Source organism: Lampris incognitus, chromosome 1, assembly GCF_029633865.1.
Source record: "Lampris incognitus isolate fLamInc1 chromosome 1, fLamInc1.hap2, whole genome shotgun sequence".
NCBI classification, from domain to species: Eukaryota; Metazoa; Chordata; class Actinopteri; order Lampriformes; family Lampridae; genus Lampris; species Lampris incognitus.
In genome coordinates, this window is record NC_079211.1 from 53,819,395 (window position 1) to 53,887,000 (window position 67,606).

Sequence of the window (67,606 nt, forward strand, 5' to 3'; positions counted from 1 at the left end):
CTCAGGGCGCGTTTCAGATCTGCGTCAGTACATTTGAAACCCCATCCACCCAGGGGTTAAAGTGGGATTTGGTAAGTGGGGGATCTCTGTATTAGAGAGGTGGGCAAAAGTGCGGGAGTGATAGGTAGCTAGCTAACGTTAGGCTCGCTAACCACTGGTCCAGCAGTCCCGACGTTAGCATTGTTAGCTAATAATAGCTACCGGTAGCTAACGGTTGCTAGCTAGTTAGTTATTTGAATGAAAATATTGCATGGCCAGAGCTAAGGTTGGACAAACATAATTCAAACAACTAGCTAGCAACGTTACCGGGTGGAAGATAGCTAGTTAGCCAGCTAGCTAACGTTACGTTCGCTAACGTTAGTTGCTTGAATGAAAACCACAGCGGAGCTAGACAAAACTATTGGAAATACTATTGGAAATACACTGAAGATACTCACTCTTTATGCCCCCCAATCCAAGATAATAGTGCAGGTAGCAGGTTGACGCTCTCTCGAGTCTTGTCTGCCTGGTGCGGTGAACTGACCCTGACCCGTGAGCGTGAAGCCAGTCTCTTCTGACGTCATGTCTGGTGAAGCCACACAGCAGGCAGGTGCGGGTCACGTGAGGACGCGATATCGTTCAAACTGAGAAAAAGTAAAGTAGCGTAAAAATAGAAGAGCGACTTTATTTGCGATTTATTTTGAAATGCTTGTGAATTGGATGCATCATGTTTTTTGTTTTAAATTTTACTGCGACAAAAAGGTTGAAATTACTCCTGTCCACATAGTGCCGGATCTCAGCTCCGGTTGACTTTGGGAGGAAGAGGGGAAGTGCCGGTGTCGGGATCCGGGGAGCTCCGGCCCACTTTAATCACTGCATCCACCCATTACTGATTGTAAAGCGCTTTGAGTGGCTGTTGCAGCTAGAAAAGCACTTTATAAAATGCAACTTGATTGATTGATTGACTATCCGATCCGCTTATCCTGCTCTCAGAAGTGTTCTATTTTACAATGGATTCCTCTCACTTTATTTGAGATACAGAATTGAAGTGGGCGCAGCTCGGCTGTGCACCATTGTAAAGTTTTACAATAACGCCTCAGAGACCACGAGGCGGCTTCTGGACTCGCTCGTGAAACGTGTATAACGACAACTAAGTGTAACACATTCTTATATAATTCACATTTCGTCAAGTGAAAATGGAAAAAGGCGGATAATCAATTAAATATGCAAAGTAAACAAGTAATAAGTATAAAGTATCTAAAAATGATAAGCAATAACCTAAATAAAGTCAATGAAACTTGATCAGAGGCTACAGAAACTAGTTCCTTATAATAAGACAGTTTTTTTATTCGTCATAAGGGCCAATGTGTCTAAATACACTGCTCAAAGAAATAAAGGGAACACATAAGCAATGCAATGTAGCTCCAAGTCAATCACACTTTTGAGATATCAACCTGTCCAGTTAGGAAGCAACACTGATTTGTGAATCAATTTCACCTGTTGGTAAATTGTCTAATTTCCACCAGGTGGAAATTAGACAATTTGCAAGACAACCCCTATAAAAGGAATGGATTTGCAGGTGGTGGCCACAGACCATTTGCCTGTCCTCGTCTTTTCTGGCCGATCTTTGGTTAGGTTTTCATTTTGCTAGTGCCCTCACCACTAGAGGCGGCATGAGGCGGTATCTGCAACCTACAGAAGTTGCTCAGGTAGTGCAGCTCATCCAGGATGGCACATCAATGCGTGCTGTGGCAAGAAGATTTGATGTGTCTCCCAGCACAGTGTCCAGAGCATGGAGGAGGTACCAGGAGACAGGCCAGTACACCAGGAGACGTGGAGGGGGCCGCAGGAGGACAACAACCCCGCAGCAGGACTGCTATCTGGTCCTTTGTGCAAGGAGGAACAGGAGGAGCACTGCCGGAGCCCTACAAAACGACCTTCAACAGGCCACTAATGTGCAGGTTTCTGCTCAAACAGTGAGAAACAGAATGCATGAGGATGGTATGAGGGCCCGACGTCCACAATTGGGGTCTGTGCTCACAGCCCAACACCGTGCAGCCCGATTGACCTTTGCCAGAGAACATCTTGGTTGGCAGATTCGCCATTGGCGCCCTGTGCTCTTCACAGATGAGAGCAGGTTCACACTGAACACATGTGACAGATGTGAGAGAGTCTGGAGACGCTGTGGAGAACGTTCTGCTGCCTGCAACATCCTCCAGCATGACCGGTTTGGCAGTGGGTCAGTGATGGTCTGGGGAGGCATATCCTTGGAGGGCCGCACAGACCTCTACGTGCTAGCCAGAGGTACCATGACTGCCATTAGGTACCGGGATGAGATCCTCAGACCCATTGTCAGACCATATGCTGGTGCAGTGGGCCCTGGGTTCCTGCTCATGCATGACAATGCTCGTCCTCATGTGGCCAGAGTGTGTCAGCAGTTCCTGTATGTCGAGGGCATTGATGCTATGGACTGGCCTGCACGTTCCCCAGACCTGAATCCAATCGAGCACCTCTGGGACATCATGTCTCGTACCATCCGCCAACGCGATGTCGCACCACAGACTGTCCAGGAGTTGACCGATGCCCTGATCCAGGTCTGGGAGGAGATCCCTCAGGAGGCCATCCGTCGTCTCATCAGGAGCATGCCCAGACGTTGTAGGGAGTGCATACAGGCACGTGGAGGCCACACACACTACTGAGCCTCATTTTGAATCGTCTTGAAGAATTTCCACAGAAGTTGGATCAGCCTATGTTCTCATTTTCCACTTTGATTTTGAGTATGATTCTGAATCCAGACCTTAATGGGCTAATGATTTTGATTTCCATTGATCATTCTTAGGTTATTTTGCTCTAAACACATTCCTCTGTCTAATAAATAAAGATTTTCAGCTGAAGTATTTCATTCATCGAGGTCTATATTGTGTTTTTAGGTGTTCCCTTTATTTTTTTGAGCAGTGTACATACTGAACTGAACCAGCAAAGCGCCGAGGTTCGGGAGGGACCAGAGAACCCCGCTTTATGTATGTGACATTTACCCAGTGCAATTATAAGATCCCTCATGTAATGTAAAGATTTATTTTCACACCCAAATGTAGTAATAACGTCTTCAGGCATCATTACTATATAGACTGTCCAGTCTTGTTAAGTATACAACTCTCTACGTCACTCCACAACAAAGTGACATTTCACTAACTCAGTTATAGCTGTGGGAACAGCCCTTATCACAGAGGTGCATTCTTTGTATTTGACTGGAAGATTTGGCTTTGATGAAAATGTCCTAACTGTGCAGATGTGGCGCCCACAATATGTGCGGTCACATGTGATGTGTGTTATGTTGTTTATTTATCTTCTTTGGTTATATCATTATTATATTAATAATATGCTTATCATTCCACTGTCAGCCGTTATGGAAATAATACTCCCTTTGCTGTAATACAGGGACTGGTAAGGTTTCAGCCTCGCCAGGAGGTGGCAGTGTGGTGCTTTTGTCCCCCCCCCCCCAAGGACCGACGGACCTTCGCAGTTTCCTTACAATGCTGAGGAACGCTGAACGAGGAAACACTGCATTGCCTAATTATTTCTTTTTATCCTGTTTAACAGGAATACTTATCTGTATACATGTTCTCACGCCAGAGAAGTCTGACACAGAGTACCTTTATCATCTCTAACCAAACTAAGCAAGATTAAACCCCTTTCAGTCCACTCTATATTGCAGCGAATTCGGGGGACAACGTAACCACAGGACCTGCCGCGGCCGGGAAGCGAACCCGCATCGCCCGCACCGCGGGAGACATCGCTAACCGCTCGACTAAAGGGTCAGACCCGCCAGCCAGCGGCCAGCGTGTCTTCTTATCCATGCACGTTACACTACCCCCCTCCTTCAGGAAGCGCGTCTCCGCGCTTAAGCATATCAGCTCCTTTACGCCTCAGGGCGCCTGCGCTTCCGATGGCCTTACGGTCGCTCCATCCCACTTCTGACACCAATGTAGCGAATTTGGGGGACAACGCAACCACAGGAACCGCCGCGGCCGGGAAGCGAACCCGTATCGCCCGCACCGCAGGAGACATCGCTAACCGCTCAACTAAAGGGTCAGATCCGTGAGCCAGCGGCCAGCTGGTCTACTAATCCATGCACTTTACAATATATACACGTCTTGGTAACGGGGATATGTTACCCTTGTTCCAAATGATGTCCTCATGTGGTGGAAAGTAGTGAACATCACACCCTTTCCAGGACACGACTGTAAAGCCTGCCGATGGAACTTCCAGAGTTTTATTTACAGCGTAGTTACACCCCATTAGACACTTCAAGCCACCTACATTTTTAAATATGTGTGGTATAAAATTCCATGATGATTCTGGCAGCTCCAAACATCGTTTAAGCCATTTGATCTTGAAGGTGCAATTTAAATGGACAAAACCTAAGATTTCCATCCTCCTTCAGCTCTCTCCCATCTGAGTGTTTCTTCTCTAAGGTAACGACGTCTGCTTTTCCATACAAATTTGATAAATTAACTTCTTTACAGAGCACATCATTAACATAGAGTGACAAGGTAGGATAACCCCATCTGGATACCCCTTCAGCCTTTGTCAGTAACACTCTTCCAAAAGTGGAAAGATCTCCCTGAAGCCGCATATCAAGAACTGACTCGGTTTTAGGGAGAACATGTGGCTGCTGTCTGAGAGCCCTGTCCTTTGAAATGTGAATACCAAGGTATTGTACACATTGCTTAACAGGGACATTAAACACAAGTTTCTCTTCAGTCTCATTTAAACATAAAAGTTCCCTTTTGTTTATACTGAGCTTAAGACCTGAAGCTTCTGAAAATTCAGCAGTGCCACCATGTGAAGCCCTCGGTACCTGCCCTGTATCCTCAAGAAGCAGCACCTGTTATGCTCGCGCACCAGAACCTGACCCGTGTGGCGAAACCCAAGACAGACAGACACGAGATGACTTCTAAGTCTACAAAGGGGGGTTTTATTGTGGGAGGGAAGTGTATGGTGAAAAAAGGCGTTCTGTTAGTGGGATGTGTGAATAAACTATGTGTGGTGTCCCGTGGTTTGCGTGTATAACTATGTGTGAGTGTTTTTAGCCAATGTGTGGTGCGGTATGTAAATGACCAGGAGGTGTTGAAGAAATGTGCGTGCACCTGGCGAGAAAGTCCAGTCCGTGATCCAAGAGGGGTTGTCCGAGAAAGTCCAGGTCCGAGATCCGGGAAGTCGAGTCCGAAAGGAGGGGTCCAGGTAGAGGGACAAGGGGGGGGGGAGATCGCAGGAGAGGTCCGGGGAGAAACGTGAAGGTCGCTGGGGACGAGGGAGACGCGGGGAGCCGTGGAAATCGCGGAGGGAGAGTCTTGGGAGGAAACAGAGACACGAAGATTAGACACTGGGGAATAAACAAAGCAAGGAACGCTGGAGGGCTTACCAGAACTTCACCGCAGGGTTCAGTACGTCGAAGCACTGAAAGACGTTCTGGGAGGCTTTTTGTAGAAGGCTGCCTGATTGCCACAGGTGTGCCTGATGGATGATGGCAAACACCTGGTGCAGTGCAGCGCTCGTCTCAGAGCGCGAGCGCTCGGATGTTTCCGGCACGTCCGAGCTGGGGGAGTGGCTTGAACGTGCCGGGGAGGCAGCTCGGGGCGGTGTAACCACAACAGGACCCCCCCTCCTATGGGAGACACCGGGCGACCGTCCGATGGCGTTGGGGTGGGCCCGATAGAACTCCTCCAGGAGTGCGGGGTCGGCCAGGTAGGACCGGGGAACCCAGCTGCGGTCCTCGGGCCCATAGCCAACCCAGTCCACCAGGTATTGGTACCCACGCCCCCGGCGGCGTACGGCGAGCAGCTGGTCGACATACCACCGTCGAGGACCCTGGGGGGTGGAGGAGCTTGGACAGGGGGCTGGTGGCTACCGGTTTGAGGCGCGAGACATGGAAGACGGGATGGATCTTGAGTGAGGTAGGGAGATGGAGACGCACCGCCGAAGGGTTGACGATGCGGTCGATGGTGTAGGGATCGACGTAGCGGGGAGCCAGCTTCCGGTTGAGGGTAGGGAGGGGCAGGTCCCGGGCCAGGAGCCATACCCTCTGGCCAGGTCGATAAGCTGGGGCCGGCACTCTCCGCCGGTTGGCGCTGCGCCGGGCCCGCTCTGTAGCTCGCAACATAGCGGCCCGGGCGGTCTTCCAAACGCGCCGGCATCGGCGGAGATGGGCCCTCGTGGACGGGACCGCTACCTCCAACTCCTGATGGGGGGACAAACCGGTAGCCGAACTCTCCATGGAGTTGAGCGAGTACTCCACCCAGGGCAGGTACTTGCTCCAGGAGGCGGGGTTGCTGGTGGTAACGCAACGCAAAGCCGCCTCCAGGGCTTGATTGGCCCGCTCTGCCTGCCCATTGGTCTGGGGGTGATACCCGGAGGAGAGGCTGACCGTGGCCCCAATCCCCTTACAGAAGGCCTGCCATACCTTCGAAGTGAACTGGGGACCACGGTCAGACACAATGTCCAGGGGAATCCCATGAGGTCGGACGACGTGGGAGACGAGAAGGTCCGCCGTCTTGGCTGCAGAGGGGAGTTTGGTGAGGGCAACAAAATGGACGGCCTTGGAAAACCGGTCGACAATGGTCAGGATGGTGTCATTGCCTTGGGACACGGGGAGGCCAGTTACAAAGTCCAAGGCAATGTGGGACCAAGGTCGGCCGGGGACAGGAAGGGGGCGCAGGAGACCTGCTGGAGGGCGATGGAGAGCCTTGCTGCGGGCGCAGGTGGTGCAGGCTGCCACGAACTCTCTGGTGTCTGCCTCCATGGTGGGCCACCAGAAACCCCTGCGGATGAAGGCCGCCGTTCGGTAGACACCGGGGTGGCAGGCAAGATGGCTGGAGTGGCCCCACTCCAGCACCTGGGGCCGGACAGAGGGAGGCACAAATAGCCGGTTCCGGGGTCCATTGCCTGGGTCGGGATGGGCGCGCTGGGCCCTTCTCACCACTGATTCGATGGCCCAGGTGACGGCGCCCACCACCCGGGCCGGGGGAAGGATGGTGTCTGGGGCGTCAGGGGACCCCTCGGGAAACAGACGGGAGAGGGCGTCTGCCCTGACGTTCTTGGTGCCCGGGCGGTAGGTGAGGGTGAAGTCGAACCGGCTGAAGAAGAGAGCCCAGCGCGCCTGCCTGGGGTTGAGCCTCTTAGCCGTCCGTACGTAGGTCAGGTTTTTGTGATCGGACCATACGATGAACGGCTGCCCTGCTCCCTCCAGCCAGTGTCTCCACTCCTCTAGGGCGGCGTGGACGGCCAGCAACTCCCTGTTGCCGATGTCATAATTCTTCTCCGCAGGACTGAAACGCCGGGAGAAGAAGGCGCACGGGTGGATCTTCTGGTCCTCCTCCGACCGCTGGGAGAGGACGGCTCCGATGCCCGTGTCCGATGCGTCCACCTGCACGATGAACTGTCTGCACGGGTCCGGGTGGGCGAGCACCGGAGCCGTTGTGAACAGCCTCTTCAGGGCCAAGAAGGCGGCTTCCGCCTCCGAGGTCCAGGAGAAGGGGCGGAGGTTGGAGGTGAGTGCAGTGAGGGGGGCGGCCACACGGCTGAACCCCCTGATGAAGCGCCGGTAGAAGTTTGCAAACCCCAGGAAGCGCTGGAGTTGCGTCCTGTTGGTGGGCCGTGCCCACTCCTCCACCGCTCGGGTCTTCCTGAGGTCAGTGCGGACGAGCCCCTTCTCCACGATGTGGCCAAGGAACTCCACGGAGGCGGAGTAGAACACGCACTTCTCGGCTTTCACGAAGAGCCTGTTCTTCAGCAGCCGTTGGAGGACCAGGCGGACATGCTGGTGGTGTTCCTCCTCAGTCCTGGAGAACACGAGTATGTCATCCAGGTACACCACCGCGAACGTGTTCAGCATGTCCCGGAGCACGTCGTTGACCAATGCCTGGAAGACGGCCGGGGCGTTGGTGAGGCCGAAGGGCATAACGAGGTACTCGAAATGCCCTAGGTGGGTGTTGAAGGCCGTCTTCCATTCATCCCCTTCCCGGATTCGCACCAGGTGGTACGCGCCGCGCAGGTCCAGCTTCGTGAACACCGTGGCGTGAGTGAGTGGCTCGAACGTGGAACTCATAAGGGGGAGTGGGTATTTATTTTTCACCGTGATATTATTTAACATCCGATAATCTATGCAAGGCCTCAGGCTGCCCTTCTTTGCCACAAAAAAGAAGCCCGCCGCCACCGGGGAAGACGAGGGCCTTATGATTCCTGAGGCCAGGGACTCTGATATAATTGCGCATAGCCTCCTTCTCTGGGACGGAGAGGTTATACAACCGACCGGTGGGAAGGGCGGCCCCGGGAAAGAGATCTATGGCACAATCATAGGGACGGTGAGGGGGGAGGGAAAGTGCACTCTCTTTACTAAATACAGGGGCTAAATCGTGATAAATGGAAGGAACACCAATGAGATCCGTGGGAGGAGGCACGGGTCTGAGGCCGCTGGACGGGGAGTGGGCGGAGCGAAGGCAGTTGGCATGACACGCAACGCTCAAACCCAAAATCCGCCCAGTAGACCAAGAGATGTAGGGATCGTGCCGTTCCAACCACGGTCTTCCTAACACCAGGGGCGCGCAAAACCAAGAAACGGATAGCTTCCACGTGATTACCCGAAAGAGTGAGGGAAGCAGTGCTGTGTGTGATTTTACCAAGTGAACGTCCATCTAGGGCTTGGGCTGTGAGGGGTGTGTCTAGGGGGACGAGTGGAATGCCGGCCTGCCGGGCCAGCGAGGTGTCCATCAAACACTCGTCCGCCCCCGAATCCAGGAGTGCACCAACAGACAGTGAGCGGTTACCCCAGGTGAGAGTGACCGGAAAAAGGTGGTTGTGCTCCTTCTTGGGCTGGGGCTGAGGAAGGGTCGTCAGACTCACTAGGACACCCCTCACTAGTGAGCCGGGTCTTTTTGGGCGAGTCGGGCAGGCCTTGATATAGTGGCCCGACCTCCCGCAGTAGAGGCAGAGGTGGCCATGCATCCTCTGCTCCCTAACTTCCAGCGGGAGCCGTGACCGACCCAACTGCATGGGCTCCTCCTCCGGCCTGGATCCAGAAGCCACCCAGGGTTGCGAGGGGGAGTGTGAGGGTGGAGAGAGCCCACGGGACGCTGACCCAGGGAAGGCACCGGTAGGACGGACGGGGGTTGGTCTATGGGAGGGGCCAGCGCGCGGGGCGCGTTCCTGGCGCCGCTCCCGCAGCCGTTCGTCCATCTGGAGGGCGAGGGTGACGAGCTCGTTGAAGGAGGCAGGGCGGTCCCGAACGATAAGATCTTTGATGGGCTCGCTCAGCCCCCTCCTGTACGCGCTCTTGAGCGCAGTGTCATCCCACCCACTGTCTGCCGCGAGTATCCTTACCTCCAGGGAATACTCTGCCACCGACCTGGCTCCCTGTTGGATGGAATGGAGGCGGCCGGCAGCGTCCTGCCCGTCAGCTGGGTGGTCGAACACCAGATTGAACTCGCGGCGGAAGGCACCATAGTCCGAGGCGAGCTGCTCGGTATGGCCTACCGCCGCTATGGCCCAGCTGAGGGCTTTGCCGGTGAGGAGGGACATGACAAGGGCTACCTTGGTCTCTCCTGTCCTATACCTAGCTGGCTGGTGTTTGAACAGGAGCTCACACTGACCAAGGAAACCCCTGCACAGCTCGAACTCCCCACCGAAGGCCTTGGGGCAGGGGAGGTTAGGCTCGCACCGGGGGTCCAGTGGGGGTTGACTCGGAGGGGGAACGTCGGGACCAGGAACGGGGAAACCGGAGGCCGAGCTGGGGGCAGAGACCGAGGCCAGGGCAGGGTGGTCGCTCATCCTGGAGACCGCTGTGGAGAGTGCAGCGATCTGCGCGGTGAGGGCATCTAACGTGCTCGTCGCGGCCTGGGAGCCGGACTGAAGATCGCTGATCTCTCCGGTGACACGGGTGAAGGCAGTAGTAAGCTCTGAGCAGAGAGAGGCAAGTTGGCAACTGTGACTTCTTACTACTGCCTCTAGGGGGACGGGGCTCAGGGGCGTCACAGGGACCGTCCGCTCCTTGGGTTTGCCTGGGTCCATAATGGCTTCGACGTTCTGTTGTGCTCGCGCACCAGAACCTGACCCGTGTGGCGAAACCCAAGACAGACAGACCAGAGATGACTTCTAAGTCTACAAAGGGGGGTTTTATTGTGGGAGGGAAATGTATGGTGAAAAAAGGCGTTCTGTTAGTGGGATGTGTGAATAAACTATGTGTGGTGTCCCGTGGTTTGCGTGTATAACTATGTGGGAGTGTTTTTAGCCAATGTGTGGAGTTCAGGCAGGAGTTAAGACAGGCACTGGGTGGTCGTGAAGAGTTGCCAGATGGCTGGAAAACCACTGCAGAAATAGTGAGGGAGACAGCTAGGAAGGTACTTGGTGTGTCATCAGGACAGAGGAAGGAAGACAAGGAGACTTGGTGGTGGAATGAGGAAGTACAGCAAATTATACAGAGGAAAAGGTTGGCAAAGAAGAAGTGGGATAGTCAGAGAGATGAAGAAAGTAGACAGGAGTACAAGGAGATGCAGCGTAAAGCAAAGAGAGAGGTGGCAAAGGCAAAGGAAAAGGCGTATGGTGAGTTGTATGACAGATTAGACACTAAGGAAGGAGAAAAGGACTTGTACCGATTGGCTAGACAGAGGGACCAAGCTGCAAAGGATGTGCAGCAAGTTAGGGCGATCAAGGATAGAGATGGAAATGTGCTGACAAGCGAGGAGAGTGTGCTAAGAAGGTGGAAGGAATACTTTGAGGGGCTGATGAATGAAGAAAATGAGAGAGAGAGAAGGTTGGATGATGTAGGGATAGTGAATCAGGAAGTTCAGCGGATTAGCAAGGAGGAAGTGAGGGCAGCTATGAAGAGGATGAAGAATGGAAAGGCAGTTGGTCCTGATGACATACCTGTGGAGGCATGGAGATGTTTAGGAGAGATGGCAGTGGAGTTTCTAACTAGATTGTTTAACACAATCCTGGAAAGTGAGAGGATGCCTGAGGAGTGGAGAAGAAGCATACTGGTACCGATTTTCAAGAACAAGGGCGATGTGCAGAACTGTAACAACTACAGAGGTATAAAGTTGATCAGCCACAGCATGAAGATTTGGGAAAGAGTAATAGAAGCTAGGTTAAGAGGAGAGGTGACGATCAGCGAGCAGCAGTATGGTTTCATGCCACGAAAGAGCACCACAGATGCGATGTTTGCTTTGAGAATGTTGATTGAGAAGTATAGAGAAGGCCAGAAAGAGTTGCACTGTGTCTTTGTAGATTTAGAGAAAGCTTATGACAGAGTACCGAGAGAGGAGGTGTGGTATTGTATGAGGAAGTCAGGAGTTGCAGAGAAGTATGTAGGAGTGGTGCAGGATACGTATGAGGGAAGTGTGACAATGGTGAGGTGTGCGGTTGGAATGACGGATGGGTTCAAGGTGGAGGTGGGATTACATCAAGGATCGGCTCTTAGCCCTTTCTTGTTTGCAATGGTGATGGACAGGTTGACGGACAAGATCAGGCAGGAGTCTCCATGGACGATGATGTTCGCAGATGACATTGTGATCTGTAGTGAGAGTAGGGTGCAGGTTGAGGAGAGCCTGGAGAGGTGGAGGTATGCACTGGAGAGAAGAGGAATGAAAGTCAGTAGGAGCAAGACGGAATACCTATGCGTGAATGAGAGAGAGGACAGTGGAATGGTCAGGATGCAAGGAGTGGAGGTGACAAAAACATCTGAGTTTAAATACTTGGGGTCAACTGTCCAAAGTAACGGGGAGTGCAGTAGAGAGGTGAAAAAGAGAGTGCAGGCAGGTTGGAGTGGGTGGAGAAGAGTGTCAGGAGTGATTTGCGACAGAAGGGTACCAGCAAGAGTTAAAGGGAAAGTTTACAAGATGTCTCCAAACCATATGTTATATGGTTTGGAGACATTGGCACTGACGAAAAGACAGGAGGCGGAGCTGGAGGTGGCAGAGTTGAAGATGCTAAGATTTTCACTGGGAGTAACGAAGAAGGACAGGATTAGGAACGATTATATTAGAGGGACCGCTCAGGTTGGACGGTTTGGAGACAAAGCAAGAGAGGCAAGATTGAGATGGCTTGGACATGTGTGGAGGAGAGATGCTGAGTATATTGGGAGAAGGATGCTGAATATGGAGCTGCCAGGGAAGAGGAGAAGAGGAGGTTTATGGATGTGGTGAGGGAAGACATGCAGGTGGCTGGTGTGACAGAGGAAGACGCAGAAGACAGGAAGAAATGGAAACGGATGATCCGCTGTGGCGACCCCTAACGGGAGCAGCCGAAAGTAGTAGTAGTAGTGGTGCGGTATGTAAATGACCAGGAGGTGTTGAAGAAATGTGCGTGCACCTGGCGAGAAAGTCCAGTCCGTGATCCAAGAGGGGTTGTCCGAGAAAGTCCAGGTCCGAGATCCGGGAAGTCGAGTCCGAAAGGAGGGGTCCAGGTAGAGGGACAAGGGGGGAGATCGCAGGAGAGGTCCGGGGAGAAACGTGAAGGTCGCTGGGGACGAGGGAGACGCGGGGAGCCGTGGAAATCGCGGAGGGAGAGTCTTGGGAGGAAACAGAGACACGAAGATAAGACACTGGGGAATAAACAGAAAGCAAGGAACGCTGGAGGGCTTATCAGAACTTCACCGCAGGTTCAGTACGTCGAAGCACTGAGAGACGTTCTGGGAGGCTTTTTGTAGAAGGCTGCCTGATTGCCACAGGTGTGCCTGATGGATGATGGCAAACACCTGGTGCAGTGCAGCGCTCGTCTCAGAGCGCGAGCCGAGCGCTCGGATGTTTCCGGCACGTCCGAGCTGGGGGAGTGGCTTGAACGTGCCGGGGAGGCAGCTCGGGGCGGTGTAACCACAACATTCATAGCAGCCCTCCCAGACTTAAATAATTACCGATTAATATTGGGGGGAGATTTTAATTGTGTATTACATCCATATTTGGACAGATCAAACCCAAGACCTAATAGTAAAGTTTCGAAGGCAGGTGCTGTTATCCATTCATTTATGGAATCCTACTCTCTTTTTGATCCCTGGAGAAGAAACAACCCAACTACTAAACAATACTCCTTTTTTTCCCCAGTGCACCATTCTTACTCAAGGATTGATTTTTTTCTCCTGGATAGTAGGGTCCTTCCTATGGTTAGGGGGAGCCAATATAATAGTATTGTTATTTCGGATCATAGTCCTGTACATCTAGATATAGGTTTCATAGACTGCCCTAAACCCCAACGCACCTGGCGATTTGATCCTCTATTACTGTCCAGGGACTCCTTTAAAAATTTTCTCTCCCAGAAGATAGATATCTTTATGGAATTCAACCATACTCCAGATATGCCACTAACTATTGTTTGGGAGGCTCTCAAAGCCTACCTTAGAGGCCAAATAATCTCATACACAGCACATGAGAGAAAGAAACATAAACGACGTCTAACAGAACTGTCCCATAGCATAGCGGAAGTGGACCGTTCATATGCCGATTCCCCAACACCTGAACTTTATAAGAAAAAATTATTATTAAAAACAGAATTCGACAATCTCTCCATTAAACAAACAGAACAATTATTCTTTAAATCAAAACAGACATTTTATGAGCATGGAGAGAAAGCTGGAAAACTATTAGCCCATCAGGTTAGACAGTCCATAGCTGCTAACACTATTTCTGAAATTTGCACAGCAGCTGGGGTAAAGACTGCCAACCCTGACACCATCAATAACCAGTTTAAACAATTTTATATTACCCTTTATAGTTCAAAACGGCCCAGCGACTTGTTGCATATTTTAACTTTTTTAGACGGTCTGACCACACCAAAAATTGCCCTTGAAGACAGAGCACAGATAGACAGAGAGATATCAACAGAGGAAGTGATACAAGCAATTAAATCCATGCAGAGCAACAAGGCACCAGGTCCGGATGGTTTCACAATTGAAATGTATAAAGAATTTGCTACCAAGCTGGCACCAATACTTAACCTGATGTATCAGGAAATTTTTAACCAACAGAAATTGCCCCAAACTATGATGCAGGCAATCATATCAGTGTTACTTAAAAAAGAAAAAGATCCCCTAATGTGTGGCTCCTACCGTCCTGTAAGCTTGTTGAATTGCGACTACAAAATCCTTACAAAAATCTTGGCCACCCGTATTGAAACTGTTGTCCCAACGGTTGTTAACCCTGATCAAACTGGTTTTATACCAGGCAGGCAGTCATTCTATAACATGCGCCGCCTATTTAATGTACTGTACACACCACATTCCGTAGAACAGACAGAAGTAGTGATTTCTTTAGATGCTGAGAAGGCATTTGACCGCATCAAATGGCAATATCTATTTGCTGTTCTAGAAAGGTTTGGCTTTGGTTCCACATTCCTAGCATGGGTTAAAATATTGTATTGCTCACCGACAGCCGCAGTGCGGACGAATAATATTATTTCTGATTATTTTTCACTCCATAGGGGCTGCAGACAGGGCTGCAGCCTCTCTCCTTACTTGTTCGATTTGGCAATTGAGCCATTTGCTATAGCTCTTAGGGCAGAGGATGGCATTAAAGGTATCTCACGAGGTGGTAAATTGCATAAGGTATCACTTTATGCAGATGACCTGTTGTGATATATATCCAACCCAATAGAATCTATACCAAGACTATTACTTACCCTGGATAACTTTGGTCGCCTGTCAGGTTATAAGATAAATTATTCAAAGAGCTTGCTTTTTCCGAGTAACCACACTGATAGAGACCGGTGTAGCTTTCCATTCAAACTTGAACATAATGTATTTACATATTTAGGAATCAAAGTCACTCATACAATGGGGAGGTTATATAACCATAACTTTAAAACACTAATAGAACGAACAAAACAAGATTTTAAAAAGTGGTCAACGCTACCAATTTCATTAGCGGGCCACATTAATATAGTTAAAATGACAGTCTTACCCAGATTTCTCTATCTTTTTCAAATGATTCCCATATTCATACCTAAGACAACTTTTCAACAATTAGATAGATTAATTTCATCATTCATCTGGAACAATTCAAACCCCAGGATGAAGAAAATATACTTGGAGGTCCCTAAGGAGACAAGGGGATTAGGTTTGCCTAACTTTATTTGTTAATACTGGGCTGCGAACATTGTAAAACTTTTACATTGGGCATTTACATATGAGAATCAACAGGGTGCAGATTGGGTTCACATGGAACTCTTATCCAATCCTTTACCGATATTCACCTCTCCACTACCACATAATCGTAACATACAAATAACAAACCCAGTGGTTAAAGCTTCACTTAGGATATGGCTCCAGTTTAGGAGGCATTTTGGATTAAAGCATGCTAGCGGTCTTTTTCCAGTAGCAAATAATCAATTCTTCTTGCCATCTGTGTTAGATAACACATTTCAACTTTGGCATAGAAATGGACTGGTGTTTTTCTGTGATCTATTTAAAGATGGAACATTCGCCTCATTTGAAACACTTACCAAAGACCATAACATACCCAGATCCCATTTTTTTAGATACCTTCAAATCCGTAGTTTTGCCAAGAAAGTGTTTCCCTCATTTCCGTATCTGCCAACCAGGAGCCAATTAGATGTTATTCTAGAGAAGGATCCCTTTGGGAAAAAACGGGTCTCTATAATTTACACACTGATACAGGGATTGAAACAGATATCCTGGGACAAAACAAAAACTGCATGGGAGAGAGATTTGGGTGTAGAGCTTTCTGAAGAGGCATGGCGGGACAGCTTAACTCGTATTCATACGTCTTCATTGTGTATACGACATGGGTTAATTCAGTTTAAGGTGCTTCACCGTCTTCACTACTAGGGGGACAAGCTTGCCAGAATCTTTCCAACCACAGACCCTAGCTGTCCGAGGTGCAGTCATAGTCCAGCCTCGGTGGGACACATGTTCTGGGCATGCCCCTCCCTCAACAGTTATTGGGGACAGATATTTAATGTATTCTCACATATCTGTAAACAGACCATAAACCCTGATTTTCACACAGCCGTCTTTGGCATACCACCCCCTAACTGTAAGGTCACAACTTTGCAGGCAAATGCTCTAGCATTTGCCTCATTACTAGCACGCAGACTTATCCTATTTAACTGGAAGTCAAATAAAGCGCCATCATTTTTGCATATGTAAAACCCGCAAAAACTTTACTTTGACCTGGAGTCCTTTCATAACTTTATTGAAGGGTTTCCCTTTTATTGAATGTACTTTTTATTTACCTGGTTGTAACGAAAATACTTATAGATATATGTGTACAACTTTATATTTTCTTCAAAAATATGGTTATTATGTGGAATTGGAATAAGAAATCCCTGCGTAGTCTTTTTTTTTTTTGAGCCTTGGGGGGGAGGGGGGATTCCTGCATGTTTATTTTTGTTGTTGTTGTTGTTGTTCGTGTGCTTTGTATACCTGTTCCAAAAAAACTTGAAAATTGGAAAATAAAGTTAATAAAAAAAAAATTCTTCATACACAAGCAGAAATGTTCTACTCCCAACTAGAACCTCTCTGAAGTTCTACTAGATTAGTAGAAGACAACAAGAGTACAACACTGCTAAACTACTACGACAACATCTTTAAATAATCCGCTGACATTCTGTGACTTAATGCTTCTTTATTCTTATATTTCCAATTCTAATGCAATTGGGTTTTTTTAAATTTCATTATTTTCTATTCAGTTTATGTATTTTTCATTTTGAAGAACATTGTTGTATTTGAAATGGGGAGTGTTTTGTTCACTGTCAGTTTCTGTTTTCTGTTTGAAGTTGTGTGTACATTGCTGTTATGTTGATTCCTGTATGTGTATTTTTTGCAATTAAAGAAAAAAAAAATGTAAAAGTGAGAATACACTTGCCAACACGAATTGGTATCACAGTCTGGCAGCCAACGATGCCATTTGTAACCAGTTTTATGGAGATTTGCAAAGGCACTCCCTGATGATCTCTTTAATGCGGGGTCAAGTGTGTGATGTTGGCTTAATTTTTCTCTCATGGTTTGTTGAATTGTTTTGGTGTCTGACTCCCTACATACCAGCACAAGGGATCCAACATAAAAACTCATGTATTATTATATGTTCCATCTAGGCTCAGCTAGTGAGTTACGAATAGGTCAGCTGAAAACAAGGGAAAGACTTGGTGACGCCTTTGAAAGACAGTTGGCAGGAGGGAATAGACCCCAGTTGGTCCGTCATGGGTTGGCAACTCATTGAGGCAGGTCATGGTCAATAAAACCAGTTGGATTACATGTTGAGACACCCTGAGAATCTGCAAGAGCATGAGTGGAAGACGATTCAGACACATAACATGGCTTTAGACCTTGAAACGGTTAAGGCCAATAGGAGAAACATGGAGGCAGTCAGGTTAGAAGAGGAGGAAAAGGGGCAGGCATCCAGGTAGCGTGGCGGTCTATTCCGTTGCCTACCAACACGGGGATCGCCAGTTCGATCCCTGTGTTAGCTCCGGCTTGGTCAGGCGTCCCTACAGACACAATTGGCTGTGTCTGGGGGTGGGAAGCCGGATGTGGGTATGTGTCCTGGTCGCTGCGCTAGCGCCTCCTCTGGTCAGTCAGGGCACCTGTTTGGGGCGGGGGGGGGGTAGCGTGATCATCCCATACGCTAAGTCCCCCTGGCGAAACTCCTCACTGTCAGGTGAAAAGAAGTGACTGGCGACTCCATATGTATCGGAGGAGGCATTTGGTAGTCTGCAGCCCTACCAGATCAGCAGAGTGGGTGGAGCAACAGCCAGGATGGCTTAGAAGTGTGGGGTAATTGGATGGGTACAATTGGGGAGAAAAAGGAAAAAAAAAAGAAAAAAGGAAAAGCTGCCGCAAGTCTGTGCATATCAGTGGAGGAAGGAGAAAACAGTGAAGATACTACTTAGGATCCACCAGGGAAAGAAAAAGGTGTTTGACAGGAGCACAGTGGCCCTGCATTGATCCGTACTTGTTGAGAAGTAGGCCAAGTCATTCGCCTAAGTCCAGTGGCACGTTTCACATCAAAGTCTGCAGGATATCGTTAACCCTGTTGCAGACAAGGCATGTTCAAGCACTGCAGAGCAAAATGTTGGTGAGCAAACCAGCCTAGATGCGAAAAGGTTAGTAAGAGAGTAGGTGAGATAATTTATAACTATTTTGTGGAGAGATTTAGTCATACAGGGGAAGAATAAAAGAATGCAGGATTCAATAAAATCGAGATGGCAGGTAGAGATATGAGGTATTTGGGAGAGAAGGCAATTAAGGAAACAGTGGAGGCGAGCAGGTGACAAATAGGGCATTGGTGTGTTGCAGATTGAAAAGGTTGTCTGTGCTCAGATGGGCAGAACTTGAGGACGAAGGAGCGAGCAAAGGCAGCACTGTGGCATCGACTAGTTTGACAGAGGAATTCAGGGTCAGGCTGGAGAACGTCTGACTCTAGGGATTTGCTAGATAATGCTGCAGCACTGCAGGTGAAATCAGGGAGGAAATGGTACCCAACGGAGGTAGTTACGCATCCAGGGAGTGCTTCAACACTGAAATCTTAGGCCAAGGTCAAAAGGGAAGGGCAGGGTTCAGGTCAGGTGAAACATGGAGTAAGGCTACATTGTTTGAGAAGGCAAATGGTTGCAGCTCAGATTGAGCAGCAGAAAGAAGCTGATGGGGGTGCGAGGGTAGCTTTCACAGGCAAAACAAGGTCAGTGGATAAATGGGATAAAGTTGAGGAGGACAGGCTGGCGAGATCTATGGGCCACGGAGGCAAGTCTTAAATTCATTTTATTTATGATTTACCAATTTACGATGTACTATCGACACCACAAAACCTTAAATCAATGGGTAGGTGAAGATGCAAGTTGCTCATTATGTGCAGGCATGGCTAACCTGAAGCATATTCAGCCACTGCCTTCAGTGACTGAACTGAACAGCTGGGTTTGATCGATCACCTCCCAACGTCATGTTAAAATGAGCTAGAGTCTGAAATGGCTTGTACGGCTCGTTGCATAGTACTCAGTCTTGAAGTTGTCTAGACACCGCATATAGTTTAATGTAGCATAACCATGCTCCTCGATAAAGCAAAATGAAATGGACGCAACTGTGAACAATTTGTCTGCCTTTTTCATAAAGGTCAGGTTGAATGTAACAGGACAAGCCATTGTCAATTTAACTTTATTCCTATGAAATCATGCTGTGATACTGTATAAAGACCTAAAACTAAGGTTACAACAACAACTGAAATTCATTTTACCATCAGTCTTGAGTCAAACAGCTCTAGCTTGTATAACAAAGCATTGGTAAAGAAAGTTAACTTGTTACAAACACTTCAATACATCCAATTGTGAAAAAAGGGGATAAAAGAAATATTTTGACAACCAATTTTATGTATCCCAAAGTGGTAATCCTCATTCAAATCTTCACTTTATGAATGCAACGTCGGGGATCTTGCCGTCCGTCTGAGAAAAGAAGAGAAACCAGGTCATTTCGTTTACTGTACTTATTGTCCTGTAGGTTGTGGCAGGAAACACATGTGTACTTGCACAGGGAAGTGAACCGAGTCATTTTACCTTCAACTGAGTGAAGATTTGTGCCGCTCTGTTGAAATCCCATTCGTTGTCTTGTAGACACCTGCAAAAGAATTATTTAGATATCGTCAGCTAAGTTTATCTCAAGTATGGCACCCCTCATGGTACGTTTCCAACAATCACAATTGTTTATGGTGGAGCGTAGTCACTTGTGTCATAATTTATTCAATAAATCTGTTTGCATCACCTTTTATCTCAAACCTCCACTTTTCCACTTTCAGCAAGCAAACAGTTTTCTATAATAAATAAGGCACTTGGATGAGGCAGGTAAACAGTGACAGTGCAGTATAAAAGGGTATTGTTAGGGCGTCCAGGTAGCGTGGCGGTCTATTCCATTGCCTACCAACACGGGGATCGCCAGTTCGAATCCCCATGTTACCTCGGGCTTGGTCAGGCGTCCCCACAGACACAATTTGCCGTGTCTGAGGGTGGGAAGACGGATGTGGGTATGTGTCCTGGTTGCTGCGCTAGCGCCTCCTCTGGTCAGTTGGGGAGCCTGTTCAGGGGGGAGGGGGAACTGGGGGGGGGGATAGCGTGATTGTCCCACGCGCTACGTCCCCCTGGTGAAACTCCTCACTGTCAGGTGAAAAGAAGTGGCTGGCGACTCCACATGTATCGGAGTAGGCATGTGGTAGTCTGCAGCCCTCCCCGGATTGGCAGAGGGGGTGGAGCAGCAACCGGAATGGCTCAGAAGAGTGAGGTAATTGGCCGGGTACAGTTGGGTGAAGAAAAAAAAAAGGGAGCGGGGGTATTGTTAGATAGAACCCCCCCCCCCCAAAACAAAACAATAGAGACGTGGGCGTAGAAGTAGTGTCCTCTATGTACGTACACTCACTGGCCACTTTATTAGGCACACCTGTCCAACTGCTCGTTAACGCAAATTTCTAATCAGCCAATCACATGGCAGCAACTCAATGCATTTAGGCATGTAGACATGGTCAAGACGATCTGCTGCAGTTCAAACCGAGCATCGGAATGGGGAAGAGAGGTGATTTAAGTGACTTTGAACGTGGCATGGTTGTTGGTGCCAGACAGGCTGGTCTGAGTATTTCAGAAACTGCTGATCTACTGGGATTTTCACGCACATCCATCTCTAGGGTTTACAGAGAATGGTCCGAAAAAGAGAAAATATCCAGTGAGCGGCAGTTCTGTGGGCGAAAATGCCTTGTTGATGCCAGAGGTCAGAGGAGAATGGCCAGACTGGTTCGAGCTGATAGAAAGGCAACAGTAACTCAAATAACCACTCACTACAACCGAGGTATGCAGAAGAGCATCTCTGAACGCACAACACGTCGAACCTTGAGGCAGATGGGCTACAGCAGCAGAAGACCACACCGGGTGCCACTCCTGTCAGCTAAGAACAGGAAACTGAGGCCACAATTCGCACAGGCTCACCAAAATTGGACAATAGAAGATTGGAAAAACGTTGCCTGGTCTGATGAGTCTCGATTTCTGCTGCGACATTCGGATGGTAGGGTCAGAATTTGGCGTCAACAACATGAAAGCATGGATCCATCCTGCCTTGTATCAACGGTTCAGGCTGGTGGTGGTGGTGTAATGGTGTGGGGGATATTTACTTGGCACACTTTGGGCCCCTTAGTACCAATTGAGCATCGTGTCAACGCCACAGCCTACCCGAGTATTGTTGCTGACCATGTCCATCCCTTTATGACCACAGTGTTCCCATCTTCTGATGGCTACTTCCAGCAGGATAACGCGCCGTGTCATAAAGCTCAAATCATCTCAGACTGGTTTCTTGAACATGACAATGAGTTCACTGTACTCAAATGGCCTCCACAGTCACCAGATCTCAATCCAATAGAGCACCTTTGGGATGTGGTGGACCGGGAGATTCGCATCATGGATGTGCAGCCGACAAATCTGCAGCAACTGCGTGATGCTATCATGTCAATATGGACCAAACTCTCTGAGGAATGTTTCCAGTACCTTGTTGAATCTACGCCATGAAGGATTAAGGCAGTTCTGAAGGCAAAAGGGGGTCCAACCCGGTACTAGCAAGGCGTACCTAATAAAGTGGCCAGTGAGTGTATATATATAATACATAAAAGGCACTTATGCATGGCAAAGACCCCAGCCCTCAATAGCTACTGTAGGGTGGGGGCTGATGGAGGCTACAGCTCTGGGGAAGAAGCTGTTCTTCAGTCTGTTAGTTCAGGCTTTGATGGCCCTATATCTCTTCCCCGATGGCAAGGGACAAACAGACTGTGACCTGGGTGGGTTGGGTCCCTACTGATGTTGCTAGCCTTCTTGTGTAGACCTCTAACATATACACCGTATCCAGGTTTGGGAGCACAGTTCCCACAATCTTCTGTGCCGTTTTTACCAACTGCACCAAGTCCTTCTGGTTCTCAGCATTGCAGTCTGCATACCACACTTTGGCACAGCAGCAGAGGATACTCTCTGTGGTGCTTCTGTAAACGTTTACTAGGAGCTAAGGGGAAAGTTTGGCCTGTTTGACTTTTCTTAGGAAGAAAAGCCTCTGTTGAGATTTCTTCACCAGGTGGGACGGTGTTAAGGGACCATGAGAGATCTTTTGTTATACGGATTCCCAGGAATTTCATGTCATTGACACTCTCCACCTCCTCACCATTTATGTGGAGAGGGGGAGGTGTGGTCTTCCTGGGTCTCCAAAAGTCCACAATGATCTCCTTGATTTTTGTGGTGTTCAGGACCAGATTATTTTCCAAACACCACTCGACCAGATGTTGGACCTCCTCTCTTTAGTGTCTCCTCAATGTCTGGACATTAGTACCACTATAGTGGTGTGTCGTCAGCAAACTTAACTATAGTATTAGAGTGGATGGGGGTGCAGTCATGGGTGAAGAGATTCAAGGGGGCTGGAGTAAGCACACAGCCTCCTCTCTGTAGTGTCTCCTCAATGACTGGACATTAGTACCACTATAGTGGTGTGTCGTCAGCAAACTTCACTATAGTATTAGAGTGGATGGGGGTGCAGTCATGGGTGAAGAGATTCAAGGGGGCTGGAGTAAGCACACAGCCCCGCAGTGCACCTGTGTTCAGGATAAGGGTAGAGGATGTGTGGCTGCCCATTCAAACATTTTGTGGTTTGCTAGTGATAAAGTCCATAATCCATAAACAGAGTGAAGTAGCTAATCCCAGGTAGTTGAGTTTGTCTACCGGTTTATGGGAGATTATAGTATTGAAAGCGGAGCTAAAGTCAACGAATTACATCCTGACATGTGTTTGGATGTTTCAGGTGGGACAGGGCCGAATGGAACGCAATTGAGATTGCATCCTCCGTAAATCTGTTTCATTGATAAGAAAACTGGTTGCTGTCCAGATCAGTGGGAGTGATGGCCTTGATGTGAGACAGTAAAAGCCTCTCAAAGCACTTCATAACAACTAGTGTTAGGGCAACTCGGTGATAGTCATGACGGCTTTCGATTGCTGTCTTTTTGGGCACAGGGATGATGGTGGTGGATTTAAGACAGTTGGGGACTACAGCCTGTTGTAGTGAGAGATGCTGGTCAACACCTCTGCTATTCGGGTCAGCGCATGACTTAAAAGTGTGGTCTGACACCCTGTCTGGTCCTGCTGCTTTAGTGATGTCTATTTTCATCAGAGGGGATCTCACCCGGTAGCACTGTAGGGTGAGTACATGCTCTTCCTTGGGTGGTGTCATTTGAGTTCTCACTCTGCGGTTTTGGTTGTCGAAGCGTGCAAAGAACCAGTTCAGGGCATCAGTGAGGGCAACATCATGGCTGATCTGTGAGGTGCTACTCTTGTAGCCTGTTGTGGTTTTAATGCCTCTCCACATGCTACGGTGGTTATTGTTTTTGAAGTACCCCTCAGTGTGCTGCTTATACTGGCACAAAGCTTCTCTAATGCCCTTCTTCATATCTCTCCGGGCATTCCTGTAGGCCTGTCACCTGTCCTGAAGGCAGCATCTTGTACCCTGAACAGAGGCAGTACTTATCTATCCAACCATGGTTTTTAGTTTGGAAACACCTTGATGGTTTTAAGATTTTTTTTGTTTTGTTCTGCCTTTATTGGATAGTGATAGTAGAGAGACAGGAAAGGCATGAGAGAGGGGATGACATGCAGCAAAGGGCCGGATTGGAACCCAGGCCACTGCGGTTAGGACTCAGCCTTATGTGGTATGGCTCTATCAAGTGAGCCACCATCTTTTGGCTTCTTAAACTGTATCTAGATGCGCGGGATTGGTGATGATCACATATCAAGATACAACTCAAACTCACATGGTGAGATGCACACCTTTAGCAGGCAGAAGCTAAAGCAAGGAGTGGTGGAGAGACCCTTTGGAGGGATCCTGTGCACCAGTTATAGCCAAGATAACCTCAATCGTCGTTTTCTGCTTCTCTAACTGGAAAAAGAAAGTGTGATCACGTTAACACCAGTATTGGCCTCCCTCCACTGACTTCTTGTCAATTTCAGGATGGATTTGAAGATTTTATTGTTTGCTTTTAAGGTTTTAAATGGAGTAGCACCATGCCACTGATTGCCGCATTGTGTCCCACCTCATCATGCTGTATATATTTGTGCTGCCCCTACCTGAGTGGCACTTATCCCATCCACTAAAATGTTCCCATGAGAAACCCTGTAAATGATCAAGTCACTTGCTCAGTCCATCAGTTAACCACTCAATCTCCCCACCCCAATGCCACCCCTCACAAAAGAGGTCTTACTTCTGTGACCACTCCAGGTTCATGCCGGACTTCAGAGAGAAGGCGGCGAGCATTTCTTGCTGGGGTGCGCTGAGGGTGGGCACAGGGCTGGAAGACGGGGTCGGGGCAGGAGCCACAAACGCTCTTCTGATTTCCTCCGTCGTGGCCATCCGGATGAAAATCTGGTCATTCACTATAGACAAACTGAGGCACAGGATGCAGGAGGCAAATTACAGAATTGTCTTTCACTATTTTAACTAAACTGCTGCTTGACATTTCTGGAATTTTGAGGGAAAAAAATTCTTTACCTATTTTATTTGTACATAAAAGTTAGAACAAAAAAAGAAAAAAGATCAATCATATCAATACATATAAGTGTCACTTCAAATTTTTATTGGTAATTACGAAATATGAAAACCTTTACTTCCTCTCTCAACTCAAAATACAATCAGACTCAACTCGTTACCTGCCATATAAGAGCCTTTGTATAAAGTGCTCTGTTGTGGCAGACTTTGTGTATATTGGAACGATAATGCATGTCTTCAACGTATGTAGCCCTTTCCCAAAACTTCAAGAAAGAGAAAAATAGGCATGTTGATCCATAAAGATATTTGCGCCAATGTCCAGTGCAATTTCCCGATCTACCTCATCAGCCAAAACACAACTCTGCCAACTATACCACCACTAAAAATCCACTTTCCTTTTTTTTTTAATAGACACATTTTACTGGCTTTTCCATTTTTTTAAGGAGTCATTACAGAGCATTACAATGACACAATGACACATGGCATACCAAGGCTTTTAAAGAAGAGGAGTGACATGAGTATGATTCCAGTTGGCACCATTGAGTTTCGGGACAAAAAGCCCAGCACACAATTTTCTGCAAATTGGCTACCCAATAGTAGCGCTGTAAATTTGGGAGTCCCAAGCCACCCACCGATCTACTCTTCTGTAGTAGGGATTTTTGAAGCCTCGGAGATTTATTGCTCCATATAAAGGAGAAGAATACACTGTCAATGTTGCGAAAGAAGGACCTGGGTAGGAAGAGAGGTAAACATTGAAAAAGGTACAGATATCGTGGGACAATATGCATTTAAATACCTTTTATTTTCCCTGTCAATGTGATCTGCAGGCTGTTCCACTTTTGAAGATCTTCCCTAACTTTTGAGTTGAGTGCAGCAAAATTATCGTCAAATAGTAGTGATATCTTTCGAGAAATGTTGATACCTAAATATTTAAATGTTGTTGGGGAGAGATTGAATGGCACGTCAGACTGTGTAATATCTGCTGATGATGATTAATAGGAAAAAAGTCACTCTTTCCTATGTTGAGCTTATATCCAGAGAACATGCCAAAGGTCCGGAGTGTCTTTAAAATGTGAGGAATGGCTGTTTTGGGGTCCGACACATAAATTAGCAGGTCATCTGCATACAGTGACACTTTATGCTCCACCCCCACTCTCATAACACCTGGAATGAGTCTGTTGGTTTTAAGAGCAATAGACAAAGGCTCAATAGCTACAGCAAAGAGGAGGGGGGACAACGGACAACCTTGGCGTGCACCCCGCATTAAAGGGAAAAATGTGGACCTGATATTATTTGTACATACACATGCTTGGGGGGACACATACAGCAAACGCACCCAAGCTATAAAGCGCTCTCCAAAACCGAACTGGCGGAGGGAAAAAAAATAAGTAGTTCCATTCCCACCAGTTGAAGGCCTTTTCGGCATCCAGAGAGATGACCCCCTCTGGAACAGGTGTAGGGGATGGAGAGAAAACTATATTCAGGAGACGTCGCACATTTGTGAATGAGTGACGGTTCTTGATAAACCCGGTTTGGTCTTTTGATATGACAGTGGGTAGAACAGTTTCTAGTCTGTGTGCCAAAACTTTTGCCAGTATTTTAACATCCACATTGAGGAGTGAGACAGGATGGTATGATGAACACTTAACTGGATCCTTTCTTTTTTTATGTATCAGAGATATGGTAGCATGTCTAAGAGTGGGTGGTAATGTGCCTTGCTGCAGAGAGTCATTAAACATCTCCAACAAGAGGGGGGCAAGCTGTTTAGAAAACTTTTTAAAAAATTCTACACAGAAGCCCTCAGGCCCTGGAGATTTCCCACTATGCATCAGTGCAATGGCTTTGGTTATCTCAGCTACACTTATGGGGGTTTCTAGGATGTCTTTATCTTCTGTTGATAGGTTTTGCATGCTGTGTTTTGAAAAAAAAGTCAACATTTCAGAATTGTCTCTTGGTGACTCTGATTAATAGTTGGGAGTAGAAAGACCTGAAAGTGTCATTGATCCCAGATGGGTCAGTTATTATCTGACCTGAAATGTTTTCTATTTGAGTAATCGATTGTGAGGTTAACCTACCCCTTAACTGCTGTGCAAGAAGACGCCCTGCTTTTTCCCTGTGCTCATATAAGACGCCCCGTGTTTTGAACAAAAGTCTCTCTCTCTCCTTTGTTGATAGAAGATTGAATTCTGTCTGCTTTTCCATTTTTTCTTTGTACAGTTCTGCTGTTGGAGCCAATGCATAACGTCGATCTAGATCAGCTATCGATTTTAGTAGCTCTTCCTTTTGTTTCTTTATTGTCCTGTTAATATGTGCAGAATAGGAAATTATTTTGCCTCTAAGGACCGCTTTCAGAGTCTCCCAAAGTAAACTGGGGCTAACATCATCGGTTTGGTTGGTTTCTAGAAACAAAATTATTGTCTGTGAAATAGAGGTACAAAAGTTAGAGTCTGAGAGAAGTGTGGGGTCAAATTTCCAGGGACGGAATTCTTTGGGTTGGGACTTAAAGTTCAAGTCTAGAGCTAGAGGAGAGTGATCTGAGTTCACCCTTGCCAAGAATTCAGCAGAAACTACTAGGGGATGAAGCGTTTTATCTATGACAAAATAGTCTATGCGAGAGTGAGACTTATGAACGTATGAAAAAAAGGAGAACTGCTTGTCTGTTGGGTGTAGAGCTCGCCAGGGGTCAACACAGCCATATTGGTTCATGAACTGTGATAAGGTCTGTGATGATCAATAGTGTGTAGATGAGTCTCTTGAAGGAACATAATATCTGCTTTAAGATCTTTTAAGTGTGAGAATATCCTTGCTCTTTTTACAGGCCCATTAACACCCCCCACATTCCAGGAGATCATTCGAATCCCACATCCCCCACCCGTATTTACACCATTGTTAGCCATAATAATTGTTTACCTGAGAGTGATTGTGGCATATGCAATGGACCCCAAAACCCCCCCCCAAGAAAATAAATAAAAAAATAAATGGTGGCTGGAGCCCATATCCCCTTTTCCTACCCTCCCACCCCTCCCCCCTATGCCCACTCCCCCAAACGGAGTGAGCATCAGGAACATAACACTTCTTGAAATCCGGAAGAACATACCTAGGCACTCTACTCTCCTACTGGTGGAGAGAAACTAAGAGCATTCAAATTAACACAATTAACGCTACAATTATATGAACCAACTGTTGGAAATTGGGCTGGTATAGTTATATAATACACCAAAAATCAAAACTCTACAAGCCTCTATACCTGACTTGACTTTAAAAGTGTGTAATTTTTTTTTTAAAAAGACCAATCTCCAACCCGACAACATAGGTGTATGGTGTAGAGAAAAAATAGCAAACATAAAATAATAACGGAAGAAAATAAAATCATTTCACCCCAAATCTGTACTCACATGAGACCATGGGAATGTTTTCATAGCACCTTACAGTCAGTTCCAAAAAAAAGTTGCGTGTCCTAATACCGTGTCCTTAGCGGTGCCTTTGCCTCTCCTCAGCCGGTTAAGTGTTCACTGACAAAGCGCTCTGCGTCCTCCGCGTTGTTGAACTTGTATTCCGTTTGCTGATGGGTGACACAGAGCACAGCGGGGTACTGGAGGGTGAACTTGACAGCCTTTTGGTGTAGTTTCACCTTGACAGGGTTGAATGTGGCCCGCTTTTTGGCAAGTGCGTTGCTCAGGTCTGGAAAGATGAAAATCCCCCATCCCTGGTACATAAGCTGCCCTTTTTTCCGTGCAATTGTGAGGACTTGCTCTTTCTGTTGGAAGCGCAGAAAGCGCACGATAATGGGTCTGGGTCTCTCCCCTTCCGCTGGCTTAGCCCTCAAAGTCCTGTGTGCCCTGTCCAGCTCGGGCGGGTTGGTAAACGAGCCGTCCTGAAGCAGGTCGACAAAGAACTGTGACATGAAAATGGTAGCTGCTCACCCCTCACGTCCCTCCGGCAGACCAATGATGCGCAAATTGTTACGGCGAGACCTGTTTTCAAGGTCCTCCGTTTTCTCCAATAGCTCCTTGTTGTCACGTTGTAGTTTGTCCACCTGTACTTTGAGGCGGTCCAGCCTGTCGCTGTGATCCGACAGGCAGACTTCCATTTCGGTGATGCGAGGTTCATAGGCTTCAAGCTTCTTACATACCGCATCCAGTGACAAGTTAATGGGTGAGAGTGAGGCTTGAATCTCAGACATGATAACCGCCCGATGTTTCTCCAGTTCAGATTTCAGCACGGAGGTAGAAAGCATCATGACCTCTTCTGAGTCCCCGACTGCTGCTGTTTCGACGTTAGCCAGCTAGCTTCGTTAGCTTGGTAGACTCGGGGACGGTTTTCACTTTTGACGTAACTTTTTGCTTGCCCGACATTAGTGAATTGGCTTCTTATCTCAAATTAACTCACCGCAGCTGAACGGGGTCAACATTTTGTTACTCGTAGCGTTTTATGTAGGGAGTATATGAATTCGTGCTCGGAGCCTCTCTCCATGCGTCTGCTCTAGTCTGTCGCCATACCGGAAGTCCCCACTTTCCTTTTTCACTTAAGCCTCCTACAGACTGTGAATTTAGCAGTCCTATAAGTTACTGTAAGCCACACTGTGCGATGTGGATCTAATAAACTTGGTACGACATCAAGTGTGATGTATGTAGACTGTACGATGATAACACTACTGAATCACAGGCTACAACTCAAGTCCATAAGTCCATAAAAACATCATCAGCGTGTCTGTGACTGTTCTCATTCATCCAGGTCATGGTTATCCAAAGGAGTTGAATCAAGTGCAACTGGACTTGGTATAAATCCGTGATCATCAGCGTGCGTGCCGTATCAGCGCGTGTCATCAATCTACGCCGCTGGTAGAGCAACATGACACCAAGCAGGAATCGAGTCCTTTCAATAGTCGCCACAGCTCGTTGTGTTGCTTGTTTTGTTGAATCCATGGCATTTGGGTCACAGATGCTAACGGTGTGTTTGTTTGTGTTTAGCACCAGCAAAGATTCTCTGCGGCGTTGATCAGTGCGTCATTTTGTGTTGCATCTTCGGTTGCAAGACTGTAATATCGGCAGTCTTTGAACCTGTCTCACAGTGCAACGTAGGACCACCGTTTTAGAGCCATGACCAAAGATATCACCACGTTTAGTCATCTTTCATCTGAGACGGCCCACATCACAGTCAGTAGGAGGCTTAAGAGAGCAAACAGGGTTCTATAGGGAGAAACACAGAAAAGACTTCTCATCATGATAAATAAACCAAGGAGAACTCATTAGACTTGCCCAGAGTTTCCTGCAGGAACTGTAATGAAGACTCGAGAGAAGGCCATGGTGGAGTCTCGTGATTTACCATCGACTACAATAGAAAACCGACAAAACAAAAACAAAAAGTCACAATTAACAGCATGAGCACTTAAAATAGACTTGCATACACTAGAAACATCAGAATAAATGGAATGTCAGTGGCCCCATGTTGACTTCAGGTTACTGCAAGATCACCACGTAAACCATATAAACTAAGGCCCTGTTCACACCTGGTATTAGCTGATCCAACCACAAGTGGACAGCACACAAAACTAATCGAGATCAGATTGCTCAGACCACATGTGGAGGTGGTCTGGGCTTCATATGGCCACATTCTTTTAGCAGTGTGTACATGAATGTGTCCTGGGCCACAGTGAAGGACCACCTACTCAACTGACATCCTCTGCATAAGTGGAAGTACATACACATTCACACGCCAACAGCGTCATATTAAAGTGTGAAACGGGTGTCCGGGTAGCGAAGCGGTCTAGTCCATTGCCTAACAACATGGGGATCGTTGGTTCGAATCCCAGTGTTACCTCCGGCTGGGTTGGGTGTCCTTACGGACACAATTGGCCGTCTCTGCGGGTGGGAAGCCGGATGTGGATATGTGTCCTGGTCACTACACTAGCGCCTCCTCTGGTCGGTCGGGGCGCCTGTTCAAGGGGAGGGGGAACTGGGGGAATAGCGTGATCCTCCCACGCGCTACATCCCCCTGGTAAAACTCCTCACTGTCAGGTGAAAAGAAGTGGCTGGGGACGCCACATGTATCGGAGGAGGCATGTGGTAGTCTGCAGCTCTCCCTGGATTGGCAGAGGGGGTGGAGCAGAGACTGGAACGGCTCCGAAGAGTGGGGTAATTGGCCGGGGACAATTGGGGAGAAAAAAGGGAGGAAAAAAGAAAAGCGAAACAAGAAGCCACAACAATAAAAGAAGCAGAAATGTGTTGTTGTTTTTAACCCGTCGGTTAAAAACAACACATTTGGCTAAATACAACACTTTTGGTGTTCGTCCTGCATTGATGACATATTTTTCTGTTATGTCCTTGTCGGGGACACATCAGGACGCATCAGTGTTTACACTACAAAAGATATGGGGTCAAATGCGTCCCAGACCACCTTGGCAAGTGGTTTGTGTGATCGGATCACAATGTGTCTGGGTGGTTGTTTACACTTGTACTTAGCGCTGTCCACTTGTGACCCGATCACCTGAGACGCATGTTAACGCCAGGTGTAAACAGCCTCACACAGAGGCAGAGACGCATCTCTGGAGATAAAACATCGAAAAGATACACCAACAGGTTTAAGTGGATGTGCCGGTGAGTATCATTATTTGCCCCCTATAGGAGAAAAGTAGTTACATACTAATATGCTTGTAAGTCTTAAAAAAAAAAAAAAAAAAAAAAGTAAAACAGCACAGCTATAAATATAAGTCTGGATATGAATAACTACTCTCAAGCAAAACACATCAACTGTCAAGAGGTTTTATGTGCAGACACATAAATATTAACATTCAATCATGCAGTGCATTTATTCATATGGACATACTGTAATATAGAAAATGAGAAACTCACCTTCTTTAAATACTCCACTCACAGTGAATGACAGTAGTGTATTCTGAAAAAAAAACCAACAATAAACTTTATTCATCCCCATCAAGTAACTGACGTCACACAGACAGAATAAATGAAGTGATCCAGGGAAAAGCTGAACCGCTGGAAACTGATCATGGTGACTGAACATGTTTTACTGGGAACTTCACATACAAGGGGGGTGTATCAAACCTGAACCCACCGTGTATGTGTTCACGTCAATGGTAAAGGAGGCGGTGTCATGCTGCGTTTTGGGGAGCTCATTGAGAAAAGCCACCACGTTTAACCGTGTGTGCTTCAGTAGCCGGAACCGTATCGCTGTCAGGGACACATTAAAGAAAGGCAAATATCAAAAGGGGCGTTAAGTTTCAGCAAGAGTACAACAGGCAAAAAATAGTGTTATCTTTTGGGAAACAGAAAGAAGTGGACCACTAGTCATGTAAACTTACTGGAGTCTTTGACCCGCTTCAGGTTTCGACTGTCTTTGTGGTATTCTCCCAGACTGCTCCTGCAGACAGAGAGAGGAACTAACACTTATAAAAGTGTTAAAAAAGTCACACACTTTCCTCATTTAGGGAAAGTGTGTGAGATAAGGTCAAGAGAAAACACACAAAATAACAAACGAAAAAGTAGGAGAACAGAAATGTTCAGCATGTGCATCAATTTTTCACCTGGAGGGGTTCTGGGCAGAGAAAGGTGTCATTAGTGAAAAGGATGCTCCATCATGGTAGGCATCCAAAAGAGGCTGTCTGTCCCTCGAGTCATATATGCTGTAGTACCTAGAGAAAAGTCAAACATGATGCAAATTATTATGGCTGTTTAATGCTCGCAATTACTGATCTAGTTTCTCCCAAGTTCAATTGGCTGTTCTCCCTTTCTCTAAAATTGTAGGCCTTGAGGTTCTCTTAAAATTGCCAGTGAAACTTTTAGCTCAAAAGACCATTTTATCAACCCTTTGGCCAACAGCCAAACATCATCTTCTTATTGTGAGAAAATTAGTACAAGTTTAACCTGTATCCAACTTTTGTTGGCTTGCTATGCAGCACAGTGACGTTTAGTCACACTATATTTAGTCAATGATGCAAGACGTCTTAACATGTTGTGACGGTATGCTCACAAAATGCACTAAATGTAAAGGCAAGAGGTGGAACTGCTTCCAGCAGCAATGCTTTAAGATACGTGCTGGCCTCGGTGCAAGTCAAGAAATGCAGAAACTTACTGCTGCAGGAAGCGCAGAATGACTGCTTTGATTTCATCGGAGCCATAACAACTGCCCTGGACCATAAAGCGGAAAAAAAAATTAAAATAAACTGTTGTGTACAAGACAGAAGTGAGCAGTGCAGGCAGATATCCAGAGAAAATGCAGCAGTACCTCCAAAAGACAATAGATTTGAGAGTATTAAATTTAGAGGAACGCCATAGATTTTTTTTTCAATCTAAGGTGCTCCATAGTAATCCATAGTCAATAAGGTGGCGGTCGCTCCAACTTTTTACCTTGCAGGGGGGAATAGCGGTGGGTGTTTCTACATCGAAGCCTATGGGTGGAGGGAGAACGTGGCCATCCTAAAAGCAAACAAATTGAAAAACAAAAATACTGGATGTGTAAGCACATATATAAAAGACTTAGGAAATGGAGGAATGAGGACATTTGTCCAAAACTGACACAAAAGAGAAAAAAAATGCTCAACAAGCCCGGAAATCATGTATTAACTTTAGGGATGCCCAGATTGATCGGCCACCGATCATTATTGGCCGATTCTCATTCTAAATGGTTTGATCAGGGCTCGGTCAGTTTTTGTATGGTTTTTGGTGGTGGCGTTTTTGGCTATGTGTTTTTGTCTTTTGTGTTGCACTGCTGTGGGCTGAGGGAAACGGAATTTCCTTTCTTTTGTGTACGTAGTACATAAGATGTTGTTCCTGATTCGTGAATAGAAGCTCGCTAGAATGGCTTTGCCGGCCTAGCAGCTCTACAAGGTGTCTGAAAAAGACAATAAAATCGCTATATGCAATGTGTGTGAAGCAGTAATTGCTCGTGGTGGAACCCAACATTTTAATACCACGAACCTCATGAGACATTTGAGAATTCGTCATGTCAAACAATTCGGTGAGTATGAGCGGCAAGCCAGCGCAAAGTTAGTAAAGCAAGTTAACCCTTTAGCAACTCAGTCTTTTGTCACTTGGTTGTCAGTTAGGGAGACATTTAAATGACAGGAACCCTACAGCAGCGACAGTAAGAAGTCAAAAGAAATATCAGCCAAGATCATGGAATTCATTGGCCTTGATCAGTAGCCTCTTTCTGTTGTGGAAAATGAAGGGTTCCAACGACTTATTACTTACTTGGATCGACAGACCCCCCCCCCCCCCCCCCCCCGAGTTGTATCCGGCCAATTACCCTACTCTTCCAGACCTTCCCGGTTGCTGCTCCATACCCTCTGCTTATCCGGGGAGAGCTGCAGACTACCACATGCCTCCTCTGATACATGTGGAGTCGCCAGCCGCTTCTTTTCACCTGACAGTGAGGAGTTTTGCCAGGGGGATGTAGCGCATTGGAGGATCATGCTATTCCCCCCAGTTCCCCCTCTCCCCTGAACAGGCGCTCCGATTGACCAGTGGAGGTGCTAGTGCAGCGACCAGGACACATACCCACATCTGGCTTCCCACCCGCAGACACGGCCAATTGTGTCCGCAGGGATGCCCAACCAAGCCGGAGGCAAACACGGGGATTCGAACCGATGATCCCCATGCTGGCAGGCAATGGAATAGACTGCCACATCACCTGGATGCCCACGGTTGCTTTAAAAAAATAAATAAATAAATAAAACGGTAGAAAGATCGACATTTCCAAATGCATTCAAGCCACAGCTGCGTGTTTTGTTTTTGGGTATGTTGGCCGCCTGTTCAGGCTCCGGCCAGGAATGGCAGTATGATGATAACAGTTCGGAATTGAGCGGCTCTGAGCCCCTAGAGAAAGTACCATGAGATGGCTCTTTGCAGGCTATGTATGCTGAATTACTGGATGAAGATGTGGAACATGGCGGCAACACCAGCAACTAAATCGCATCGCAGATGAACCTCTAACTTGTCAGAGCCACTTATCCCACGAAACAGACAGCCGCTTGCTTTCTGGCAGGACAATAAAAGCTGCTTCCCCGCACCCGCAGAAGCAGCATGAGCCTACCTTTGCGCGCTGTGTACAAGTGTAGATAGCGAGCAACTTTTTTTTATTTCTGCAATGCTGTTAAGAACTCATTCATTTATCATCAGCCGCTTCTCCGGGGTCGGATCATGGTGGCAGCAAGCTAAGTAGGGCGCTCCAGACATCCCTCTCCCCAGCAACGCCCTCCAGCTCCTCCTGGGGGACCCCAAGGCATTCCCAGGGCAGACTGGACATGTATTCCCTCCAGCGAGTTCTGGGTCTACCCCGGGGTCTCCTCCCAGCTGGCCATGCCTGGTAAACCTCCAAAGGAAGGCGCCCAGGAGGCATCCTAATCAGATGCCCGAACCACCTCAATTAGCTCCTTTAGATGCAAAGGAGCCGTGGCTGTACTCCGAGCTCCCTCCGGATGTCTCAGCTCCTCACCCTATCTCTAAGGCTGAGCCCAGACACCCTACGGAGGAAACTCATTTCAGCTGCTTGTATCCGCGATCTCACTCTTTCGGACACAACTCAAAGCTCATGACCATAGGTGAGGGTCGGAACGAAGACTGACTGGTAAATTGAGAGCTTTGCCTTCCGGCTCAGCTCCCTCTTCACCACAACGGTCCGGTACAACTTCCGCATTACTGCTGATGCTGCACGAATTTGCCTGTCCATCTCCCGCTCCAACCTACCCTTACTCGTGAACAAGACCCGGAGATACTTGAACTCCTTCACTTGAGGCAACAACTCATCCCCAACCTGGATGCTGATGCTGAAGGCTCTGGACATTGTTGGGCTATCTTTGCTGACAAGCCTCTTCAGTGTCGCGTGGAGGTTGGGGACAGTACCTCTGGTGTGGCAGACTGGGCAGGTGGTTCCCATATTTAAAAAGGGTGACCAGAGGGTGTGCTCCAATTATCGGGGCATCACATTGCTCAGCCTCCCTGAGAAAATCTACTCTAGGGTGCTGGAAAGGAGGTTACGACTGACTATCAAACCTCAGATCCAGGCGAACAATGTGGATTCCGTCCTGGCTGTGGAACAATGGACCAACTCTTTACCCTTGCGGAAGTGCTGAGGGGGCCATGGGAGTTTGACCAGCCAGTCTACATGCGTTTTGTGGACTTGGAGAAGGCTTACGACTGTGTATCCCAGGGTACTCTGCGGGGGGTACGGGGTACCGGGGCAGTTGCTACAAGCCATCTGGTCCTTGTATAACCAAAGTGAGAGCTGAGTCAGCATTCTCGGCAGAAAGTCAAACACGTTTCTGATGGGTGTTGGACTCCGCCAAGGTTGTCCCTTGTCTTCGATTCTGTTTGTGATATTCATGGGCAGGATCTCAAGGCACAGCCAAGGTGAGGAGTGTGTCCGTTTTGAGAACCTCAGAATTGCATCTCTGCTCTTCGTAGATGATGTGATTTTGTTGGCTTCATCAGAACGCGACCTCCAGCGCACACTGGGGAGGTTTGCAGCGGAGTGTAAAATGGCTGGGATGAGAGTCAGCACCTCTAAGTCTGACTGAGACCATGGTTCTCTACCGGAAAATGATGTATTGCTGTTAAGAATAGCTACTTTTATTGATATAAATAGTAAACAAATAATTAATGCTACACCGTAAATACAGCACTTTAAATGGAAGATCCCCATCCTTCCCACCCACCCTGTTATCGGAGATCAGTATCGGCCGATTCTGATTCCGGTGATTGGCCCCAAAAACCCTGATCGGAACATCCCTAATTAATTTAGAAAGTTGGTTCTTATATCACACACTACTTGATTTCCTACTAACATCTGTTACAGTTTAAACATTAATCGCGCACATAATGTCAAAAAGGAGTGCCAAACATCTTTCTTAAAAAGACAGCATCAATCCCAACCCCCAAAATCTTACCATGATGCTCACACAGCATCTTTTGTAGCTATCATCAACACTTCTTTCTTTACTCATTTATATAAAAGCCCAAACCAACTTCAGAAAGTACAGGAGATGGCAATGATGGGAAGACGATAAGAAGGCTGGCCTTACCAGTTTGAGAAGCCGGGGAAACCTCTGACGCACAGCACTGGTACAGGAACAAAAATCAAGAATGGTCAGGTTATAACCACAAACTGGAAAAAAAAAACTTAAGCCAAAACACCGGCTCACCAATCGATACTGAAATGTAAGTCGCACCTCCTGACTCACTTTTCTGTCATCTTGTACCAAAGTATTTTCTGTCATTTTGTACGCAAGTCTTTTCTGTTATTTGTACCAGTCCTTTCTGTCATTCTGTACCAAAGTACCATGTGTTGGGTAACACTGCAAGGGTGTGGGGAAAAAAAAAGACAAATTGTCCTATGAGTTTAAGCTCCAGTAGTACAACTGGAATCAGTGTCATTAAAATATTTTATTTTTCTTGCAACTGGCCTGTAAATGCACATGTACAAGTGTGCACACATCACACACACACCGTTGTCTCTCTAGTCTCATACTGTGCTCTAAAAGCACCCTCCCCCCCTGCCCAGAATGTACTCACCAGACAGGTATACTCACCTCTCCCCCAAAAACGTAGATATACACAGACATCTGACATGAGGGGGGGAGAAACACACGCACACAAACTCTTTTCCACCAACTCACACAAAGAAAGATGCACCACCTACAAGCTTGCACTGAACACCTGATAAAGACATTTGTCTGGATTCAGTAAAACAAACAGGTTACCCCCAACCCCACGTCGTCACCTAAAATGTCTTGGAGATAGGTGTTGGTCACCACTTAAAACAGGACCTGAATCTAATAACTCAACACAAGCAAACAAATAAACATCCACACACATGCATCTCACTGAGGGGGTTGAAGAAAACTGCCACGTTTCATCTGAAGAAAAACAAATCGGGAGTCAGTTTAACTGGTTTTCTCACCACACAGATGATGGGGAAAAGGAGCAAACTCCTGAGAACAGAACAGAACAATAAGGATAGATGGATTCAAGGTAAGCTGGACCTAGTGACCCCACCGCTGATCTGGTAGGCTTCCCCTTCTGCAGTGGCATAATAGTACTGTTGTCTTGCCACTGCATCCTCACCATCTTCATCTCTAAGGATCATGGTCCACCTTCACCAGCACTTACTGGACCCAGAAGACTGGGATGTTTCTGTCCCACTTCAATTTGGACCCAAGCCTCTGGCAACAGAGGTATCAGCTGGCAACTGTAAAGCAGTGGCCTTAAGCTATTTTTCTTTTATAAACACTGTTCTGTGTGTCAAACAGTATTCAATATTTAAGAAGAAATTGCATTTGGTCACAGTCATTGTGGTTTCAATTTTGGTTCACTTTTGGATTGACCAAACATCGGCAATTTCTAATCCATTTCCAGCTGAGAACAAAATCCTCAGATGTAAGGAGATATAGTTGCTGCTTCCTTCCAGCATTCACTGAGGGAGCCGCAGTTGCCTCTTTTGCAGGGCAAAAAAAAAACCCAACTGAAAGACACGTTTTTCTATTGGACTTGTCATTGTTCATTTGGTCTGACATTGACACTTTTCCTCCTCCACCTGAGCCCCAATGGCTTTTCCTGCATTGTCCCATCTGCTCCAGTTCTTCGTCACTTTCTCTTGTGAGTCAGCGCTCACTGTGACTTTAAGGCCAAGTAATCGTGACTGTGCCTGCCTTAGGTTGTCCCGAGGTTTCAAGGTGGGATCTTACCCGTCATTGGCTATCCAGCCTTCCATACTGGCCTGTTGCAGGACACCGATTGGGCAAAGATGTCATGAGGGGAGGGAAAACCAATTATTGGCTGTTACTGCTGGTTTTACTTTGCTTGGTCCAAACATTTGTCAGCTGTCAAGGCTACAACTGTAGGTTGCCTTTTCCCCAGTAGTCACCTTACTCTACTATGAAGCGTCTGACTTGAGGCCATTTTGGATTTGGGTTATTCAGTATAGTTTGCTTTGATTTGTATTACACACAGCAGTGGCACACAGTCATGTTCACTGTGCCTTGTGAAATGTCTTGCCTAATTCTATTGCAGCTTCTTGTCTGCAGTGTAGATGGTGATGATCTACAGTTTAATGGGAAGACTAGCCAGAATGTCAGCAGGGGAGTGCTGGGAACAGTGCCACCGAAAAAAAGCCAGAGCAGGAAAACACTTGAAACAAGAAAAGCTCAGATTATCGACAAGGGATGGCCTTCCATCCTGTATAGACTTCAGGTAAGCTGCAAAAAAGAAAATGTGCAGTTGAGATGCACTGCATTCAATAGTACTCAAAAATCCCCAATGGAAGAAAGAACGTTTAGTTTGTGGCGTGAAAAGGAAATGTTACCACAGAATAGGAGAGGCCAATGTTCAGAGCAAAGAAAGGAGGATAAAAATGTCAATCGTCACACGTTCACATATGAACCCAAACACACTCGTCTCTAAATTATAATAAACATTAGCTTGGCTGGAAGAAAGAAAAAACATATAAAATGGTCATCAACTGGCTAATCTAATCAAGATGGTGATGAACAACACACATGTTCACACACATACTCCATCCATCCATCCATTATCCAAGCTGCTTATCCTGCTCTCAGGGTCGCGGGGATGCTGGCGCATATCCCAGCAGTCATTGGGCGGCAGGCAGGAAGACACCCTGGACAGGCCGCCAGACCATCACAGGGCCCACACGCACACACACACTTTCACACCTAGGAACAATTTAGTACAGCCGATTCACCCGATCTACATGTCTTCGGACTGTGGGAGGAAACCGGAGCATCTGGAGGAACCCCACGCAGACACGGGAGGAACATCAAATTTCAGGCCATCCACATCTTCCCAATGCTTGCTTGCAACAGTCATTCTTGGGCTTGCCTAATTTTGTATATGGGTGTGATGATTTTTTTGAACATACTCTGTAATGGTTTTGCATTTCTGCCTCATACAGGCCATTTCTGCATGTGCGTGCGTACACACATACTCTTTACTCCGAAACTGCCAACATTCTTTGGCTGCCTTACATGTCATGGCAGACAAGACCACCCTCCAAGATAAAGCTCACATACACTCAGCCCAATCCCCCCCAATTGCTGACTAACCTGATGTAGGTGGCTTGGTCCTTGAAGACGACACACAGAGGGTTGCGGTCCAGCCACAGCTCCACCAGCTTTAAGTCTTTCAACTTGTCAAGCTCCCGGTCAGTCTTAAGCTGGAAGACGGACGTGAACATGTGCCATGACTTAGTGTGAGGCAGAGATAATCCAAAAATTAGCAACCATGACAGGACAAACAAAAATCATTTCCTGGGTCCAGACCTTTGAATCTGCCAACTCCACTAACTTAACTGGCATCATGACATGAAACAGCGGTTTCTTGGGTGAAAAAGCGATTATCCAATAAGCGCCACCGTTGGGATTAACGCCATTGTCAAGCTGTTAGTATGGGAAAATTACCCTGACATCTTGGAAACACTGACTTAATGGCCTCTCTTTTGTGTATGGGCTCCTGAATAATATTCTTGAATTTAATCTGACCCCCTTGATAAACAAATTTATTTTACATTGACGGCATGTCTTCTCAATATCGCTCGACATCGTAGTTTTTTTTACAAACCACGGAACATCACAGTTCCATGGACGATGATGTTTGCGAGCGACATTGTGATCTGTAGTGAGAGTAGTGTGCAGGTTGAGGAGAGCCTGGAGAGGTGGAGGTATGCACTGGAGAGAAGAGGAATCAAAGTCAGTTGGAGTAAAACAGAATACATATGCATGAATGAGAGGGAGGACAGAGGAATGGTGAGGATGCAAGGAGTAGAGGTGATGAAGGTGGATGAGTTTAAATACTTGGGGTCAACTGTCCAAAGTAAAGGGGAGTGCAGAAGAGAGTTGAAGAAGAGGGTGCAGGCAGGGTGGAGAAGAGTGTTAGGAGTGATTTGTGACAGAAGGGTACCAGCAAGAGTTAAAGGGAAGGTTTACAAGATGGTAGTGAGACCAGCTATGTTGTATGGTTTGGAGACAGTGGCACTGATGAAGAGACAGGAGGTGGAGCTGGAGGTGGCAGAGTTGAAGATGATAAGATTTTCATTGGGAGTGACGAAGAAGGACAGGATTAGGAATGAGTATATTAGAGGGACAGCTCAGGTTGGACGGTTTGGAGACAAAGCAAGAGAGACAAGATTGAGATGGTTTGGACATGTGTGGAGGAGAGATGCTGGGTATATTGGGAGAAGGATGCTGAATATGGAGCTGCCAGGGAAGAGGAGAAGAAGAAGGCCAAAGAGGAGGTTTATGGATGTGGTGAGGGAGGACATGCAGATGGCTGGTGTGACAGATGAAGATGCAGAGGACAGGAAGAGATGGAAACGGATGAGCCGCTGGGGGGACCCCTAACGGGAGGAGTCAAAAGTAGTAGTAGTAGACTGTAGTTTTTTTTTACTTGGCTCCGCTCCACTCTTAAAACCCCGGCAAGGCGGATAACATTGATCTCTAGTGACTGATTAGAGAAAATCAAAACCCCCCCCCCCCCACAGAAATCAGTTAAGAGTGGGGGCAATGTCAGACTGAAGATGGGGATGGAGTGTAACGAGTGTACAATTCTGTCTGATATTAGGCAACAAAAATCAAGCATTGACTCCCAATTTGTTTTTACAGAAGCAGCTCAGAGAGAAGGCGCAAGAGGGTTAACCATGCCTGCTCATCAGTTAACCTTTTAATAATAATAACCAATCTGTCAGGCAGTGACTCTAACCTCGTTGTTGGACAGGTTGAGGGTCTTCAGGTGGGGCACCTTACTAACCAGTTCAGCCAACTCATCCAGCTTATGAATACGGTTGTTGCTCAAATCCAGGCACACCAGCTAGTAGTTGGGAGTGGAGAAAAATGTAACACATATTATCTAAATTTACTCAAGTCACAAAAAGCTCACAATCAAGGCCCTTTTCAATAGCACTTGTATACGCAACATATTGATCATATCGTACACTGGTGAGAAAGGTAAGCTGCGCCGCCTGTGTAGGAATTACCTCTGGAATGTTCTCCTCAATGATCCTGATCACGGCTTCCATGCTTGTCTTCCTATTCAGGATTACTTCAATGTTTTGGGAGACCAGGTCTGTGATAAAAGACTCAAACTGAAGTTCCAATACAAAACTACTGACTAACCAAACTGTCAGATGGAGAATAAACATGGAAACTTGGACACCATTTAACAGTCACACAACAGCTAACACAGTTTCAACAACTGTTGAACAAATCACAAAGTAGGCACAGCTGACAGCCTGTTACTCAGTTTTACTTAACATTTCTCTAAGTCACTTCATTTTCAGTTTACTTAAACAGTCCTCAACCACAGTTCCCGTCTCCGGGGACTTCTAAACTCCACAATAAAAAAGGGGGTGAAAGGGTACACAACAGACAAGTCTCCAAGTCATGTTGGTAATTACTTTAGTTATTTGCTTGTAAAAGACAGTATTACATACTATCAGGGGTTAAATTTGAATTTGATGGGGTGTCCCGATGGCGCGGCGATCTACTCCTTTGCCTACAAACACGGGGATCTTTGGTTCAAATCCCTGTGTTACCTCCGGCTTGGTCAGGCGTCCCTACAGACACAATTGGCGTGTCTGCAGGTGGGGAGCTGGATGTGGGTATGTGTCCTGGTCGCTGCAGTAGCGCCTCCTCTACCACATGCCTCCTCCGATACATGTCAGTTACAACTGGACTAATTTGACAGAATAGACCGCCACGCCACCCGGACGCCCCCGCAGTGAGTGTCTTATTGCTCCAATCGACTGCATTACCCACCAGTACTAAGTGAACATGCATAAAACCATTGGTGAAATGTTCCTTTAAGGTATTTTGATGCCCATATCCTTGACTGGGCAACCATCTTTGTTTTGTGTGTCACTTTAAAATCACAATAATGATTAAAATTTACTAGGGTCGTTTATAGCCTTTTGATATGACCCAAAGGTAAAGTCGGTTAACACAAAACCTGAATGAAAATTTCAACCAAGTCCTACTCCTGTCCTGAAAGATCTCCATCCGTTTAAGTGTGCTGTTACCTGGGTCCGTCCGGATGTTGTTCAGGTCGAGCGCCTGCTGGGAGCCATCAAAACGCTTCGCCATGCATTGCTGCCAAAGTGAGAAAATGGAGAAATATCTGGGCAGGTGGAAAAAGATAAAAAGGCAGCCCCAAATCACTTCCTGAATCCCATTCCTATGCTTAGTTCTCGCTCCGGTCCTGGTTTTACCTTTAAGTGCTCCATATGTTCAGGCTTCAGATCGGAGAGGAGGAATGAGGGAGGGTTACAGGGGTTGATGTGCACTTCCACCTAGAGGAGACAAATACGGGAGAGAGTCGAGTCAGTCAAGCATTTACTGGGATTAAACCATAGAAGAAGACTACAGATGAGCGTTGTGCGTGCCACAGTTCTGACAGGGTGACTGTCACAGCTGTCTGTACAGAGGGAAAAGGCTGCGACAACTTCACAGACCAAAAAATAAGGCTTCACTGTGTGTTGACAGTGCAAAGGTCAAGAAGAAGGGTGGCAGATGGATGAGACCCAGACTAGCGGCTTTAGAAACCAGACTGCACATCCTGTCCCTGCATTGCATAAACATACCTTGTAACCATTTGTGTCTGTGATCTTGTGGGTACATTTGTGTAGTGCGCTGGCAACTGAGGCATCATCCACGTAGAAATGGGCCCTGTGATTGTCAACATGGAACTAGACAGACAGGGGAGAGAAAGCGAAAGACATGAACCTTTGAAGCACACGCTACGTGTTTTGTTTTATACCCAACATGAGGACAACGCAGGATTACTTGGTATGCCAGCGGCACCACTGCACAACACCCAAAATCAAGTTTCCATTGTCCTTTTCAAAACCGTTGTTCCACAGGAATGCAGGCAATCGTAGGGTTGAAGTGAGTTTTCAGTAGTCAGGGGTTTTGGCGGGGAAGCATTTGATCAACACACAGCAGCATGGCCTCATGCTCTGAAAGCACTGCAGGAGAGGACAAAGTTTTTAAAACTTCCCAAACGAGGCTGCGCTCATCCTTTCCACTGTTGAACATATCGATTTGTGTCAAGATACACTCTGCAAACACCTTTACTTATTTACCCACCCCCCCTTTTGTATCCGGCCAATCACCCTACTCTTCCGAGCCGTCCCAGTCTCTGCTCCACCCCCTCTGCTGATCCGGGAAGGGCTGCAGACTACCACATGCCTCCTCCCATACATGTGGAGTCACCAGCCGCTTCTTTTCACCTGACAGTGAGGAGTTTCACCAGGGGGGACGTAGCGCGTGGGAGGATCACGCCCCCCCCCCCAACAGATGCCCCGACTGACTAGAGGAGGCGCTAGTGCAGCGACACATTCCCACATCCGGCTTCCCACCCGCAGACAGAGCCAATTGTGTCTGTAGGGACGGCCGACCAAGTTGGAGGTAACACGGCGATCCCCGTGTAGGTAGGCAACAGAATAGACCGCTATGCCACCCGAATGCCAGCAAACCTCCTTTAACACTAGAACGACCAAGGCGGTCATTTTGACCGTTTTGGATTTTCAAAGCTTAATAAGTTTACGACACAGACCTGCCGCTCCCCGGATGCTCCTAAAACTGCCGATATTTGCATTAAAATGAATTTTAGATCAACTGCACAAAAAAAAAAAAAGGTTATCATAAGAGCTACCTAAAACGACCATGACCGGTCAAAATGGCCGTGTGTAGTTCACAGGTCATGTCACTGTTTATGCGTCATTTCCTGCGCGATGTTCATTGCTGTGTCTCAGAAACACGCCAGTGTCCTCCAGAGTAAAGGCCAAGTCATAGTCCTGACGCACCATACACGGACCGTCCTCCGCTGGGGTTCGTGCGGACTAAAACGACGCAATAGCGGACCTCAGAGTACGTCCGCATGCCCATGTCCGCACGAAGCTCCGTTTTTGTGACTGTGCGTCCCGGTGTCACACAAAACACAGCTAGGCATGAAACTTTCACTTCGACACGCATTTCGTGTGGAACCGGAAACCTTCTTCAGTTTCTTCTTCATGGCTTTACAACTTTTATACAGTATGGAGACTATGTTTTTCCTCATCCCTACTTGTCATATCCCTCACCAACATGCTGAACTGCCCCTCTCTACCCCCCCCCCCCTTCATTAAGTGGTCCAACATACCACCTCCGTGAGGTTCTTCTTCACAACACAGCCTGGCAACAGAGCAGCTCGTCTTCCTCATCTGTGGACAGTACCGTGTTGTTTACTGTCTGTAACTTCCGGCAGAAAAGGAAAATGACGCGCAAAGACTGTGGGAATGTAGGCCTTGGGTACGCGTTGGTACGACTGCACTATGACAAGAAAAGGCGTGGTCCGTCCGCACAGTGTCTGCGCCCTGTACTTACAGACTACGTGAGCACCCTCACAGTCTAAACTTGATTTGTGATTATGTCCAACACGTCTGGGTACAAACAGTGTTACAGACGCACCATGACTACCACCGAGGCGTTGCAGTATTAACAGGCGTTGGACAGCGGCCATTTTAAATTGTTTAAAAATAGTATTAAAGTGATACTGACATCAAAACGCGAACAGTCCTATTGATAGGCTGTGTTCCTATTGATAGGCTGTGTTCCTACTGATAGGCTGTGTTCCTACTGGTAGGCTGTGTTCCTATTGATAGGCTGTGTTCCTATTGATAGGCTGTGTTCCTATTGATAGGCTGTGTTCCTACTGATAGGCTATGTTCCGAGTTGGAATGTGACCACGGAGAAATTCAGTGGCCAAAACAGCGCCTCTGCGGCCCCCCGAGAGAGATCTGTGATTGACTGTAGATGGTGTCCAATGACAAACTGTGCCAGTGGATACGTAGACACCAGTCAATTTGCATATAGGGTGTGTCCGTAGCCACCACGTGAAGTTGGGGGAGGCACTGCCTCACCCAGGCTAATAAGAAGAAAAAAAAAAAGAAAAAAAAAGAAGAAATATCATGACAGTTACAAAAAATTCCATTTATTTATTTATTAACTTTAATTTGTTAAGATTGTTGTAAAAAAAATAATTTAAAAATCATGTAAAGCTTGTTGTTTTATCAATAAAAGACAGGCCCTATTCAGGATGGCTTGCTCCCAAAGCTAGCATTCGTGATACAGGCTGCTGAGGTGGAGTCTGCTTGTGCCTCTCTCCGGCATGTGGAATGAAAGCGAACGGTTTGGGAGTTTCACGCACGCGTAGTCTGTTCTTACAGTGTCTCAGTATCACTGATGAGGCACATCGCTAACCTGCCTCGCCTTTTGTGAACGATGTATTTTGACTCCCTCCCACCCTCTGGCTTGCTGTCTTCTGCTGTTCGCGTGCATAACATTTTTGCTAGCTATCATTTCAGTCTAGTTTCACCTGTCAAAATGGATATTACATACTTAAAAAGATTTTCAACATTTACTTTTGAGAAAAAAAGTAAGGTGATCGCAAATGGGAAGCCGACACCTGACCTGACAGATCTCACCCAAAGGAAAGGACAGAAGATAATACGGACTTCTCAAACAGAATGGTATCAGGAGGACGGGGTTTGTGGCTGTGGCCAGGCTAGCAAGCTGTTCTGCTTCCCATGTTTACTGTTCTTGACCAGTGACAGCGTGTGGGTGAATGGGGGTTACTGCGACTTGAACAGTTTACCAAGGGCTTTACTGAAGCACGAAGATTCCACGTGCGCGACACGAGCAGCGGAGGATCTGCGGAAACAGATTCACAACGGTTGAAGTCACTTGTGGAATTAAGAGCAAGGGCATATCGGAGGAAACACCGGCCCGACTTCTACTGTGGGAGACAACCGAGACCCGATGCGGCGGCGATAAGAACCGGTTCAAGCGACGGATCCGGGACAAGCTGAGGGAGTACCGTAGGACGGAGCTGGAAGCTGCAGCGGGGGATGAGTGAGCGATTTATTCTTAATAAAACACTCAGACAAAACAAATGGACAGCCCCTGGATGTCTAGTGGTAGCTACTGCGGGTATTTCGTCCCTCTTTCAAAGAAGGATTAATGTCCTTAAGTCAAAAAAATCATTTAAAATAAATGACCGACGCTGTAGAAAACAAAAATGAAGTTGGTTGCACTTCCCCCAATCTCTAACCTCTTCAAGTTCCCTTCTGTTTACAACTGGTGGTCACACACACAAGTTTGAGTGCTGCAACTCACCTGCACAGGAGTGTAGGGCACAGAACAGATGTTCTGCAACGCTGTCAATAACCATTTCTTGTCATACTTCCTTCCATGTGGTATCTGTCAAATAGCCGAGAGGACAGTGTGTAAGCTTCAACTAACCCCTCAGTCCACCCCAAGAGGGAAGTATGGCTCCAGAAACGTGTTACTTACTGTTACTTTGTACCAGCCGGATCGGTTTTTCCCTCCTCCTCCACCACCGCCGCCGCCCCCTCCTCCCCGGTCTCCTTTGTAGCCACCATCTCCTTTCCCTCCGCCCCCACCTCCTCTGCCTCTGCGTCGGTCTCTGTCAAATCTTCCATCCCCTCTCCGATACGGCCTCCCATAAGGGTTGCTAAGGGGCAGAAGACACGGGCATTAAATACACTGCAGTGAAAAGCCATTTTGATCGACTTTTAAATTTTGTGTTTTTCTTATTTATGTCCAGATTTTTTGGGACCAGGCCTAGGCAATTTATTTTTCACCACAAACCTTTTCCTCTGGTACTGGCTAATTTCGAGGGGTATTTGAATGGGGCTGATCCCTCACAGAGCTGTTGTGCAACTGTTAGGCAGCTAAGAGCACAGAAAGTGGTTTTTTGCATGCGCATTATTTATCGCCCTGTGATGGTCTGGCGGCCTGTCCAGGGTGTCTTCCCGCCTGCCGCCCAGTGACTGCTGGGATAGGCTCCAGCATCCCCGCGACTCTGAGAAGGATAAGCGGTTTGGGTAATGGATGGATTTTGCATGGTGACCTGTTGTACTGCTCCTTTAATGACGTGGCATGACGTGACTGTAACAGCCAATCTGTTCCTTTAATGATGTGACTGTAACAGCCAATCAAATAACTCCAGCGCCGCACGCTGGAGGAAAAAGGCCAAGAGCACAGCAGAGCTTGTTAGAGAGTAGTGAAAAGGAAGAAAACAGAAAAGAAGTAACTTTTGATGCTACAAACTTTATTTTTCCTGTTTTGGGAGTGATTTTTCTTTGTCTCACATGGTCCACAGTGCCACGGATTGTGTTTAAGTAAGTAAGTTACTTGTTTTCTATGACTGTGTAATTAGCTCATTTCCTTGTTTTATCTGTAAATTGTTGAGTTTTATCTGCTTTGTGACCAAGGTATGGTGGTAATACGCGGCTTGGAACTGCAACAGGTTAAATCAAGTTCAGACACGTTAGGAAGTGCTCCACCACTAAGCTGTGTGTGTGTGTGTGTGTGTGTGTGTGTGTGTGTGTGTGTGTGTGTGTGTGTGTGTGAACTAAACCACTAAAGCCTGTATTCTGGTTGTAAAACCCCACTCAGGCATTTCAGTTAAACTAATTAGCAGAAGAAAGACTAAATTATTTTTATGTATATTGTACTGTTACAAGAACAGGCCAGTTTTGTTGGGGGTTGAAGAATCGGTTTAGCGTTGCATCTGCGCGCTGTGCAAACAAGATGGCGAGCCACCCAAAGGAGGGACGAGCTGGATAGACGTCGTCTTCTGTGAACAGTACCTACCCTCACACTACAGGGAAGGACACGGCTGTTTCACTGGAAAGGTGGTGGGACTGAGACATTATTTACCCGAGATTTCTGCGAACCGCAGTGGATGCTCGTGGACAGTTCAAGAGTCTTAAAACAAGCGACTGTTGCATTGATTTGTGAAGCCTGAAGTTATTGGCTATGCACTGGAAGTTGTATTCAACAGTTAAGTTGTGTTTTATTTTAGTTTTAGTTTTGAGGTATATTGGTAATACAGATGAGTGTGTCACCGTGAAATATTTATGTTCTCTGGTTAATATAAACAAGCTGGCATTTAAGCTTACTTCCAGGTCTGTGGTCTATTATGGCCATTGTTTTAATTCATCTACTGCTCCTGCAAACCTTGCCTCTGATCCTAGATATGTGTTTACCCCCCACAGGTGCAAAACTTACAATCTGCGCTGGGAGCTGCTGTCCTGAGAACTATCACTCATCGTTACATCTCCATCATTGTCTTCAAATTTGGACCTTGGTCCAGCGCCCCCAAAGCCTCCAGAGTGGCTCCCTCGTTGGCGGTCCCTGCGAGACCCATCACTGTATGACCTGCCTCGGTGGGAACCTCGGCCTTTGCGACTCCGGAACTGGGGGCCAGTTCGGTCATCGTGTTCTAAAAGTGTAAGCACAAGACACTTAAATATCGTTAACCCATACAACACAAGCCATTATTTGCAATAGGACAAACACTTGTGTAATTATCATTGTTTATGTACATCTTTAATTCCCAAGGAGTTGAATCAAGTGCAACTGGACTTGGTAGATATCCAGTCCAGTTACACTTGATTCAACTCCTTTGGATAACCATGACCTGGATGAATGAGGACATTCACAGACACCTTTAATCCCCAAATTTATCAAGAAACCCCTTTTTTGCATACTGCACATGAATTATAGTATCTATACAGTGCCTCAGCAGATGTTTACCTTGCAATTACTGTGGTAGTCCTGCCATTCAACTACTGCCGAGCTGTGCTGCCCTATGTGTTAGGATATGACACAAAGCTGGGCCACGGCCCCACAATAAACTCCCCATTAACCGTGTCCGGCTCACATTCCGCTGATGGACACGGATGTAGTACAGGACCCTGGTGGACTCGGACACGCGCCGGTCCCGTCCACCTCGTGCAACAAGACTTCTAAGCACCGTCTTCACAGAGGACTCGCCAGCATGCCAAAACGAACCCCGCAGTTATTCACCACCATGAACCCTTACGAGAGGGGGGCCTTACCATAATAATGCCCGCCATCCGCCATATTCCTGTGAGGAAAGCCGTCCGAGAAAACCACAACTCTGGAGCAAGGCCGGGAATTACGCTGGCGGGTCCGATCCGCCCGTCCCTCCTGGGTTTCCGCAAAACAAGGCGACGGGAGGCGGGTCAGCGACCTAGAAGCACAAAGCAGAACATGGAGGCGGTTTGCCCGGGGCCCGCTGCGAATCTTAGAGCCCACTCGAAAACGCGGCCCAACACAAAAACTGCGTGTTTCCTCGCTTTCCTGCCGGAAGTACAAACATCCTCTCTTCCGGTGGCCGCCGAAGTCACGGCGCCACCTACAGGTTCTAAAACGAACGCGCAGGTATAACAAGAAGCGGACGCGCCGTCGTTTTTTTCGGTAACAGCCTGAAGAGGGCGCTGACGTAGCCATTCCGCCATTGCGGACTGAAATCTGGAGCAACCCCGAGACCAGTCAGTCAGCATGACGACTAACGTCAAACAGCCGCGGAAAGAATACAAAAACCGAAAACAGTGTTCAGCCATTAGCTGTCAGAACTACCCGACATCAGCTCCGGAGCCAGGAGGCCTCGTCTACACGGTCAAGCTGTGCTTACCGTCAGAATCACCCCATCCGACCGGAGGCCGACCGCCCCACCCCTCTCAGCCAAACCAGGGGAGAAGCAGAGCATTGCTCACCATCACTCATCAGGGGGGAGTGAGAGACAGAGAGAGGGGGGGGGGAAGAGAGAGAGGGAGAGAGAGAGAGAGAGAGAGAGAGAGAGAGAGAGAGAGAGAGAGAGAGAGAGAGAGAGAGAGAGAGGGAGAGAGAGAGAGAGAGAGAGAAAGAGAGGGAGAGAGAGAGGGAGAGAGAGAGAGAAAGAGGGAGAGAGAGAGAGAGAGAGAGAGAGAGAGAGAGAGAGAGAGAGAGAGAGAGAGAGAGAGAGCGAGAGAGGGAGAGAGAGAAGGAGAGAGAGAGAGAGAGAGAGAGAGAGAGAGAGAGAGAGAGAGAGAGAGAGAGAGAGAGAGAGAGAGAGAGAAAGTGGGGGGCAGATAGATAGGTAGACAGACAGACAGACAGACGGATAGACAGATAGACGGATAGACAGACAGACAGACAGACAGACAGACAGACAGACAGACAGACAGATAGATAGATAGATAGATAGATAGATAGATAGATAGATAGATAGATAGATAGATAGATAGATAGATAGATAGGAAGGGTTTTTTTTACTGTGCAAGAACATAAAAGACAATACCAAGTGAACAATAACTACATAACGAACACTTAAGGAGGTGACACTAAGACAGTACGTCAAGACAGGACATTAGAACAGAGTAGGCCTATAACTGATAATAAAGGACAATGAACAAATGATAACAATAATACAATATTGATAGATTTTATTGTCACTGCATTAAAATGAAATGTAAATTTCAACGTAAAATGAAATGTAAATGTGTGTTACCAATCAAATCAAATCAATTTTATTTGTATAGCCCAATATCACAAATTACAAATTTGCCTCAGTGGGCTTAACAGCAACGCAACATCCTGTCCCTAGACCCTCTCATCGGATAAGGAACAACTCCCTAAAAACCCCTTTAACAGGGAGAAAAAATAGGAAGAAACCTCAGGGAGAGCAGTAGAGGAGGGATCTCTCTCCCAAGACGGTCAGCGTGCAATGGATGTTGTGTTCACGCAATTTACATAACACAACATTGGAAGAGGATAACAGAATTATAATGGACATAACATTTATGAAGAACATGATGCACAGGATGCCAAGCACACTCGACCAAGTAGTCACCAGCCAGTCAGACTAGCTTGGTCTAGTCAGAAAGGCACGAACTGAGGAAGCTTCTTGGATGAGAGGTGAAACGTCTTCACGGATATATACCAAGTCCAGTTGCACTTGATTCAACTCCTTTGGATAGTTAGAAGAATAATAGGCCGCCAATTATCTACTAACAAAGTATCTTTATCCGGTTTTGGGATGAGGGAAATAATACCTCGTTTCATAGTTGTGCTAATCTCTCTCAGACTGATACTTTCTTTTTACATACAAAATAATGGGCTTTGGATGAGGTCTCAAAAGTGACATAAAATTCACCTGAAAGACCATCAATACCTGGCGATTTTCCCTTTTTCATTGAGAAAAGAGCTGTTTTAATTTCGTTTACTGTCAGATCAGAATCACAGAGTACTTTACAGTTCTCATCAATAGCAGAAATATGTTTTCTTATCTTACTGATAAAACTTTCAAAGGAACAGACATTGAATTCATACGTATACAGGTTCCCATAAAAGGAAGAGACAAATTTGGAAATAAATTTTGGGTTTGTACACTGAGTTCCATTAATATTAAGAGCAGCTAGTGACTTTCTTTTGCCATTTATTTTTTCAAGAGCAAAAAAGTAGCTATAGTAGCTAGCTAGCCATTTGGCTCTGGATCTTATAAATGCACCCTTGGCCAAATCCAGATAAATTTGATCTATTTTTAGTTGAATCTCCTTCAATTCCAGTTCCTCTTCAGTAGATATGCTAGTCTTAGATAAGAGGACTTTTATTCTGTTTAATAAATTAGACTCCGTTTTACTTTTAAGGGCTTTTAGCTCTTTACTGCGCTTTATAGCAACACCTCTAATCATGTACTTAAAATACTCCCATTTTTGTTAATATTCACAATTTGTGTTATCAATAAATATGTCATTAACTAACTTTTTAACACTGTGATTAAAGGGGCTGTCTTTAAGAAGGGCATTGTTGAGTTTCCAGTAGCCTCTTCATTTTGGAGCATCCTGTACGCCACCAAGCTTTAGAATAATTTGCTTATGATCTGACAACGGAGCAAAAGAATGAGAGACATCTTTTAGAAGATGAAGAACAGATGATGAGATTAAAAATAGGACAAGTTCTTATTAGACCAAGTAAAATCCTGTATATCAGGATTTAAAAGGTGCCATGCATCAGTCAGAGAGAGATCAGAACACAGTTTCAAAACAAGACTACTTCTTTCAAGACCTTGACAAATTTTTGGAGGAAACCTATCCCTCGCATCATCAGCACATTCAATAAAGTCCCCACATAAAATTAAATAAGAGTCTGAATATTTATATAAGAGTTCATTGAGTTTAGATATTACCTCACAAAAAAGCACCTTGTTGGAGGAATGAGAGTTGTGACCATAAATATTACACACAATGAAAATTGAATTATTTTGTTTAAGTGTAATTGCTATCCATCTGCCATTGTCTGAAGGAACCACCTCAAGAATATCCCCTTTAAATCTATGCAGGAAGATTGAGACTGTAGCAGAGTGATTGGTACCGTGACTACAGTGAATTCAATTTCCCCACTTCCCCTTCCAAAATGTTACATCTGACTCACATGAATGTGTTTCCTGAAGAAGTATTAAGTTCGCTTCACTTCTTTCACAAAATAAAAAGGTGGATTTCCTCTTCCTTGCATCACGTATACCCCTGACATTCAATGACATAACTGATAGAGAATTTAACTTAAAGTCAATTAAATAAAAATAAAAACAAAAACAAAAATTACAAGCTCTCACGTAAACAGGTAACTAGAACTTTAAGGTGTTTTAGTCTCCTTTGAAAGAGGGAGTAATAGACAACCAGTAGGATGTGGTGAACAAATACAGTGACTCAATACGGCAATTTAACTTGGCTAACCCTTGTAAAGAAATGTAGCATGTATAGAAATATAGTAGATGTAGATGTCTAGAAATATAGTATCATGAAGACAATATAATATAACTCAGTGGAGGAAAGCCCACTCTGCAGCCAACCAAAGTCCACAGTTCGGAGTTTAAAGGATGTTTTCAGCAGGTGCACTTGTATTAATTCTCCGGTCGAGAGAGTAATGGGAATTGCTTAACAGAGCTATTAAAATGTGAGCATCTCAATCCACCAAGCGTTGTGAGCCTAAAAGTCCATGGAGTGTGTGAAAAGTCATTAAATGTCCAAGTGGTCAATTTTTTTCCCCATCGATCAGAGCGAACGGGCCACGGAAGGAAGCTTTTTTCCCTTCCTGTCTTGCTTTTTTTAACAAGGGGCCAGAGCTTTTCTCTCGTGACTCTGTCCTCAGGACTCAGTGCCTCGGTGAGGACTCAGTGCCTCGGTGAGCCGCAGTTTGTTATCCTGCAAAAACTTGCAGCCTTTGGCGCTCTTCCACACAGCATCACGGAGACGGCAGAGTGCAAACAAGATGATGATAGACCTGTGGGATCCATCCTTTCTTCTTGGGCCCAGACGATGGGCAATGTCAACCTCCTCCTCCAGATATTCCTGAAGCCCGGGAGCAACATTTCCGACAACATCAATCAACATTTTTCTGACATCTTCGTTGGTTTCCTCTTTCAGTCCGTGTAGTTTCAATGCCCATCTCCACCTGTAGCATTTACATTCAGCAACTCCTGCCCTTTAGATGCGGTTTTCTTTTTCCAAGTCTTCCATCTCTGACTCTGTGTGCTTCAGAATGCCTTTATGTCGGTTAACATCCACCACAACTTTTTCCACTATAGAGGACAGTTTCTCAACGCGTTAAGAGATGGCGTCTGTTGTCGTTTCAACCACTGAAATCTTGCAGAACGTCTCGCCATGTTTGTTAGAGAGCACCTGGCTTGCTGCCAAGATGTCTGCGCTGCCGTTATTACTGTGCTCATTACCGTTACCGTCTCGCTTCTTCCTTTTGGCGACGGGTTTGAAGGGAGAGGCGGCAGGTGAGGCAGAGAAGATACCGACAGCGCCCTCTGAGTTATTAATCGCCATTTTTTCCGTACCGGGTACATTCAACTCCATGGGCGTTTGTGTCACTCGCGTTAGCATTAGGATCGGTAGACATTTTAGCTAACGGCTAATTTTGTTTCAAACTTTTACCGCCGCATTTTTTTTCAAAATGCTATCTTATTTCCACTGATAACTATGCGCGGTACAAACTGCAAAGATAACCCGTCACTTGTGTTCAGGCCATCAACTAAAAATCCAAATATTCAGGTTGTCACACTATAAAACCTCAAATCTATCTGACAAAGTTCACATCCACCTCCTTAGACCACCGCCATCTTGGCTCTCAGCAGCGGAGCATCGACGACAACCTAACGCCTCATCTGCCATCTGCCATCTTGTGCTTCGACAGCACCTGAAGTCCCGCCATCAGTCCATTGGCCCACGTTTGTGACCAGCACTCAGGCAAGGCTAGTACAGTAGGCTACTGAACATACAGATGCAGTGAGAGACCTTTTCTGACAAAAGTAGCCTAATGTTGATATCCACGTATTGGACTGAAAGTTACCTGAAAATGATTGTATATTTTCTGATTGTAAAGGGATTTAAAGACTTTAGTTACATGATCTAAGAATAGGCCTACAGTTAATTTCATCGCTTAAAATTAGAACGACTGAACCTGTGTTATTGGAAGACAATCAAAAAGGGAAAATTGTGTAATTGTGCTGTGCTTTGAGATTTGCTCAGGTTTGTTTGATAGAAATCCTTTAGGTGTTTAAAGTATTATATGTCTAGTGGTGTCACTCAGTGCTAAAAGAAAGTCTATTCACTGAAGTTCAAACCCAGACTCAAGACACTCTAAAGTCATAAGTTAATCATACAGCTGTACAAGCCAAACAAAACGTCGATCCATGAAGAGACAACGGTTGACACACAAAAGGTTAGGTCAAGCTCTCGTGAAAGAAGCTTAACAGACAGGGCTGAGAAATGCATGATCAGGAAACAAAGAAACATGCAAAGGCATTTAACAAGGCTTGGAAGGAGATGGCATGAGAAGCTAGAACAGCACTGAAATCAATCTGTTCACAAGAAGACCTTGATAAAATTGAAAAGGATATTCAAGCCAGGCGCAACGTAATAAGCCAGCATTATGAGCCCATCCAACGCAACTGCACTGCTACTCTAGATATTGTTCATAGAACGGATGCCTGTCTTATAACAAGTGCAGAGATATATGACATTGTAAGTAAACGGTTGGAGACCGTTGATGAGGCCTTCAATGTCCATCTTGAGAAGAAAAGAGTGAGGATGGTGCTAAATAAGGATGAGTATACGTCTGTCTTTGGAGGCACAAATACAGAAACCGTAATCTCAGGGTTATCACAGAGATCAGACAACCACTCAAATGTGTCCTCCAAGGCCTCCAGCAACCACTCAAATGCCACCTCCAAGGCCTCCAGCAAGAGAGCTGATGCAGAAGCAGAACTTGCAGCTAAACAAAAATAAGCTAAGTCCATGTATGAAATCCATACTCAGCAAGCAAGACTTCGTAAACTAGAGACAGAATTGCGAGAAGAGAAGACAAAGCTACAGCTGCTACAAGCTGAGAAAGAAGTTAGAGTAGCAGCGGCATGGGTGAGAGCATACAACAGTTTTGAAGATGATTCTAAGCACTGTGATGAAGAGATTAATAACAAAACGCTCTCTGTTCCTCGAAATACTGAATCGAAAATCCATGTAAACCCAGAAGCGATGACATTCCAACCTCCGCAAGCACACCCTGAAATACCAGTAACTCAGGAGAGAGGTAGTCTAACCCAAGCAATCATAAGCTTGCTAAGTATGAATTGTCTGCCTGCTCCAGAGCCAAGAACATTCACTGGCGAACCCTTAAAGTTCATAGACTGGAAAATGTCCTTCATGGCTCTGATAGACCGGCAGCCTCTACCAGCTCGCGAGAAGATGTTTTATCTGAAAAACTACCTTGCTGGAGATGCTCTCAAGGCTGTAGAGGGATTATTCTATAGAAACTCAGAAGATGCATATCAACGGGCTTTGAAAGTCCTACAAGAGAGGTATGGAAACCCCTTCGTTGTACAGAAAGCCTTTCGAGACAAGCTAATGAAATGGCACAAGGTTAGTGCAAATGACCCTCTTGTGCTTCGAGAGTTTGCAGACTTCCTGCAAGGCTGCGTTGAGGCAGTGTCCCACATTAGAGGATTGTCCACTCTAAATGATTGCGAAGAAAATCTCAAGATGCTTAAAAAATTACCAGAGTGGATCGTGCATAGATGGAGCTGAGGTGTTGTGAAAGAATTGGACGCAACTGGAGATTACCCGAGCTTCACATGTTTCACAGAGTTCATTCAAACAGAAGCCCGCATAGCCTGTAACCCCATTGCCTCTCCATTCCTAATGAATAACAAGCCCACGGATGAAAGAGTGCCTAAGAGAGCTAGAGCACTCAACACTAGTGCTCATAAGAACAAGCCCACCTCAAAGAATCAAGAATCATCCAATTCCAAGCCAAAACCACCTTGCCCCATCTGCGAAGATGAAACGCACGGTGTCGCCAAGTGCCCCACCTTTGCAGCAAAAACTATGCAAGACAAGAAGGCTTTCATTCATGAAAATCACCTCTGCTTCGGATGTCTGAGAAAGGGACAGAGCAGCAAAGACCGCAAAAGACGACATGCCTGTGGCACATGCAACCGACGTCACCCTACCTGCTTGCATGGAGAGAGAGATAAAAGGCCTGTGGAAGCATTAGAGAAGCATTCCACTTCCACAGACAATGCAAGCCAGGAAATTCACACGGTCACGCCTCTGCCACTTCAAGCATTGTCCCAGTTCTCATGTCATCAACAGAAGAGCCACAGAGAGAAGTTCTCAGTTATGCTCTACTCGACACACAGAGTGACTCAACGTTCATCTTGGAAGATCTACTTGAAGAGCTAAAGGTAGACACTCAACCAGTACAACTGAAACTTAGCACAATGACGGCTGTTGACACAGTCATAGCAAGCAAAAGTGTTCGTGGTCTACAAGTTAGAGGGCTACACTCTGAAAAACAGATCCAACTATGCCAAGCCTACACCCGCAACTTCATTCCAGTAGACAAGTCCTGCATTCCAACTAAGGAGACTGCTGTTATGGGGGCCCAACTGATTCTGAGCAGCCAAATGTACAGCGTACCTCAGAGGCAGAGACTCGGAGACAAGGGAACAAATATAAGGGTTTTATTAATAAAATAAGTCCCTATCTAAACCTAACTAAACCTATGCTAGTGTGTAGTGTGTGGGCGCCTGGACAGAATGAAAACGGGGTGTGCGCTATGCTATGTGGGTGTGTGGAGAGCTAGTGTCTTAACGTGCGTAAAGCTAAGTGTGGTGCGTAATGTAAATGGAGTGAGCGTTGTAAATGTGCCAGCGGAATCTAGCCAAAAAAGTCAGAATCCGTAGAGCGAGGGGTTGTCTGAGGAAGTCCGGTCCAAGATCCAGGAAGTCAAGTCAAACGCAGAGGGAGATCACTGGAGGGGGTCCGGGGAAAACGTGATGGTCGCTCTTCAACAAGGCCACACAGACGAGCGCTCAGGGAGCCTGATAGCAGCCTGGATGAAGTCCTAGAGCACGAGAGACCACTGGAACTGTCCGAGCAGCAGGCATGGAACTGAGCGTAACTGCGTCAGTGAACTCATTGCATCAGAAGGGGCGGGCGACCTGTGACCAGCTGACGTGCCGGGAGAGCCAAGCCCAAAACCAGTGCTGGAATTGTGGTGGAAAATACGATGGAGAATGCCCAGCAAAAGGGAACGACTGTAAAGCATGTGGCAAGCTGAATCACTTCGCGAAGCAGTGCAGATCAAAGCAAAAGCAACCTAGAAAAGGCTGACATGAAACCAAGAGACAGTAAGCAAGTCAAAACGCACAAGAAAGTGTACAACATTAAAAGCACAACAACACAGTGTGAACAAACAAGATTCATTTAGCAGTGACGAGGCACCAACTTCTACCACTGCACCATAGAGAGCATCCTGACCAGCTGCATCTCAGTGTGGTACGGCAACTGCACCTCAGTAGACCAGAAAGCTCTGCAGCAGATCGTCAAGGCGGCCCAGCATATCACCGGTGCCCAGCTCCCAGCCATAAAATACATTTATCACAAACGCTGCCTTCGAAGGGGTCTGAGCATCAGCAGAGATCCCACCCACCCCAACCATGGACTGTTCTCCCCCCTGCGCTCTGGGAGGCGCTACAGGAGCCTCAGAGCCCACACTACCAGGCTCAAAACAGCTTCTTTCCACAAGCTGTTGCCCACCTGAACCTGGCCACGTGCTGAATGTCTGTAGATATTTTTAAATATTTTGTACTCCAGCTCTCTTTTAACTTATTTTTAGCTTTTGGTCTTCATGTGTGTATATCTTATATTGTGTTTGCTGTGTTTGTCTGTGTCTGTCTTGCACGGTTTGGTGAAGCCACAGCCCTCATTTCCTTTTTAACATGTGCCTGCACATTGTTTTTAATGACAATACATTGAATTGAATTGAATTGAATGTGTTTGCAGCCAGTTGCAGCAACAATGCTATGTAGCCACAGAAATACATTAGACTGAATGATGTTAGGATTTCAGCACGGATAGAGTCAGGGGCTGCAGTGAACATTATTAGTGAAAAGGTGCTCAGTACACTGAGACCACACCCACAACTCACCCCAGCTGACATCAGGATATTCCCTTACAGCTGCACTAAACTACTGCCCATAGCCAGTGCATTCACATGCAACACAGAAGCAGGAGATAAAAAGACTAAAGCCAAATGAATGAGTTTAACAACATAGATGAAAACTGTTAAGTGTTTCAGACTGTTTACATTCAGTGCATTAATGGATTCATATGAAGGACTCTAAATGACTGTTCTGTCTTTAAAACCATTTACACTGGGTACACTATGAATGTATTTGTGGATGAGCGTATATCTTTGATACTGTTTGCACTCCGATGAGTTTATTCGAACTTGAACTAAGACAATGTAGCATTTGAATTTTAAATTTTATGTTGAGTTGTGATTGAGAAGTAATATTGCTATTGCAGATAGTAAGTGAATCAGTTATACCTAAGACCTTATAACCTGTTTGTGAAGACAATGGTGATGATCGTTTGTAAAAAAAAAAAGAAAAAAGAAAAAAAAGGGGGGGGTGATGTAATATTTACGGATATGTACAACATTATAGTGATTAATATTTACGACAGTGACGTATTGCTGTCATGTGTAGTCATACATTACATGAGGCAGAACCCGGAAATCAGTTAGTCAGACAGTAGTTCACAATACGGCTGTATGCATTGCAGCTGAGCTTCTCCAGGAAAGTTCCGCGTTTGTTTAATAAGTTGTCTGCTTATTTGTGTTACACACGAGAACATCACAGATGGAAATTCTGAATCTACCAAAGACAAATTGTGAGACAGTGATTGGAAAGTTAAAAGGCACCTTCAGCTGTTGGGGAATACCTGAGGAAGTCCGGACGGACAATGGACCACAGTTCTCTGCAGAACTGTTTGCTGCAGAGTTTGATTTTCAACATGTCACTTCCAGCCCTCACTTCCCCCAGTCAAACAGCATGGCTGAACGCGCCGTGAAGACAGCCAAGGCTATTCTCAAACAGGATGACCCCTACCTAGCACTCCTGAGCTACCGCTCAACACCAACAGAGCCTACACGAGAGAGCCCTCCTAAGCTCATGATGCCTACGTACAACCCTGCCAACCCTCAAGGAAAATCTAAGACCTGCCTGGCCTGACCTGGAGAAAGTGAGGATAAATGACAAGCAAGCCAAGCAGTCCTATGAGAGGTTTTACAAGCACAAGTACTCAGCAAAGCCACTCCCTCCTCTCACCTGTGGTGACCAAGTTCGTCTCAAGATTGATGGAGAGGAAACATGGGCAAAGACAGCAGTTGTGCAGCAAGAGGAAACGGCGCCACGGTCGTTCACACTACAAACAGGATGAGGTGAAACACTGAGAAGGAACTGCAGCAACATCCAGTTCGTGAACAAAAAAAAAACTACATTAACACTGGTGTTTATCCAAAGGAGTTGAATCAAGTGCAACTGGACTTGGTATAATATCCGCGAAGACGTTTCGCCTCTCATCCAAGAGGCTTCCTCAGTTCGTGCCTTTCTGACTAGACCAAGCTAGTCTGACTGGCTGGTGATGAGACTCAGAATTTATCCTCTAGGAGTCGTTGTCAGAGCTATGGATATGCGTGGCTCTTTGTGATCCCATGTTTACCAACGCCCGTCGTTATCGGAGCTACTGATATGCGTGGCTCTCCTGTTGGTAAACATCGGGACACAAAGAGACACGCATATCTATAGCTCTTACAACGACTCCTAGAGGATAAATTCTGAGTCTCATCACCAGCCTGTCAGACTAGCTTGGTCTAGTCAGAAAGGCACGAACTGAGGAAGCCTCTTGGATGAGAGGCGAAACGTCTTCACGGATATATACCAAGTCCAGCTGCACTTGATTCAACTCCTTTGGATAACCATGACCTGGATGAATGAGAACATTCACAGACATTAACACTGGTGGCCCCCCTTGAGCCAGTACATCCAGAGACACTCGCTATACAACCTGTCAGAACCCACCCAACACCAGATCCCGGACGTCCTGTTGTCACAACAAGGAGCGGAAGAGTGGTGAAGCCAAACACCCATTGTGATAGTTAGAGAAATGGATGGCGTATAGGGCAGAATAATCCCTTCCACCTCTCTATCAAGGGGCTGTGGTGGTCTATCCACTCCCATTTAGTTAGATTGTGTTTATATTAGTAACAGTTAATTATTGCGTTCATACAGAAACACATACTTTGACTCAAACTTGTCTATTCTTATTTTGAAGGGGAAAAAAGGACACAAAGGTTTTGAATGGAATCTATGATTTAAGATTTATAGTTCTGGGAATTAAAATTGGAAATCCTTTATTTTAGAGGGGAGATGTCACGTGACGTGAATTCAAAGCTTTCAGTTTTGAATGCAAGTCTGCGCATGCGCACAGTTCGGGTTTTGACGGGTCTGACGAACAATAACGTTGTCCACTGTTGGCACACGTATGGAAGTGTCCGAGTGTCTGATCTGATAAATCAGATTAAGTCAGTAAGCGTACGAAAACGCCAGTGACCACTGCCATAGATTAACGGTTTGTGCTATGCTGCACGTTGGTAGAAAAGCAGGATTTTTGAAAAAGTGAACCAAGTCTTGAAAAATGCAGAAAAACAACTGTAAAAACCTTTAGTGAGGGGTGACGAAGAAGAACATCGATGGAGAAAGCTGATTTCGCCCCCATTTAACTGGTCCTCTGTTAGGTTTAGCAGGAATATTCTTCCGCATCCGGAAGTCATAAATACGTATAGTTCGTATCTGTGAGGCTCTCAGGTCGCTGTAACTACCCTGAGACCAGACATTTCTAAAAAGGACACATGGGTTTGTCGCATTTACAAATGTCTTTGTCATAAATACTCCACAGCCTGCCTGTTGTCTTCCAACGCCGACCAACAAGATGGCCGCTCTCAAGGCGCCATGCTCAGATAACTTACCTCGGTCCTGGGCCCGGACGGCCGCCTCAAGGTTAGACCTCTTCCTGAAGATCGACATGCACCGCTCGCTCTCTGCTGACCCCGGGACTGCGGCCTCCGGCGGGCAGATAAATGAAAACAACTCATATCGCCAAGGCCATTAAGACGAGCACCACTTCAACCGGTCCAGCCAAAGCCGCCGAGAGCTGCCACGCTCACTGACCGAGCGCGCCGCCCCGCGATCACGTGGTTCGTGTACACGTCATCAGTTCCAACCAGAGCCGCTGAGAGAGTTGAGAAAACCCGCGCTGCCAAGTTCTCCTGCGGGCCAGACAGCAGCAGCAGCAGCAGCGCGACATTAAACGGTAGATACTGAAATGTGGACCATGAAACCATTTCTTTTTATACATTTATTTCTGATTTTTCCCTTTTTCTCCCAATTTAGTGGCCAATCGATCCCTATTTTTAATTCAAACATCCACCCTCGTACTGCATCAGTGGTGGATCTAGAGATTTTTTCCTGGGGTGGCAAAGGGGTGGCAAGACTGTGTCCCAGAGGTGGCAGCTGCCACCCCCTTGCCACCCTGTAGATCTGCGCCTGTGAGGGGGAGGGGGATTCTAAATCGGCGACTTCTGTTTGAGATGAGTTTGGTGCGGCTCTCATTGACCTTCACCATGCATGTACATAAAATATACTTTAAAAACATATTATCTGATTTATAAATGGGGTGGCAACAGGGGTGGCAAGACTGTGTCCCAGAGGTGGCAGCTGCCACCCCTTGCCACCCTGTAGATCCGCCCCTGTACTGCATCTCTCCGGCTGGAGTCGCCTCGTCACGAAAGTGGGGAGGCGACTCCAGGCCGAACCACTGCTTTTCCCGACACACCCAGAGACGCATTCATGTGACGAACACAAGCCGACTCCGCCCCCTCCCGAAGACAGCGTTGCCAATTATCGCTGCTTCATCGAGTCCGGCCATAGTCGGATCTGACGAGACCGAGGCGCGAACCCCGGTCCCCAGTGGGCAACTGCATCGACACAAAGCCGATGCTTAGACCGCTACACCCCATGAAACCATTTCTTTGTACTGCAGGGCAGGGCAGTCGGAGGAACCGCCACAGCCGGGACGCGAACCCGTACCTCCTGCACCACGGCCGACAACGTTAACCGGTCGACTAAAGGGTCCGACCCATTAGCCGTCTACTTATCTGTGCACGTTACAGTACTTTTAACTGCTCCTTTATGTATTGCATATACTTTAATGTTAATTTGGTATGTGGAGTGGCAACTTCATAAGTTATTTATATCAGATTTATCTTTTGGAGGGAGAGTTCGTTCGTTCACATTAGCATACACTGTGTTAGCACACATCACATAACCAAGTTTCCTGCGGTAGTGGGCTTTATTTTAACCATCAACCAACCTCCCTTTACATTTCTGTTGATAATATCAGCGGTTTTAGGCGTACACTACCCAGTAGCTGTGTTACTGGGTTTGATCTACTTGCACTGCACATCACTTCCCTGCACTGTCAAAGATCTGTCAAACTCCTGATGTTGGAGCGTGTTAGCAAGTGGGCATTCAGTGTGTTGGTGTCTAGTTTTATGATGAGACAAAGGTGGTAACCCTAGCTCCACCACACCACACTATGCCCACCATATTTGTGCATCGCCCGAGGCCTAAGAGGAGAAAGGCCCCTTCACTGAGAATCCTGCCAGCAGTGGTAACTCCAATGGCCAGTGACCACACCTATTGTGGTCAACAAACAACAAACTTTGGTATGACAAATATGAACACACAATATTTCTTAATAAAATTTCTGATTTCATTGTATTCATATATAGATAGCACACACGCCTGTAACCAAGACGCCTTATTGTTATTGCAGAGACTGAGGGAGAAACTGAGGGAAGAGAGGGCACGAACTGTGTCAATTATGAAGTCAATGAGAGGGACATACCAGGACACAGAGTGCATGTAGTCGGCATACCTGAAGACAGTGATACAGGGGCCAGTGATACAGGGGCCAGTGAATCAAGGGCCAGTCTTGCAGGGGCCAGTGGATCAAGGGCCAATCTTCCAGGGGCCAGTGGATCAAGGGCCAGTGATGCAAGGGCCTTTCAATGCCTTTCAATCTAGTTGCTTGCAATCTCTTTTCATTAACTGTTAATAAACATTATTCAGGGGATGGCCCATCTTCATTCTCATAATATAATGAAGCTGGTTGCTTTTTTTGAGTCATCCATACTGGGTCAAATGAAATAACACTAAATATGTCATACTTATCGTAAAAAGACTGTCCGCTGACTGAATAAAGGGCAAGCTTCCCTGATTTTTTTTGGGTGCTGCCTATAGATATAAAGAGTTGTTTACAAGGCCTATTTAGTTTGTTTGTTTCATGACAAGATATATGCCTAATTATTGATCTATGAGCAAACACTGAAGCTGTACCCGGCCAGAGCATTGTGTTCTCTGCTCAAGCTGCTCTGCTACTGCAGAAACAACAAATCAATGCATTGTAGCGATCTGTGAGAAGAACCACAAACTTCTGATAGTGTATTTGATAAATAAAGTAATTATCCGAGCCTGCACAAGTTGTGTGGCATATTGTGACAGATGAGGTCTGATTTTTCATATATTGTAGAGTGTGAACTGAGCAGTGGCATTTACAACTCGGTCATAACATGGGCAATCTGTCCTTTTTAGTTGTCCATACAATAAATATCGAAGTAAATAACCATGCACACTCACAAAAAATGTCCACTGAATAATACACAATGACCATGGCAACCTCTCTCAACATATGCAATGTTCGCCACAAATTAATTAGGAAAAAGATGGTAATGAAATGTATTCCAGAAAGAACACATTCTGGGTTTACCTCCTACCTTCTCCTGCTGTGGTCATATGGTGTGTTTACCTTGTTCACCAGCTGAACACCCTACCGGTATTAAAAACCTTCTCCTGCTGTGGTCATATGGTGTGTTTACCTTGTTCACCGGGTATGGAGCATATTGACAATATCTTGTATCAACAGCAGGTGGCGGTAGAGAACACGACACACCAGAATGAACGGGAGTCTATGAGACGTTTCAACTAAGTCAGCTCTGCAGTTTATAAAGTTCTGATGAGAAATTCGACGTCAGTCATAGACAACTGGTCCAGAAAGAAGTTCTTCTGTGTGTGTGATTTATTGAATTCATGGACCATCTGATTACAAACAGCTTACTTTCTTCAACACATGCAAAACGTTTTATGAATATTAATGCAGTCTGCTTTTGGGCGTAATAATACAGAAGATTTACGGTAGACGGGCAACATTCAATTCAATTCAGTTCATTGTATTGTCATTAAAAACAATGTGCAGGCACATGTTAAAAAGGAAATGAGGGCTGTGGCTTCACCAAACAGTGCAAGACAGACACAGACAAACACAGACAAACACAGTATAAGATGTACACACATGAAGACCAAAAGCTAAAAACAAGTTAAAAAAGAGCTGGAGTACAAAATATTTAAAAATATCTACAGACATTCAGTGGGTAGCCAGGTTCAGGTGGGCAATAGCTTGTGGAAAGAAGCTGTTTTTGAGCCTGGTAGTGTGGGCTCTGAGGCTCCTGTAGCGCCTCCCAGAGCGCAGGGGGGAGAACAGTCCATGGTTTGGGTGGGTGGGATCTTTGCTAATGCTGAGACCCCTTCGAAGGCAGCGTTTGTGATAAATGTATTTTATGGCTGGGAGCTGGGTACCGGTGATATGCTGGGCCGCCTTGACGACCCGCTGCAGAGCTTTCTGGTCTACTGAGGTGCAGTTGCCATACCACACTGAGATGCAGATGGTCAGGATGCTCTCTGTGGTGCAGTGGTAGAAGTTGGTGAGAATTTTGGGGGATAGACGGGTGCTCTTCAGCCTCCTCAGGAAATGCAGGCGTTGTTGGGCCTTTTTCACAAGGGCCTGGGTGTTTAATGTCCAGGAAAGGTCCTCGCTGATGTGGACTCCAAGGAATTTAAAGCTGGAAACACGCTCCACTTCCACCCCATTGATGTGTATGGGGGAGTGGCTACAGCTTCTAGACCTCCTGAAGTCCACAATCAGCTCCTTTGTCTTCTGCACATTAAGGACACGATTGTTGGTAGTACACCATGATGTGAGGTGCTCAATCTCGTCTCTGTATGCCATCTCATCATTGTTGGTGATACGGCCAATGACTGTGGTGTCATCCACAAACTTAACTATAACATTTGAAGGGGGAGTTGGCAGGCAGTCGTGGGTGAAGAGGGAGAAAAGGAGGGGGCTCAGAACACAGCCTTGAGGCGCACCTGTGCTGAGGGTCAGGGTGGAGGAGGAGTGGTCACCTAACCTAACAGACTGAGGTCTGTTGGTCAGGAAGTCCAGGATCCAGTTACAGAGGGAGGGGTTGAGGCCAAGGGAGAGGAGTTTGGTGGTTAGTTTGGCAGGGATGATAGTATTGAAGGCAGAGTTGTAATCTATAAACAGCATCCAGATGTATGTGTTGTTAAGTTCAAGGTGGGTCAGAGCAAAGTGCAGGGCAGTGGCAATGGCATCCTCAGTAGACCTTTTGGGACGGTAGGCGAACTGATGTGGGTCGAATGTGGGGGTGGGGGGATAATGTTTTTGATGTGAGCCAGAACCAGTCTCTCAAAGCACTTCATGGCAATGGGGGAGAGTGCTGTGGGTTGGTAGTCATTCAGACATGTGGATGTTGGTTTCTTGGAGACAGGAATGATAGAGGTGGTCTTAAAGCATGTCGGGACAATGGATTGGGACAGTGAGAGGTTAAATATAGTTGTGAAGATCTCAGCCAGCTGGTCAACCCGACCCGGTATGCCATCTAGTCCGGCAGCCTTCCGTGTGTTCACTCTGCGCAGTGATTCTCTGACCTCTGCGACTGATAGAGTGAGCACCTGGTTTTCTGGGTGGCTGGGGATTTTTGTGGCTGGGTCAGTATTGTCCTTGTCAAAGCAGGCATAGAAATTATTTAGCTTGTCTGGCAGGGAGGCATCATGGACAGTGGGACCGCTATTGGAGCTTTTGTAGTCTGTGATAGACTGAATGCCTTGCCACATTCGCCGAGGATCAGAGTAATTGTGAAAGTGGTCCTCTATTCGTAGGGAGTATTTATGTTCGGCTGTTCTGATGCCCTTTTTGAGGTTGGATCTGGCTGCGCTCTAGGCCTCACAGTTACCTGACTTGAATGCTGCATCCCGGACTTTCAGCAGCTGCTGGACCTCACTGGTCCTCCAGGGTTTCTGGTTTGGAAAGGTGCGGACTGATTTTTGTTGTTGTGATACTCTCAGTGCAAAAGTTAATGTAGGCTAGTATGGCAGATGTCTGTTCATTAATGTCTATATGGGAGCCATGGGTAGCTGAATGTGCAAAAATACTCTAGTCTGTGTTGTCAAAGCAGTCCTGGAGTTCAGAGACTGCTCCTTCTGGCCGGACAGTGATTGTCTTTACTGCTGGCTTGATCCGTTTTATTAGGGGTTTGTAGGCTGGGACCAGGAACAGGCAGAGGTGGTCAGAATGCCCCAGGTGGGGGCAGGGAGGAGGTTTGCATGAGTCCTTGATGTTTGTATAGAGATGGTCCAGGGTGTTTTGTCCCCTAGTGGGGCAGGAGACATGCTGATGGAATTTGGGCAATACAGCCCTGAGGTTAGCCTGATTAAAGTCACCACCTATGATAAAGGCATTGTCCGGGTGTTTGGTCTGTTGTCTGCTGATGGCACATTGTAGCTGCTGAAGTGCTACCTTAGCATTAGCATGTGGGAGGACGTATACAGCAGCAATGGTAATGGCCGTTAGATGATGTAGTCCTATTGGATCTGAATCCATATTGTTGTTCACACA

General features: G+C 46.5%; 1 protein-coding gene across 1 annotated transcript; it reads right to left on the reverse strand.

The window, feature by feature from the left end:
- Positions 1 to 18,733: 18,733 nt before the first annotated feature.
- On the reverse strand, positions 18,734 to 49,691 carry LOC130108312 (nuclear RNA export factor 1-like). Its single transcript, XM_056275209.1, has 21 exons — positions 49,439 to 49,691; positions 48,606 to 48,819; positions 46,863 to 47,043; positions 46,686 to 46,769; positions 43,112 to 43,216; positions 42,740 to 42,820; positions 42,551 to 42,620; positions 41,510 to 41,598; positions 41,236 to 41,343; positions 39,585 to 39,694; positions 36,549 to 36,585; positions 32,878 to 32,946; positions 32,603 to 32,658; positions 32,055 to 32,162; positions 31,833 to 31,891; positions 31,586 to 31,701; positions 31,366 to 31,408; positions 29,773 to 29,845; positions 24,231 to 24,413; positions 19,525 to 19,585; positions 18,734 to 19,413 (listed from the first exon to the last, which is right to left on the reverse strand). The coding sequence occupies exons 1-21, from the start codon at positions 49,461 to 49,463 to the stop codon at positions 19,375 to 19,377; spliced, it is 1,911 nt and encodes a 636-aa protein (XP_056131184.1). The 5' UTR covers positions 49,464 to 49,691; the 3' UTR covers positions 18,734 to 19,374.
- Positions 49,692 to 67,606: the final 17,915 nt, after the last annotated feature.

Excerpts from the sequence above, each read along its gene's own strand:
- LOC130108312 (XM_056275209.1), bottom strand. The coding sequence starts at position 49,463 with ATGGCGGATGGCGGGCATTATTATG. Across the intron at positions 46,770-46,862 it reads CCGGCTGGTACAAAGTAACA|ATACCACATGGAAGGAAGTA; the intron begins GTAAGTAACACG and ends GCTATTTGACAG. Across the intron at positions 32,163-32,602 it reads ATTCTGCGCTTCCTGCAGCA|GTACTACAGCATATATGACT; the intron begins GTAAGTTTCTGC and ends ACTTTTCTCTAG.